This window comes from Pelophylax lessonae (genome assembly GCF_965119305.1).
Source record: "Pelophylax lessonae genome assembly, chromosome: 5".
In the NCBI taxonomy this organism is placed as follows: domain Eukaryota; kingdom Metazoa; phylum Chordata; class Amphibia; order Anura; family Ranidae; genus Pelophylax; species Pelophylax lessonae.
This window is the reverse complement of record NC_138772.1, coordinates 85,265,435-85,337,523: the sequence shown is the minus strand read 5'-3', so window position 1 is coordinate 85,337,523 and position 72,089 is coordinate 85,265,435. Positions and strand designations below refer to the sequence as shown.

General features: G+C 43.7%; 1 protein-coding gene across 1 annotated transcript; it reads left to right on the top strand.

Moving 5' to 3' along the window:
• The first annotated feature begins 38,478 nt into the window (after positions 1-38,478).
• On the top strand, positions 38,479-63,463 carry ZNF438 (zinc finger protein 438). Its single transcript, XM_082259917.1, has 3 exons — positions 38,479-38,681; positions 44,396-46,121; positions 62,505-63,463. Exons 2-3 carry the CDS (start codon positions 44,431-44,433, stop codon positions 63,073-63,075), a joined length of 2,262 nt encoding a protein of 753 aa, XP_082116043.1. The 5' UTR covers positions 38,479-38,681; positions 44,396-44,430; the 3' UTR covers positions 63,076-63,463.
• Positions 63,464-72,089: the final 8,626 nt, after the last annotated feature.

The window sequence follows — 72,089 nt, the reverse complement described above, 5'->3', positions numbered from 1 at the left end:
GGGCATTTCTGTAACTCTAACCCAGCCTTTCTCAACTAGGGTTTCTCCAGGGGTTGCTAAGGGTTCCTTAGTCTGTGACTGATTGGCCTCCTATTTAATGGTGCCTACATAGAACCTACACCACTTAGCAGAGCCTGCAGTAGGACATTGATGTTTTTTTTTTGCCTGTAACGCTGGCATTGTGACCACTATAAGGGGGGGGGGGGGCATTTCTCCTGTTGCCCACCAGTCTAAGGGAAGAGGCAATCTTCCCACTGGGCTCCAAAGCATTTGTTTTAGTAGGGGTTCCCTAGGACCTGAAAAGTATTTCTAGGGTTCATTTGGGGTACAAAGTTTGAGAAAAGCTGCTTGTTAAACTATCTGAGCTCCCAACCTAGGATATACAGTATATATAATAGCATCCCAGTCTTAGTCCATGGGGTTCAATATTGAGTTGGCCTACCCTTTGCAGCTATAACAGCTTCAACTCTTTTGGGAAGGCTGTCCACAAGGTTTAGGAGTGTGTCTATGGGAATATTTGACCATTCTTCCAGAAGCGCATTTGTGAGGTCAGACACTGATGTGGACGAGAAGGCTTGGCTCCCAATCTGCACTCTAATTCATCCCAAAAGTGTTCTATCGGGTTGAGGTCAGGACAGGCAAGTTCCTCCAACCCAAACATGCTTACTTGTGTCTTTATGGACCTTGCTTTGTGCACTGGTCCAAATCATTTGGTGGAGGGGTTGTTTTTCAGGGGTTGGGGTTGGCCCCTTAGTTCCAGTGTAGGGAACTCTTAAGGGGGCCACATGCCAAGACATTTTGGACAATTTAATGCTCCCAACTTTGTGGGAACAGTTTGGGGATGGCCCCTTCGTGTTCCAACATGACTGCACTCCAGTGCACAAAGCAATGTCCATAAAGACATGGATGAGCGCGATTGGGGTAGAGGAACTTGACTGGCCTGCACAGAGTCCTGACCTCAACCTGATAGAAGACCTTTGGGATGAATTAGAGCCAAGACTGAGAGCCAGACCTTCTCATCCACATCAGTGCCTAATCACAAAAATGCGCTTCTGGAAGAATAGTCAAACATTCCCATAGACACACTCCTAAACCTTGTGGACAGCCTTTCCAGAGGAGTTAAAGCTGTTAGAGCTGCAAAGGGTGGGCCAACTCAATATTGAACTACAGACTAAGACTGGGATGCCATTAAAGTTCATGTGGGTGTGAAGGCAGGTGTCCCAATACTTTTTCAACATTTTGTTATGGTACAGCCTTATTCCAAAATGGATTAAATTATTATTTTCCTCAAAATTCTACAAACAATACCCCATAATTACAGTGTGAAAGAAGTTTATTTGAAATCTTTGCAAATTTATTAAAAATAAAAAATGGAAAAAAAATCACATGTACATACAGTATCTCAGAAAAGTGAGCACACCCCTCACATTTTTGTAAATATTTTAGTATATCTTTTTGTGTGACTACACTGAAGAAATTACACTTTGCTACAATGTAAAGTAGTATGTGTACAGCTTGAATAAGGCCTCTTTCACACGGAGCGGACCGTATTGCGATCCGCTCCGGCACTTTTTTTTTTTTTTTTTTACGGACACCGTATGTCCGCATATCATCCCATCCGTTTGCGGATGATATATACGGACATAATGTATGTCTATGGGACTGCGGATGTCAGCGGATGACACTGCTGACATCCGATTTTGCATCCTTTCCATTTTTTAAACGGAATAAAAATAGGGTTCTGTTCCGTTCCAAAAAACGGAACAGAACTGAAAGGACGCAAATCGAATGTCAGCGGATGGTCATCCGCTGACATCCACAATCCCATTGACATGCATTATGTCCGTATATCCCCCGCAAACGGATGGGGCGATATACTGTACAGGCATACGGAACCCCCGTGTGAAAGAGGCCTTACAGTGTACATTTGCAGTTCCCTCAAAATAACTCAACACATAGCCATTAATGTCTAAACTGCTGGCAACCAAAGTGAGTACACCCCTAAGTGAAAAGGTCCAAATTGGGCCCAATTAGCCATTTTCCCTCCCCGGTGTCATGTGACTCGTTAGTGTTACAAGGTCTCAGGTGTGAATGGGTAGCAGGTGTGTTAAATTTGGTGTTATCGCTCTCACTCTCTCATAATGGTCACTGGAAGTTCAACGTGGCACCACATGGCAAAGAACTCTCTAAGGATCTGAAAAAAAAAAGAAGTGTTGCTCTACATAAAGATGGCCTAGGCTATAAGAGGAATGCCGAGAACCTGAAACTGAGCTGCAGCACGGTGGCCAAGACCATACAGCGGTTTACCAAGACAGGTTCCACTCAGAACAGGACTCGCAATGGTCGATCAAAGAAGTTGAGTGCACGTGCTAAGCGTCATATCCAGAGGTTGTCTTTGGGAAATGTATGAGTGCTGCCAGCATTGCTGCAGAAGTTGAAGGGATGGGGGGTCAGCCTGTCAGTGCTCAGACCATACGCCGCACACTGCATCAAATTGGTCTGTATGGCTGTTGTCCCAAAAGGAAGCCTCTTCTAAAGATATTGCACAAGAAAATAGATTTCTGAAGACAAGCAGACTAAGGACATGGATTACTGGAACCATGTCCTGTGGTCTGATGAGACCAAGATAAACCTATTTGGTTCAGATGGTGTCAAGCGTGTGTGGCGGCAACCTGGTGAGGGGTACAAAGACAAGTGTATCTTGCCTACAGTCAAGCATGGTGGTGGGATTGTCATGATCTGGGGCTGCATGAGTGCTGCCTACACTGGGGAGCTACAGTTTATTGAGGGAACCATGAATGCCAACATGTACTGTGACATACTGAAGCAGAGCATGATCCCCTCCCTTCAGAGACAGGGCTGCAGTGCAGTATTCCAACATGATAATGACCCCAAACACACCTCCAAAATGACCACTGCCTTGCTAAAGAAGCTGAGAGTAAAGGTGTCGGACTGGCTAAGCATGTCTCCAGACCTTAACCCTATTGAGCATCTTTGGGGCATCCTAAAAACGGAAGGTGGAGGAGCACAAGGTCTCTAACATCCACCAGCCCAGAGGACTCCAGTGGCAACCTGTGAAGCTCTGGTGAACTCAATGCCCAAGAGGGTTAAGGCAGTGCTGGAAAATAATGGTGGCCACACAAAATATTGACACTTTGGGCTCAATTTGGACATTTGCACTTAGGGGTGTACTCACTTTTGTTTCCAGCGGTTTAGACTTTAATGGTTGTGTGTTGAGTTATTTTGAGGGACAGCAAATTTACACTGTTATACAAGCTGTACACTCACTACTTTGTTATATTGGCTGTGTGCTTAGGGTTGTTATCCTGTTGGAAGATGAACCTTCACCCCAGTCTGAGGTCAAGAGCGCTTTGGAGCAGGTTTTCACCAAGGATGTCTCTGTACATTGCTGCATTCATCTTTCCCTCGGTCCTGACTAATCTCCCAGTACCTGCTGCTGAAAAACATCCCAACAGCATAATGTTGCCACCACCATGCTTAACAGTAGGGATGGCATTGGCTCAGTGATGAGCGGTGCCTAGTTTCCTCCAGACATGAAGCTCGTCATTCAGGTCAAAGAGTTTAATCTTTGTTTCATCACACCAGATAATTTTGTTTCTCATGGCCTGAGAGTCCTTCGGGTGCCTTTTGCCAAACTCCAGTAGGGCTGTTATGTGCCTTTTACTGAGAAGTGGCTTCTGTCTGGCCACTCTATCATACAAGTCTGATTGGTGCTGCAGAGAAGGTTGTTCTTCTGGAAGGTTCTCCTCTCTCCACAGAGAAAAGCTGAAGCTCTGTCAGAGTGACCATCTGGTTCTTGGTCACCTCTCTGACTAAGGCCCTTCTCCCCTGATCGCTCCGTTTGGCCTGTTGGCTCGCTCTAGGAAGAGTCCTGGTGGTTCCAAGCTTCTTCTTATATTTACGGATGATGGAAACCACTGTGCTTATTGGGACCTTCTATGTTAGAGATTTTCTGTACCCTTCCCCAGATCTGTGCTTCGATACAATCCTGTCTCAGAGGTCTACAGACAATTCCTTGGACCTCATGACTTTGTTTGTGTTCTGATATGTACTGTTAACTGTGGGACCTTATATAGACAGGTTTGTGCCTTTCTAAATCATGTACAGTCAACTTAATTTACCACAGGTGGACTCCAATCAAGTTGTAGAAACATCATATGGCTGATCAGTGGAAACAGGATGCACCTGAGCTCAATTTTGAGTGTCATTGCAAAGACTGTAAATACTTATGTACATGTGATTTTTTCATTTTTTATTTTTAGAAAATTTGCAAAGATTTCAAACAAACTTAATTCACGTTGTCATTATGGGGTATTGTTTATAGAATTTTGAAGAAAATAATGAATTTAATCAATTTTGGAATAAGGATGTAACATAACAAAATGTGGAAAGAAGTGAAGCGCTGTGAATACTTTCCAAATGTACCATATACAGATTTATCTATATACATATGTAGCACCCTCCTAGGTAGGTGCTAGAGAGAGAGTATAGTTTTGAATAATTTCTGCTTACCAGAAGGATTGCCGGGTAATCTATATTGTTCTCTGCCTACCAGAGAGCAGGATCTGCTAGTCAGATCTGCTCATTGTGCTCAGGTGCAGCTCAGTTTGTCTGAAGTGTTTCACACTGGTCCAATAGGGAGGCATATTAGACAGTGGGAGGAAACCTGACAAATGAGTGCACAGGCATTTAGTACAGCGCTGGTGATTGTCAGAGGAAAGTGCCTTGGTGCATGCTGGGATACTGTATAAATGCCAGGAGCACAAGTGCTCGGGGTCTTTCAGCTGGAAAGCAGAGTCCCGGAGGAAGGGGGCAGCTGCCTCCTCCTCTGTAGAAGTTGCTATGTGGCCTCAGGTGGTCAACCCGAGGGCTTAAAGAGCTAGAGAGGAACTGAACCTGGAGGTACTGTAGAACTGGCTGTAAGAGAGACACTGGAAGGATCTGATACTGCATACAGTGAACTAAGATGGATTTCATATAGCTATTGCTTGGTTTCTTATTCAGAATTTCCCATTGAAATGCATGGATGACAGGTTGCCAAGTTTGGTGCCAGATTTTATGATTTATTTCATTTCATTGATTTTTACGCCAAGTACTCGTTTTGCAAATACATAAAAATTCCTGTTGATCCTGCCAGAAATGCAGTGTTCTTGTAACTTCCCATGCACTTAGTAGAAATCTCAAAAATTGTATCTTCTGTAGACTACAGGAAAGCTCATCCTATGTTTTTGACATGAGGAGACTAAGCTGTTTATAGTCCAAATGAAGAGAGCAATCTAAGCTGGAAAAAAATAATTTCTCGTTGTCATTATGGGGTATTGTTTGTAGAATTTTGAGCAAAATAATGAATTTAATCAATTTTGGAATAAGGCTGTAGTATAAAAAAATGCGGATAAACTGAAGCGCTGTGAGTAATTTCCGGATGCACTGAATTTCAGTTGATAAATCTATATTTTGGATTTCCCTTGAGTTTCTGTCCTGTTGACTGTGATCAGGACAATGTTATACAAAACTGTGACTATCCAAAAGAATAGTTTTAATTAATTTATTTATTTTACATTATACGTAAATCCAATTTACCTTACATGGGTGAATAAATTGCATTATTCTATAGAGAGCGAATAGATCTGCAGAAATTAAAAATGTATGAATTGCCAATAAATTTGCTCGTCAATAGGAGCCTGAACACTGCAAGAACCAAAGACCAAACATGAAAATAAAGAAGATTTTTAAGGTAAGTAATATGAGGGTCTATATTATTATTATATTATTATCAAGTTCAACATAACTTGTACAAATAACAGAGTGTGCCAGCTTCGGTCATCAGTTACAGTGACTTATGTAGTCAGAGAGGAAATTAATTGATGGATGTATTGTTAATGATTAGAATTCTGATTCCTGCATACACTGTGACAAAAATAGGGTTGAGCCAGAATTCCAAATCATTCCAAATCATTATTTTAATGATTCTCGCTTAAAGTGGTATTAAACCCAAAAAGTAAACATTTATTATAGTGTAGCTTTCCAGTTCTTAGAAGTGGTGGCTGCATTAGTTTGGTATCTAATGATTTTTAAGCTACAATATGTTACATTTTTAATACCGCTTTAAGTTAAAGCATTCCTGTTGTAGTGGACTGCCATTTACTCAACATGTTAACATGTAGGCCCAGGCCCCTTGTCCTACTCCACCCAGCAGGTGCCGCCTTGCCGCCTTGGGGATAGAGTTGAGTCCTAGGAAGCTTCATAGGTGTTATTAGTGAGTGCATCAGTCTGATTCGATGCTGTCACCTTTTAGTATCCCTCTGTACTGTAGCCATCTTGGTTGGGGCACAGCCAATAAATTTCAGTAATAATACATATGTAATAAATAAGCACAGACCTTCAATACAGCTGCTGACACTCGCTTTTGGAAGTTTGGAGTTGCCGCCTGCGTCAACCACTTGCCAGTCTGCCACATTTTCTGCAGATGCCGCCCTGTTAAGACCACTCAGTATGTGTTGAGAGACACCTGGCCTGAGGATATACTGCTCTACAAACTGCACTATACTACAACATTTCATTATCAGCCAGCCTAGCTATATTGCTTTGCCATTCCTGTGTCGAAGGACTCTGTAGCATTAAACTGGGAACCACATTGGAGTGGAGTGGTTGCTCTACCGGTTACTGCAAGTTACTGCACCTGTTACTGAGTGTTAATGAACCTGTTACTGAGAGTTACTGCACCTGTTAATGAGTGTTAATGAACCTGTTACTGAGAGTTACTGCACCTGTTACTGAGTGTTACTGAACCTATTAGCCCTGGTTCAGACCATAGCCGGCTTTGAAGTTGCGCTAATTCAGTGCGACATCAAAGCCAACTATTAGTGCAATTTCATGTGCGGCTTGCTGACATCTGTGCGACTGCATTTAACAGATGTCAAAACAAATCACTTAAAATCGCACAAAAATAGTGCTGTAAACTTTTTAAAGTCGCTGCAACTTGAGTTGCAGCGATTCAAATGGTTCTATTGTCACAGATAGGGTACGACTTGCCATATGACTTTGAATTGTCAATTCGCATGACAAATCCCAGTGGTGTGAATCAGGGCTTACTGAATAAAACTGAACCTGTTTCTGAGAGTTATTGCACCTGTTACTGAGTATTACTGAACCTGCTATTGAGTGCTACTGGGCATGTTACCATTAGAAATACTGCACCTGTATAAGACAAAGTGATATTTTCAAAACTGCAATTAACCAAATACAATACTGTGAAACTGCCCTGGATTTTGAGTGTGCTGTTTTTTCGCATTGGGTACCATACAGCTAGCCCCACCCACAACTGTACACCTTTTCCAACAACTCCCTGGGTTTCTGGACACACCCAGGGAAGACAACTGTCTTTGCCATGGTTTACGTTATTTTTCAGGATAAAGTCCTACTGGCTGTTCATCGGAGCAACCATCCCAGGTAGAGTAATGACTCAGACTTAAGGGAGTGAAGAAAACTGGCAAATTGGGCGCATCTGCAGACCTGGACTAGCCGTCCCCGGAGGCAGAATTGCCATCAGCAAGGGGGCTCAGTGGGAAGATCAAGGCAAATAAAATATGCCTCACCAGGTAAGAATAAACAAACACCTAGCAGGATGTATTAGAAAGGGTAGGAGAAGGAGGTGGGGGGTGGGAAATAGTTTTTTTTTCTTCGAGTTGGGGTTTAGGGGCTGGTTCACACCAGTACGTGATATGGGAAAGGTGCGATCTGTGCGTGTTTCCCGCACTCTGCTCAAAACGCACTGCCTTTGCAATCTGCTGCGAATACCAATGTAATGTTAACGGCACCCAAAACACAGATTACAAACACAGTGCATTTGTGGGAACCAAATCGCTTGGTACTGTAGTACCAGGCGATTTGGTGCAACGTGAGTTTTAAAAGTAGTGCATACACTACTTTCTCCATATTCCTGTGTGATTTCAGCCAATTCAAATGAATAGGCTGCAAAATTGCACAGCACAGGAACACTCAGTAATGTGCCACGTCCCTGTGCAATCCCGGTGTGAACCTATCCTAAATGTTGAGTTTTCGCAGGAAAAATATGTTCTATACAGACAGTTTTTTGTTTGTAAAACAAGCTCCTATTTAAAACAGCTTTATCTTTTTGCTCTGCTTTTAAATCAATAAACCTCATTTGAGAATTGTGAACAAGCAAAGAATAGAGATGGGAATGAGCGGCGTAAAGCAAAGATGATGTGATATGAGGGCAAGTTCTCATGACATGACTGTGAGCTCCCTCGGTGGATGTGTTTACTCTTCATCTAACTAAAATTCCAGATTGTTACTATCGTGTCAGAAAGAGCTTCTCACCGAACTGCCTCGTTGAATCATGTCGGTAGTAGGAAACGTGGTTGAAGGAATCGACCTGCAGATGGGCTTTTGCTTTAATTTATGTTATGTTACATCATCTGGAATAAATAAAATAGGTTGATGCCTTTAACTCTGTCCGACTTTGATCATTTAGCTTAGCTAGATAGATTTTCTCTAGCTGACTGTGTTAAGCCGAATGGGCCGAATGTTGGACTAAATCAGCCAGTACTGTAGAAACCGGCCGACATTCGGCCCGTGTGTACAGGTCCTTGTTTGACAGAGCTGATCTCATGACCAGATTCTGTCGAACGAGCATACCGGAAAACCAGCAGCTAATCGGCATCCGATCAGCGCTCTCACCAGTGCACGCTGTCAGAACCAATAGCACAGCAGGGGAGATTGAATCATCAAATCAAATAGTTAGTACAGATATCTTCTCACAAGCTCAAGCACAAGATCAATATACGCTTAGGGGTCACCTTGCGCTGAAAGGCTGGTGTCCCAATGGATGGATCGATGCGTTTCCTGTCCGCATTCTCAGAGGGCGAAGAAATGAAGAGGACTCCTCATGCTGTAGTACGATTAAAATACTCCAATTTTATTAAAAATATATAAAATCCAGCAAACACCATAGTATATATTATCTGGTACCCTTGCAAATTGTCCTTGGTCTCCCTGGCACCTTGCGGTGAGCCGTATAGCAGTCCTGGGAGCCTCGCCACAGCCGGAAGTAGGGTAAAGCAGCGTTCGGTTCAAAACAGGGACCAGAGCGAGGCAGCGTGCGTTGCAGCTTGACGCGTTTCGTCACTGGAATGACGTCATCGGAACCAGGCATACATATGGTAGTTAAGCCCAGGTTCACACTGAGGCCGTTTTGAAATTGTGCGAGTTCAGCTGAGCTCGCATGATTTCAAGCCAGCATTTCAGTCCGACTTCAGGGGGCGATTTCACAAACATTTGTGCGAGTTCCTGATTAGATGCCTGTGGAAATCGCCATAAGCAGTACAGAAACTACTTTTGGGAGTCGGTGCAGTGCCGCAAAGTTGGCATTGTACTGATTCGGATGGTGCCATTGCCAGCAATTAGCTACAATTTGACATGCGATTTGACATGTCAAATCGCATGTCAAATCTAACCTATTTGAACATAGGCTAAGTTGCCACCTTTTTTGAATAAAAAGGAGATGGGTGTCCTATCTGAGGCTAGGGACACATGGGCGACTCTTAGTGGGATCACCACGATTAGTTGACCGCTCCACATTTGGAACAAATTGCTTCCTATGGAGTAAGCCACATCATCTTTCCTAAATTGTGGTATTGTAGGAAATTAACACATTATGGCCACAAGATGCAGTTGACAATCATAGAAAATAAATGTATTAGGTAAAGTACAGTGAAAATTTGACAGCTGAGCGAGTAGATGGCATTCATCCAGCAAATTTTTATGAATTTAAAAGTACATTTTTCACAAGATTTTAGTGAAAATGTCCTGTTTTCCACTTTGATAAATTACTATCTGGCTTTTTTAAATGACTTACCTGAATCCATAAACAACCATGTGACCCTAAGAATTTTCATTTTTCACAAATTTCAAAGAAAATCTGTAGATTTCAGCCAATTTTATTAGTTTGGCTAAACTCATCAGTCGATGTAGATAAAAATAAAATGGCTTGTTTTCTTTTTGCTTTTTGTTTTTTTTTAGAGCAATGGGCTTTAAATGTCTTCAGAGAGTTACATATACTCTTTTTAAAGCAGAGTTAGGCCCCTTTCACACAGGCGGACTGTTCAGATCCGCCTGTCAGTTTTTTTGGCGGATCTGAACGGACACCCCATGCATGTCTATGGGGCATCGGATGTCAGGGGAGACATGTCCGCTGACATCCGATCCGTCAAATCTGGACAGATGGAAACCCTATTTTCCATCCGTCCAGCAGATCGGATGAGAATGGACAGACGGTCCGTTCCCATCCAATTTCCCCATAGAGAACAGCGGGACCTGACAGCTGTGTCTCTGCACACAGCACGGAGACACAGCTGCCATCCACCTGCTCAGCGACGGGATCGGTGGATCAATCCCCCCGCTGAGAAAAACAGAGTCCGCCGACGGACTCCACAGTGTGAAAGGGGCATTACACTGCATCAGATCACCACAAACCAAGAAGTTATTTAATGTATTTTTCATTTGCAAAGCAAACTTGCCCATCCAGCCTTGTCTCCATGCTTTATTTTGCTAAGAAGTCACTTTGAAAAACACCCCCTTGGATTTCTGCCGATGGCCATCTTGAGTGAGAGCAGATGATACATGTAGCATTTATATAGCGCTACCCCCTCAGGAGGCGCTGAAGTAAAACGTGTCATAGTGCACTCTGCGTACCAACAGGGGCCCCCTTTATACTGAATTGTCTCTTGAAGTGTGAGGCCTCACTAGTCTTCACCGGCAAGTAGTTTCCCCAAGCAATCCAAGGAAGTAATTGTAATCCAATAAAGGTATTGATGATGAACTGTGCTCCCCAGAGTAATTAATAGCTGTAATCCACAGAATGAATGTAAAACAGATCTCTGGATGTGTCCCGACAGTCTAACAGCCTAGGACTGAACAGAGGGCTTAAGGCCTAGTTCACCCACTTCGCACTATATATATATATATATATATATATACACAGGGTTTTTTTTCTCCGAGAATAGGTGCAGGTACTCCCCTCTTCTGAGTCACCCCTTGTCTCCACCCCCTACCCACCTCCGAGTGCTGTCCTTTGGTTCCATCCTCTACCACCCACCAGTACCCCCTCTTTTAGAGAATACAGAACCAAGTATCATGTTGTGGTTCTAGGTAATTTATATGGAATTTGTTAATGATAACTAGAAAAGCAGTAAAATAGATCCCCTGGAATCAACAATAGATCCCCATCAGCAACAATAAATCTTCACCTGCAACAATCCCACCCCCCAATAAATCCTCCCCTGCAACTATAGACCCTCCCCAACAACAATAGCCCCCAAGCAACAATAAATCCTCCACTGCAACAATAGCCCCACCCACAACAAAATGCCCTCCAGCAACAATAGATTCACCCCAGCAACAATAGATCCCCCAGCAGCCAGCATCAATAGGCCCTTCAGCTCACCCCACTGACCCCAGCACCCCTTTGCCATTGCATACATTCAGACTGGAGGTGCCGGAACTGCGTTCCCCCGCGTTCCCACTGAAAAAAAGCCCTGTATATATATATCTGCAGTGTCCAGTGGTATATCTATGTCTCCATAGGGCCCTTTGAAGCAAGCAGTTTGGCAGTCCCGCCCTCACTCACCCTAGATCTGTGATTAATGCAGATGTAAATACTGGATGTCTCTCACCCAAACCAGGAACTCTCTCTGCCTGTCCGACAACCTTCCGCTCGGTCGGTTACTCCGCTGTGACATCCACCGCTCTGTGAACACCAGCATCCACGCTGCTGAAGCCTCATCCACAAGGCCTCAAACACAGTCTGTGTCTCAGCACACCTGCAGGCTGATCTGTACTCCTTGAAAGCCAGAAGCTGAGAGAGAACATCCCTTTTCCCCCAGTTGCATCATGGGATTGTAGTTCCTTCTGCAATCCAAAACAACAGTCTGCTGACAGTTCAGAACTACATTTCACACACTCCTGTTCTTCTATTTCCTGTGAGAGGCTGATCTCTGCTGGCAACAGTCTTAAAGGTGAAGCAGTCTTAAAGGTTCATACACAGAAACCAGGGGGTAAATCTGCCTTATTAGAATATGACAGTCCGCTACATTTACTTTCTGGAATCCATCTGCCTTTAGTTTAGGCATGCAGGCAGAAGGTTGTGCCCCCCTCCTCTCCTGAAGACTCACTGGATGTATGACATCATTTGCCCAGGCCTGGAAACCAGGAAGTAACTAAGGAAATTAAAAAAAAAAAAAAAAAAAAGTTTAAAATAAAGTAAATATAATATACTTTCCTATCTATTTACTAATGCTAGCAACATAAGGATTACAAATACTGTAGTCAATGTTGATTAAAGAAGAGGCAAGTTCTATTTTAACTATTTTGGACCTGCTTAGAACAGGAAGTAAAAACAGACATTGGAAAAAAAATGAAATAAAAATGTAAAGTAACCATACAGAAATGTCATTCAAATACACAAAAAGTACAAATACAAAGAACGCAAAGTGAAATAAATGCAAAATTAATTCTAGCCATGGTATATTTTTACATAATTACATTGGTCCAGCATGTAACTATGTATATACCATACCTGGCCAATGACTCTGGAGGATGGAAATCACTGAAGTAGACACAACTTCTCTAGTGATTGCCACTTGCTTCAACTACGTCCAGTGCTGAGTGGCCTAGCCCAATGCATTGTGAATACAGGAAATCAGCCGCTCGGCATTGGTTCCATTCAGAGAATGCTTTGCATTTAAAAAAAATAAAAAACAAATTATTAGATGAGATTAAGGCTCCGTTCACATGTAGGCGTTGGCGTTTTTCAGGCGTTTGTTTATCGTTTTTCAGGCGTTTTACAGGCGTTTTTATAGGCGTTTTTGCAAGCGTTTGCAAGCGTTTTACAGGCGTTTTTTTGGGTGTTTTTAACAGGTGTTTTTGGTGACCAATGGAAAAGCAGAGTGTTTTTTTTACAACATTTGCAAAGGAACCTCCCAGGGACCTCCTCCTCTGCATTGGACCTCCCAGGGACCTCCTCTTCTGCATGATCTTTTTTTTTATGGTTCTGGACATGCTACAGAGCTGAAACTTCACAGGTACACTTTTTAGACCCCCCAGACACTAAAATTAAAACGAAATCCAAAGAAATCTTTTTTTTTAATTTATTTATTTTTTTTCCAATAATTGGCTCTCTATCAAAAACGACAATTTCTAAGAACTTTTTTTTGCCTGATTCATAGTCCCTGGGGCATGATCCAGAACCCTAGGCACTTTTTAGGGGCATTTATTGGGTTTTAGGGCTTCAAAATGGTGTTTTTTGATTCCATATATATATCTACATTACGGTCACCTTGGCATAGCAGAGTCAATTTACCCTAAACTACATTACGGTCACCTTGGCATGGAAGAGTTTGGTCAGCCTGGCATAGCAGAGTCAGTTCACCTAAACTTCGTTACGGTCACCTTGGCATGGAAGAGTTTGGTCAGCCTGGCATAGTAGAGTCAGTTCACCTAAACTTCGTTACGGTCACCTTGGCATGGAAGAGTTTGGTCAGCCTGGCATAGCAGAGTCAGTTCACCTAAACTCCGTTACGGTCACCTTGGCATGGAAGAGTTTGGTCAGCCTGGCATAGTAGAGTCAGTTCACCTAAACTTCGTTACGGTCACCTTGGCATGGAAGAGTTTGGTCAGCCTGGCATAGCAGTCAGTTCACCTAAACTTCGTTACGGTCACCTTGGCATGGAAGAGTTTGGTCAGCCTGGCATAGCAGAGTCAGTTCACCTAAACTTCGTTACGGTCACCTTGGCATGGAAGAGTTTGGTCAGCCTGGCATAGTAGAGTCAGTTCACCTAAACTTCGTTACGGTCACCTTGGCATGGAAGAGTTTGGTCAGCCTGGCATAGTAGAGTCAGTTCACCTAAACTTCGTTACGGTCACCTTGGCATGGAAGAGTTTGGTCAGCCTGGCATAGCAGAGTCAGTTCACCTAAACTTCCTTACGGTCACCTTGGCATGGAAGAGTTTGGTCAGCCTGGCATAGCAGAGTCAGTTCACCTAAACTACATTACGGTCACCCTGGTATGGCAGCAGGCTACGGTCACCTTGGTATGGCAGGGTCTGGTCACCTAAACTGCCTAACTGCTGTTCTCCATGTTTCAGGAAAATGTGCTCACAGCAGAGGCATGCCAAGGGGGTGGAGACCTGGGTGGAGAGCTGGGTGGAGAGTTGTGCTGTTTGAGCTGATCAGGAGCAACTAAACGCTTGTAAAACGCCTGTGAAACGCCAAATATCACTTTACATTGAGGTCTATGGGACAAAACGCCTGTGATCTGCCCAAAAAGAAGCTCAAGTACTTTTTTGAGCGTTGGGCGTTTTCCTTAGGGCGTCAAAACGCTCAGATGTGAACAGGGGTCATTGCAACTAATGGGATTTGTCTTGTTGGGCGTTTTGAGAGCTGATTAGTGAGCAGAAAAACGCTCCAAAAACGCCCAAAAACGCCCACATGTGAACGGAGCCTGAGAGGTGGAGTGGTGACATCACGCTCTCCACTTTGTCCAATCAGAAAAAACAAAGCATTCTCTGAAAGGCACCTGTGCCAAGCAGCCAACCTGTATTCATAGTGCATCAAGATGGTCCCTCAGCACAGGACCTGACTGCATGTGGAGATCACTAAAGAAGTTGTGTCTATTTCAGTGATTTCCAGATTCTGGAGGCATTGACCAGGTAGAGCATATACTGCAGTTACATTGGTCCAAGCTGGATCAATGTAACTATGTATAAAATACCATACCTGGAATTCATCTTTAACTTATCTTTAAAGAAAGAACTGATTTTATTTACTCTATTTTGGGATGTGGGTTTGGTGTGCATTTACATACCAAACCCACATCCTCTACATAAAGTAAAAAAAAAAACAATTTTCCTAAGCAGCTCAATCAGCAATATTCTGGGCGCCCGCTTCAGTAAAATCACAGCTGAAATCACTCCCCTTATCCCTACTACTGATTAGCTGTGGGAAAGGGTTAGGCGGAACAGAGGAGGATTAGAGGGTATGCAACAAAACATAGGGGAACCCATTAACCTGGAGCTGTAGACGAAACGAATGCCTCATACACACGCATCGATAGTTGGCCATGAATTTTCGGCCAATGTCCGATCGGCCGATTTTCGGCTTGTTAGTATGATGCTTTCGACAACCGACTCCGACTTTTCGGCTGAACAAAATCTGGTGTGAAGGCTATAAAATTTTTGTTTAAAATAGTATAGATAGCTACCAGGTAATTGGTTACCATAATCCCGTCATAAATTGAAAAAGAAACCCCCTTAGGTTTGTGGGACTTTAAGGGTAACAGTAAAGGCTCTCATAAGAGAAGTTTTAACGTGTAATAATTATAAAATTTTTTATTTAGTAAGGTTGTGGTTGTAACAGACAATCATCATAAACTGTACATGTTTAAGTCATAGACTCGAAAATTCATGCTTTTTTTCGAGTCTATGACTTAAACATGTACAGTTTATGATGATTGTCTGTTACAACCACAACCTTACTAAATAAAAAATTTTATAATTATTACACGTTAAAACTTCTCTTATGAGAGCCTTTACTGTTACCCTTAAAGTCCCACAAACCTAAGGGGGTTTCTTTTTCAATAAAATTTTTGTTGGCCGTCAACAGAACGGCCGATTTTCCATCAGTCAGTACAGATTTCGGCAGACAAAAATCAGATGAGCAAGACTGGGCATGCTCAGAGAAGAAATAACACACGGAAAGTTAACCAGCACATGACATCACTTCTGAAGTTGGTTTTTGTTGGCCGGGAAAATTGGTGTGCAGTCTAGAGCACATTCCAACCAACACAACAACACTGGACAAAAGACAGCCGATCAGTCGGCCGATAATCGTTGCGTGTGTACGAGGCTTAAATTTATGATGGAACCACCAATTTTTTAATGATATCTGCATCCATTGAATCTGACCAAAAAAATGAGAAGTTTAACCACTTTACCACTAGAGGATTTTGCTGTCTTACGTCTGGGCCACTTTTTGCGATTCGGCACTGTGCGACTTTAACGGCAACTGCGCAGTCGTGCGACGCTGTACCCAAACAAAATTTACATCCTTTTTTTCCCACAAACAGAGCTTTCTTTTGGTGGTATTTGATCACCTGTGCGATTTTTACTTTTTGCGCTATAAACAAAAAAAGAGCGTTTATTTTGAAAAAATAACAATATTTTTAACATTTTTTTATATGAAATTCCCCCCCAAAAAATGTAAAAATCTAAATTTTTTTAAATTTTTGGCCAATTTGTTTTCTGCTACCTATGTTTGGTAAAAAAAATCCCAATAAGTGTATTTTGATTGGTTTGGGCAAAAAACCCTTGAATGACATTTTTGATACTTTTGGGGGTACCAGTGACATTACTGCAGTAATCAGTGCTATATATATGCACTGTTACTGTAAAAATGACACTGGCAGGGAAGGGGTTCATTTTATTGGAGAGGGAGGGGTTCATTTATGCCTGGTGCTTACTGACGTGTGGGGGGGGAGGTGACTGAGTGAGTCAGGGATAGATCGGATGTTCAGCTATGCTGAACACTGCGATCTGTCACTCCCTGTCACTTAGGAGATCCACCCGCTCTGTTTACACAGGCGGGCGGATCTCCAAACTAGATTCCCCGACGATCGGGGAAGAGCAGCGGCGATCGCCGCCGCTCCTCCCCTGGCCCGACTCCCGCTGTGACTGAAAACAGGGGGAGGAGTCTAGCGACGTAGTACTACGTCGCTAGACGATAACTAGCCACGTTGCTGCAGTAGCAACAACGTGAGCAGACGTTATGTGGTTAAAGCTTTCTGTGAGTTGGTAACCAGTTTAGAGGTACAGTGGGAACTTTTATCTAGTGACAGAAATTAGACCTTTCCTCTACCTGATGCCTTATGTAATTTGCTTCTATAGCAGTATTACTGTAGTTGGCATTTAGAGAGTTAATGTGTCGTGGAACAAAGCAATTTAGGGATGAGAGACTCCTTCCTGACTTTCAGAAGTTAGAAAGGAAAACCAGGATTTCTGCCCAGTTTGCTAGCTCGTGGAATAAAAACGTCCCTTAAATTCTGAACAGAAACAAGAAAGATTGAAGACCACCTAGGTAGACAATAATCCCAGATCTTTGATCTGCTTTACAAGCATGCTCTCACTTCCTAAGTACACCCAAACGTCCTAATACTACGGGGCTTTTTGTCCTGTAGTACACATGGAACGCACTATAGATAACAGGGATGGAGCCTTATTAGGACTCCAAGCTGCAAAGCCAAAAAACCCCAATGCAATCAGGTTACACCCTTGCAGCTTATAAATTATAGCTTATATAGTTAGGTATTAGATAGTCAGAACAGCTATAGACAAGCAAGAAAGGATAGATAGATAGATAGATAGATAGATAGATAGATAGATAGATAGATAGATAGATAGATAGATAGATAGATAGATAGATAGATAGATAGATAGATAGACAGATAGACAGATAGACAGATAGACAGATAGACAGACAGACAGACAGACAGACAGACAGACAGACAGACAATTATAGGTATAAATATACTTTTCCATGAATTTCTATTTTCTTTTGAAACGTGGCACAAGTAAAGCCCCGTACACACGTACCGATGGTCGGCATACAAATGTTCCTCTTTTCTCCCCGGGATGTCGGTGTCTGCTGAAAAGTGCAAAGACAGCACAAGGACAGCACAAGAATTTTGTCCGCCGACTGCAGAAGTGATGTCATGTAATGGTTAACTTTCCCTGTGTTTTCTATTTTCTGAGCATGCCCAGTCTTGCAAATCTGCGGTCTGTCGGCCGAATTGTGTACTGACAGGCGAACAATCGTCCGTTCTGGTGTCGGCATACAAATATTTTCATGTTTGCACGAAAGACTTTTGTCCGCGGATTGTGCGCAGACATCTGTCGGAGGCACCATACTAACACGCGTACAATCGGCAGATCCTTCGTCCACCGACGTTTGTATGCCGACGATCGGTACGTGTGTACGGGCCTTAAGGTATACGTTCATGTTCCTTGGCAGGGAAGGGTTACTGTTCACATTTCCTGTGTAATTCCCTCTGCTCTTGCTGGGCTGTAATTGCTTTCTTGATGTTAAACATTCCCAGGCTCCTATAACCTTGTAGCCTTCAAGCACTGGCCAAGCCTGTCCCAGGTGATCATGTGGGCAAACCTCCTGTTTGTGAGGATAAAATCGTTCCTTCTTCCTGTCTAGAATGGTCTCAGAACGCTCGGCGCTGTTTCACCCTCTTAGTAATAAAAGAGCTGGAGAAGTACAAGATTCTTGGGCATTACTGTGAGGCATCCAAAAAAAAGGATGAATAATAACCAATTAAGGCCTTGTACGCCTGTGTTTTCCTAGTGCAAGTTCATTTCCTTTTCCAATAAACATGGCTAAGTACTGTATTTCCTTAACCCATTCAGAAATCCCAAATGGACTACTTTACTTTTTCACATTGAAATTTGAATGCCTAATCTAGTGTATCCATTTAAATGGATTTGATCTTAAAATGTGGGCCTGCTTAAGACAAAAACAAAGGATTTAGGGAAGTAATGTGGCTGCGGGATTGGAAGAATAAAGGGGAAAATGTTACTGCCATTGGGGAACAGCAGGTCCCTTAAAGCTCCAGGTCTTGTGTCCTGAAAACACCATGCATTGACATTGATAACAATGGCATTGCAAAGACAAATCACTTTAAATTTAAAACATTTTAAAGACTGTGTTGACATCAGACATCGTGGCTCTGCTGTCATGCCCCTGGAGCATGTGACCTGGAACCCAAGCAATACAGAACATGCTGTTTCCAGCCGGTAAGTAAGTGTATAGATTTGGCCCACTCCACATCATCAAATCCAACCTACCCGCACCTCCATCAGTGTACTCTCCAACGGCTCAGTAATTTTCTGAACCAAATTTAAACCTTAGGTCGGCTTTACTGCAAAACACAGCAAGTCGGAAAACATCTACAGTATTTTAGGTGAGCCTATACTGAAATGTTCTATTTAGTTGAGCCTTCTGTTTATTTCTTAAATCTAGTGTATCCAGACACCCCCAGTCTTGTGAGGGCAACAAGGTGGCATTCATCTGGATTTGCCAGGACGAAGTGCCTAGAGTAATACTATTGCGGGTCCTACCTTCAAGTGCAGAAGAGTTGTGTGTTGTATATCTAAAAGACAAGACATCACAGCTTGGACATCAGCAGTTGTTGGACTTAGGGCCTAAAAAGAATAGCCAAAAAAGTACCCTTATTGAAGGGCACTGTCTCTGAGTCCTGGGCTGAAAGAAGGATCCCTATTTCCTTCACAGAGGATTGTCTGAGGATGCTGGGTGGCGGACAGCTCCTGGGACACTGTGAGTGAAGGCTTCACTGGGGCTGATAGTTGGGCAAGTGCCAGAGGGGGTCCAATTGTTAGAGGTTGCTTTATGGACTGCTGTTGTAGGGCAGTCAACATCCTAGCCATACCCTGCTACTCTCAGAAAAGCTGCTGTTGGGAAAATATGAGGGAAGTTCATCCTTCTACTGTGATTACTGATCATTTGGAGTATTCTTTGACCCTAAACCCCTCTCCTGTTAAAGTTCTTTAGCAATAAACCTTAAAAGAAAATCACCTAGACCGAGGGTCAGCAACCAATCGACCGGGAGCTACCCGTTGACAGGTGAGGTGTAGACCGCAAAGATGTCCCACTGTTGCCGACCCGGTCTTTGCTCCAGAGCGCCACATGCTCACCCAATCCTTAGCTGCAGAGGCAGCCCCCGTTTCTTGCTTATGTGCGACTGCGGGGTAGGGAAAGCATCCGGAATAGCTATGGCCGGTTTGGGCTCTTCTCCTATGTCATCGGCACTGGTCCTCCTCCCCGATCCAAGGATACCATGTGTGAGGTTTGCCGGCAGAGATAAGTGCCACTGAACCTTCCCTGTGCCACTCTGCATTAAAAAAGCCTGTGCCCTCCTAACACTTCAGCCCTCCTGACACCACAGTCCTCTTGAAAGCCCAGCACCATGCCCTCCTGAAACCACATTACTATTCCCTTCTGACCTCCAAATACCATACCCACCTGACACCCAAGCCCTACTGACCCTTCAGTATCATGCCCTCCTGACGCCCCCAGTATTATGCTTTCCTGACATCCAGTCCCCCCAATACACTACACTCCTGTTCCCCCCGAATGCCCTCTTGAGACCCTAGCCCTACTGATCCCCCTGTACTGTGTCCTCCATATCTCCTAGTACCATACTCCTGAACCCCCAGTACTGTGCTCTCCTGCACTGGGTCCTCCTGACTAGGGATGATCGAACGGTTCGGGTCGACCATTGGTTCGACCCGAACATTAGCTGTTCGAGGTTCGGCCGAATTCCAAACTTTTTGCTGAAAAAGTTCGGAATTCGGCAACCGGAACCGACCAAAATGCAATGGTTCAGGAAATGGGCTTTAAAAGCCTGTGATTGGACCAGAACCATCAGTAAAAGCCAATTGAGGGGGCAGGAGAATTCTAGGAATGTGATTGGAGTGACTAGGGGGTCCATAGGCCAATCATTCGTGAATACGCCCCCCAGTATATAAGATAGCCCCTGCCAAATTCCTAGCATTGTTATACAGGGACATGGAAGAGAGTGGAAGCAGTTCTGTGACTTCTGCTACAAAGTGTCATTTAGCAATTTTTAGTGTGAGGAAAGGGATATCTAGTGTAGTTAGGGTGCTATTTTCCACTATAGTTAGCTTTAATAATTTAGTTTCTGTAGGGAAAGTGTTAAGTGTAAGGGGACCATAGTGTAGTGTAGGGTTAACTGACTCTGACTGCTATGGTAGGATGACAAAACCCTTCCATGTCAGGGTGACCGCTATAGAGAAAAGATCGTTTCTCTTAGGTCACATTCAGTGCACTGATATGGCTTCTCGCCTGTGAGCATGCTTTTTGCTGCAGGCGTTTATAGGGCTTTTTTGAGGAGATGTTTGGAGTCAGGCATGACATCTGAACATCTGTGTAGGGGTATATATACATACCCCCATGCCTGTATATATACACATACACATATATAGGTGTGAAAGTAGCAGAAAAATATGCTTGCGCTAATTAAATAATTAACAGGCATATGTCTCCGCTCCTATAACACCTATATGTGTGTATATGTATAAATACATACAAGTGTGTGTGTATATATTCCCCTATACAGAAGTTCAGATGTTTTGCCTGCCTCCAAAGACCCCACAAAAATGCCCAAAAAAAATGCCAGCTGCAAAAACACACCTGGGCGTTTTTGTAGCTGGCATTTTTTTGGGCATTTTTTGGGTGTCTTTGGAGGCAGGCAAAACATCTGAACTTCTGTATAGGGGTATATATATACACACACACACACACTTGTATGTATTTATACACATACACACATATAGGTGTTATAGGAGCGGAGACATATGCCTGTTAATTATTTAATTAGCGCAAGCATATGTTTCTGCTACTTTCACACCTATATATGTGTATGTGTATATATACAGACATGGGTGTGTGTATATATACCCCTATACAGAAGTTCAGATGTTTTGCCTGCCTCCAAAGACCCCAAAAAAATGCCCAAAAAAACGCCAGCTGCAAAAACACACCTGGGCGTTTTTGTAGCTGGCATTTTTTTTGGCATTTTTTGGGCGTCTTTGGAGGCAGGCATAACATCTGAACTTCTGTGTAGGGGTATATATACATACACCCATGTATGTATATATACACATACACATATATAGGTGTGAAAATAGCAGAAATCTATGCTTGCGCTAATTAACACTAATATGGCTTCTCTCCTATAACACCTATATATGTGTATGTGTATAAATACATATCAGTGTGTGTATATATACCCCTATACAGAAGTTCAGATGTTTTGCCTGCCTCCAAAGACCCACAAAAAATGCCCCAAAAAAACGCCTGCAACAACACACCTGGGCATTTTTTTGTTGGCGCAGGCATTTTTTTGGGCATTTTTTTTTGGGTCTTCGGAGGCAGGCAAAACATCTGAACTTCTGTATAGGGGAATATATACACACACACTTGTATGTATTTATACACATACACACATAGTTGTTATAGGAGCGGAGACATATGCCTGTTAATTATTTAATTAGCGCAAGCATATGTTTCTGCTACTTTCACACCTATATATGTGTATGTGTATATATACAGACATGGGTGTATGTATATATACCCCTATACAGAATTTCGGATGTTTTGCCTGCCTCCAAAGACCCACAAAAAATGCCCAAAAAATGCCTGCGCCAAAAAAAAAAAAAAAAAAATAGCCAGGTATGTTGTTGCAGGCGTTTTTTTTGGGGCATTTTTTGTGGGTCTTTGGAGGCAGGCAAAACATCTGAATTTCTGTGTAGGGGTATATATATACATACACCCATGTCTGTATATATAGACATACACATATATAGGTGTGAAAGTAGCAGAACACTATGCTTGCGCTAATGAAATAATTAACACCCATATGTCTCCGCTCCTATCACACCTATATATGTGTATGTGTAAAAATACATATAAGTGTGTGTGTATATATAACCCTATACAGAAGTTCAGATGTTTTGCCTGCCTCCAAAGACCCCCAAAAAAATGCCCAAAAAAATGCCTGCGCCAAAAAAAAAATGCCAAGGTGTGTTCTTGCAGGCGTTTTTTTTTGGGCTTTTTTGAGGTCTTTGGAGGCAGGCAAAACATCTTGAGTAAAGAACAAAGGTGACCAGCGCTATGGAGTATGAGGTAGAACAGTGAAGAGTGGATAAAATAGGTGTAAGCAGCCAACAACCAAACCCCGACGGGTTAAGAATAGAGTGAATGTGCAAAGGGGTTGAGACGGCGCTACCTAAAAATTAGTAAGGTGCTGATTAAAGTGCAATAATGTGTAGAAAAGCCCTTTTAAAAGGGGGTGACACCAATTAATCTTAAATATAAATACTAATTAAATTTTCAAAGGGTTAAAAACCACACAAATCCGTGTCGGTAAACAACCAATGTAATCTGTCAATGTATGGTGAATTTTATCTGATAGTAATATCAACTCACCCGCCCTACGCGTTTCGTCAGAGGACGTCTGCTGGAGCGGCCACTCCAGCAGACGTCCTCTGACGAAACGCGTAGGGCGGGTCCATTGCATCATTGCGTCACTTCCGGTCTCGGACTGTGCAGCCGTGGAACGCGGAAGCCTCCCGGCGTTGCTCTACACTGATCCGAGGCAGCTTCACCGTGAGTTGATATTACTATCTGTATTAGATTTGGATGTAGTTCAAAGCTGATTGTTTGTTATGGGGGAACACAAAATACAAACATCTATGGATACGGGTACTGAAATGGTAGTAACTGAAAAAATGCCTGCAATTCTTGAAAGGTAAAAGATAAAATCAGTTTTATCGTTGTTGCTTACTCTAAAAGAGTCCCCGGTCCAGACTGCTGATGTTGAATGTTGGCAGGTAAGTGGAGCTTGGCAAATCATGGAAGATGGTCATTCAGAGGCATGCCTACCCCTACTCATATTTATCATACATTCCTGGAATAAAAGCATTTCACAAACTGAGTTTAACTGATTTTCAAAAGCCTGCTCACAGATCTTTGCATAATTTGTAAGAGTTAAAACTCTAACTACAACCCCTCTCATACCCCCTTAGAGAAGAAGTCCTTGAGAAAGGGGTTCCTTCACCTCCTTTGGGGTACTGACCTCTTGTATGTATTCACAACATTGGCTTTAAGGCTTAGCGGTGCTTACTTTACCCATGCACATACATGTATTCCTTTGGATATAGTTTGGAATACTTGCTGTATTATGCTTGATGTGATATGACATACTTGGATGTTTGTACTAACTATACTGTAGTGCTCTATATATACAGTAAATGTTAAATACAACTTTATTGCAAAAGCATTCTTTAGATGTGGTGTGTTAAGATTGATTGATACAGCTGTGTACTGGTTTGAGCATCGTAAATTCTCTCATTATTAGTTAGAAATCAGTGCTGGTAATATGCAATTTTTCAGTTTGTTCATTTGTTTTGATATGTTTTTACAGATGTGTTACATTGTTTCAGTTTATCGCCGACTGTATGTGAGGAGCCTTCATTGACTTTAACAACCTGTGGGGATTTTTGTTCTGCTTTCCCGTGGGTCATCCCCCCATAGACTGCTTTATGGTGCTTTATGCGCTATTATTGTTAGTTTGTGGTGGTGTTAGGCTAGCTGGTGGGATGATCAGTGGGATATGTTTTTAGCTGAGGGATTTTAACGATTGTAGCATGTGTAACATGACACATATGAGCTGAGGATATGAGCAGGGTTGGATTCCCACTGGGATTGGTGGAAGGCAATCTCTAATCAATTAATTGATTATTTTTACTTGTGTCATGTGTGTATACAGTATAACATAGTAAGAGTGTGATACAGGAGGTTTGAGTAAGTGCTGTATTTAACGTGAAGCACGTTACCTTTTATTGTTCCTGCTATACCTGTGATGTTATTTTGATACTACAATAAAGATATAGAAAAGTGCAGCAAATTCTGGACTTTTTATTCTTTCGTGGGCTTGTAGACAAGCTATGCAGCACCCTCAAGCTAAACTCACAGCAAAGAGGCTTTAATAATTCTCCTGGAGCGGCACTAAGCTTGTTCAGTGCTAGTAATAGTCATGTACGAACCTTTCCTGCTAATTCCATTTGAATTTGTTACATACCCCCAGGGGGATGAGTCCTTGAAGTGTGCAGGAAGTGGGTTGATAGGTGCTGGGTGTCATTCAACCTATAAAAGGACAGGTGCTGGATTGTAAAGCGGCAAGTCTGCAGGGGACAGTGCTGGGGAGCAGGTGAGTATTGCAGTGTGAGCTAGCAATAGCTAGCTAATTAGCAAAAGGCAATGGGCTTTTACTTGAAGCAGTCTTGTGGTTTGGAAGATGCTAACTGTTAGGCACGTGAAATGTGTTGTCTCTGCAGGATGGAAGGCATTCTCCAGTGAAGAGTGAGGTCAGCTGAAGAGACCAGAATGTTTCTACCCTTAATTCTGGCATAGGGCCTAGGAAATTCTGGCATAGGGGAGGAAAATGAAGCCCATGAATGACTTTGCTGAAAAAGTGGTGAGATTCACAAGTCCACCCCACCCTCCCTTGGTAGATAGGTGTTGCATTACCCTAGTACATTAAGCAACATAATTCTAACTTTAAATTCAACATATTTCATAACATTGGCATTAGGAAAGGTAAAAATGGGGTATGATAGTCTCCATATACTTACTTGCTAGTTGCAATTTAACTGATTCAATAGCGCCTTAGTTTTAGGTCACAAGACATAAGCTCTTCAATAGGCCTCTGTATTGACTAATCTAATTTTAATCTGGTAAATCGTTTTCAGTGATAGATCCCCCATTGCATGGGCATCCATGAAGAGTTCTTGAAAACCAAAACAGAGAGCAGAACAATACTGAGGATTTTTTGGGTAATATACAGTATATATAATTATAAAGTATCAAGACAATTTCCTATCAGCTATTTCAAAACAGCATGTTTTCATATAAAATACAGTCTCCTTCTTTATATACATTTATATTCTTATAGGACATATATTCTCTCCTTTGGTACATGATGTTTCTAGACTGTGTACATCTGTTCAAACAATACTCTGGAAGCCAGTGACATGGATAACTATGTAGAAACATCTGCTTCTGAGACCTACTGCTGTACAACAGCTGCTTATATATCCATGTCCAGATAAATGGCAAGAGATTTTAAAAAACGATATACAGTATATACGTGTGTGTGTGTGTGTGTGTGTGTGTGTGTGTGTGTGTGTGTGTGTGTGTGTACATACAGTATATATATTTTTATTGAGGCCATCAACCATTTTTTCTTTTTAAAGAAAACATAAACACCCACAGGTAAAGATTTTTAGAGGAAGACCAGGTTCTGTTTATTGGGTAACCCTTCATGTAGGACTATATTTCATACTGCCACCATACTACACCTAAATGATATCACCCCTTTCTGCAAGCCCGCCCTTGTGTGTCTTCTGTTTATTTCGGTAACAATTGATGCTAGAATGCACAATTGGAACCAGACCAAAAACAACAGGGTCAGATGGTTTAACCACTTGCCGACTGCCGCAAGTACATATACTGCGGCAGTCAGCCCCGGCCAGGCAAAGTGACGTATATATACGTCACTAGCCTGTCACCAGCTTGTGAGCCAATAGCGGGCAAGCGCACGCCCGCTGAGGCGCGCGCCCGCCCCGGCTCTTTCCCTATGAAGTCAGTGCGTGTGACCGGCGGACCCGATGTCCGCCGGTCACTCGCGATCGTTCGCCGGGAAGGGAGAAAGGCAGGCGGCTAATGTAAACAAGCCGCCTGTCATTCTCCCCTGTGTAAAAATGGAGATCAGACGGTTCTACTATGTAGGACCGTTGATCTCGGTTTTTACACTAGTAGCCATGTCCCATCACAGTTTGAAACACACCCCTAGGACACACTTAACCCCTCCCTCTCCAATGCAGTTAACCCCTTCCCTGCCAGTGTCATTTTTACAGTAACAGTGCATATGTATAGCACTGATTACTGTAGTAATGTCACTGGTAATCCCAAAAGTGTCAAAAATGTCAGTCAAGGGTCCGATCTGTCCGCCGCAATGTCGCAGTCCCACAAAAAAAATCTCAGATCGCTGCCATTAATCTTTCCCTTTGTTAGTAAACGCGATAACTTTTGCGCAAACCAATCAAAATACGCTTTTTGCGATTTTTTTTACCAAACATATGTAGCATAAAAGAAATTGGCCGAAAATGTTAAAAAATTTTGATTTTTACATTTTTTTTGGGGAATTTCATATAAAAAAATGTGAAAAATATTGTTATTTTTGCAAAATTGACGCTCTTTTTTTGTTTATAGCGCATGATCAAAAAATTGCACAGGTGATCAAATACCACCAAAAGAAAGCTCTGTTTGTGGGAAAAAAAGGACGTCAAATTCGTTTAGGTACAGCATCGCACGACCGCGCAATTGTCCGTTAAAGTCACGCAGTAAAAAATCGCAAAAAACCCCCTGGTCAGGAAGGGGGTAAAATCTTCCGGGGCTTAAGTGGTTAAAGCATTTTTTAAATAAAGGCGTACTCCTTTAAAGTATGAAGGTGTAAGGAGTAATACTTATGTTTCCTTATTGGTACACTTAGCCTGGTTAAATTATCTAAAAAAAATGTTAAAGCCAGTGGGTCAACATTAGAGGCAGGCAACTGCTATCTTTAAAGCTAGGTCAGCAGGGGTTGCCTCCAAGCCCCCCTCAGATTTATCCTTATCGTGAGCTCCAGACAACCTCTGGGTACTGCTGCTTGGACAGGGCCACTGCAGTAGGTGGGATCTCAGTACAGGCAAAGCCACTGATGTGCATTATGTGTTGGTGTGTATGAGCCCTGAAATGCTAATGTAGTAAGAAAACAGTGGCCCACATCCCTTCAACTTTTCTGTATTTTGTATTGTTGCAACCTGCACTTGAAATAGTTTTTAATGTTGTTTATTTTATGTGGGAATACATGTTTCCCTCATTATTTACAAATTTTAAACATGAAAAAGTCTTAATTGCATAGGTATTCACCCCTCTGTTGTGAAAAACCCCAAATAGGCTCCGGGGAAATCAACTGCCTTTTGATGTTTCTTACTGCAAATAATCCCCAAATACTTTGCTCTAAGTTTCTCGCCCCCCACTACAACAACAGGAGGGTGCCAGCTCCAAACAGTCAGTGACCAGCTAAAAATAATAGAGTGGATTTACTAAAGGCAAATAGACTGTGTACTTTGCAAGTGCAGCTGCACCTCTGTAAGTGTGGTTGCTCCAGAGCTTAGAAAATGAAGAAAAGCTCTGCTGACTTCCCTCATCCAATTAGGTGCATGCAAAAATGCTGAGTTTTTTTTTTTATTTTACTTGCATGTGCTTTAGTATTCTCTGCAGAGTGAAGCCTTACCTCATTTACGTAGCTATGGAGCAACTTGCAAAGTGCACAGTCTATTTGCCTTAGTAAATTCACTCCTATGATGCAAAGAATAGAAGTGGAGCCACTGATCGTCTGAATCCGAAATAGGTCTATTAAAGTTACCCAAAACATGATAAATCTACCTGCTTCCAACTTACACGTTTCACTCCATTGGGAGCTTAGTCATAGAGTCTTATGCCTCGTACACACGCATCGATTATTGGCTGTGAATTTTCGGCCAACGTCCGGTCGGCCGATTTTCGGCTTGTTAGTTTGATGCTTTCGACAACCGACTCCGACTTTTCGGCCGAATAAAATCTGGTGTGCAGGCTATAAAATTTTTGTTGGCCGTCAACACAACGGCCGATTTTCGGTCAGTCAGTACAGATTTCTGCAGACAAAAATCTGATGAGCAAGACTGGGCATGCTCAGAGAAGAAAAAACACACGGAAAGTAAACCAGCACATGACATCACTTCTGAAGTAGGATTTTGTTGGCCGAGAAAATTTGTGTGCAGTCTAGGCACATTCCAACCAACAAAACACAACTCGGACAAAAGACGGCCGATCGGTCGGCCGATAATCGTTGCGTGTGTACGAGGCTTTAGAGTATGACTAAGCTCTGGATGGAGTGAAACAAAGTGAAAGAGAGGGCAGGTGGATTTATCTTGTATCTGGTTACTTTAATAAATTTATTTCAGACTCTGAAGCTGAGCAGCTTCACTTCTATTCTTTGTCTTATGAAGTCGCTTAATTAGTTGAATGGGGTTCACCTGAATGCAATTAAAGTGTGACATGATCCTAAAATAATCATGAAGCCCTGGTTCACATTGATGCTACTTTGAAATCATGTTACTTCACTTGAAGTAAGGGCTCTTTCACACGGACGTTCCGTATGTCCGTATATCACCCCATCCGTTTGCGGGTGATATAAGGACATAATGCTTGTCAATGGGATTGCGGATGTCAGCGGATGACCAGCCGCTGACATCCGATTTGCGTCCTTTCAGTTCCGTTTTTTTGGAAAGGAACAGAACCCTATTTTTCCTTCGTTAAAAAAACGGAACTGATGCAAAATCAGATGTCAGCGGTGTCATCCGCTGACATCCGCAATCCCCATAGACTAACATTATGTCCGTATATCATCCGCAAACGGATGGGATGATATGCAGACATATGGACCAGATGACACAAGTGTCATCCGTGTCCGTAAAAAAAAAAAGTGCCGCAGCGGACAAAAAAACCGGAGCGGCCGTGTAAAAAAGGCCTAACACAATTTTAAAGTAGCAGGTCAGTGTGATTGTGCTACTTGAAAGACATCTGTCCGGTTTCATGCACAGATGTTTTTTGAAGTTGCACCTGAAATCGGCAAAAGTAGTGCAGGAACTACTTTTGCAAATTGGTGCTGCCCCACAAAGTCGGCGTCGCACCGCTTGGAATGGTGCCATTGCTGGTAATAGGCTGCAAGTTGTCCTGTCAAATTGCATGACAAATTGCTCCAATGTGAATGAGGGCGAAGACATGTGTGTGAAAGATCTCTTTTATCCAGGCCATGGGGAAGCTAGTGGTAGTTAGTCACATTCAGCTGGACTTGCGCTTTAAAGTGGTTGTAAAGGCACAAGGTTTATTACGTTCATGCTTTCTATGTTTTGCAAATCTATGAACACTACAAACTGTATGATTAAATCGGTTCTGACATCGCTGTTTTACTAACCTGACAGCTTATAATTCTAAATAGGAAACCCTCATTTTGTTTGCAAATATTGAAGATTCTAACTACCAGCAAGAATAAGTCCTTACATTTAACCACTTAAGCCCGGGAAGATTTGGCTGCTCAAAGACCAGGCCCTATTTTGCGATTCGGCACTGCGTGAATTTAACTGACAATTGCGCAGTCATGCGACGCTGTACCCAAATAAAATTGACGTCATTTTTTTCCCACAAACAGAGCTTTTTTTTGGTGGTATTTGATCACCTGTGCGATTTTTATTTTTTTTTTAAACAAAAAAAGAGCGAAAATTTTGAAAAAATAACAATATTTTTCAAATTTTTTTATATGAAATTCTCCAAAAAAAAAAGTAAAAATCTAAATTTTTTAACATTTTAGGCTAATTTGTTTTCTGCTACATATTTTTGGTAAAAAAAATCGCAATAAGCGTATTTTGATTGGTTTGCGCAAAAGTTATTGCGTTTACTAACTACGGGAAAGATTTATGTCATTTTTATAGTTTTTTTTTTAACCACTTGCCGACCAGTCACGTTGACTGTACTGCGGCAAAGTGGTTAGTTGACCTACATCGCTGGACTCCTCCCCTTGTGGCTCGCTCCCGCTGTATTCAGTCACAGCTGGAGTCGGGCCAGGGGAGGAGCGGCGGTGTTTACCGCCGCTCTTCCCCAATCGTCGGGGAATCGAGTGTGGAGATCCGCCCGCTTGTGTAAACAAAGCGGGCGGATCTCCTAAGTGACAGGCAGGGTCAGATTGCAGGGTTCAGCATAGCCCTACACACGTTAGTAAGCACCAGGCATACATTAACCCCTTGATCACCAATACAAATTAACCCCTTCCCTGCCAGTGTCATTTTTACAGTAACAGTGCATATGTATAGCACTGATTACTGTAGTAATGTCACTGGTACCCCCAAATGTGTCAGTCAAGGGTCCGATCTGTCCGCCGCAATGTCGCAGTCCCCCAAAAAAAATCGCAGATCGCCGCCATTACTCGTTAAAAAAAAAACACCAAAAATGACAGAAATCTTTCCCTTAGTTAGTAAACGCAATAACTTTTGCGCAAACCAATCAAAATACGCTTATTGCGATTTATTTTACCAAAAATATGAAGCAGAAAACAAATTGGCCTAAAATGATAAAAAATTTAGATTTTTACATTTTTTTGGAGGGGAATTTTATATAAAAAAATGTGAAAAATATTGTTTTTTTGTTTATAGCGCAAAAAGTAAAAATCGCACAGGTGATCAAATACCACCAAAAGAAAGCTCTGTTTGTGGGAAAAAAAGGACGTAAATTTAGTTTGGGTACGGCGTTGCATGACCTCGCAATTGTCAGTTGCACAGTGCCGAATCGCAAAAAGTGGCCTGGACGTAAGACAGCAAAATCCTCCGGTGGTAAAGTGGTTAACTAGTAATGGCGGAGACCTGTGATTTTTTTTTTTCTCAGGAATGCGACATTGCGGCGGACAGATCGGACCCCTGACTGACATTTTTGACACTTTTGGGAGTACCAGTGACATTACTACAGTAATCAGTGCTTTAAATATACACTGTTACTATAAAAATGTCACTGGCAGGGAAGGGGGTTAACTTTACTGGTGATCAAGGGGTTAAATGTGTCCTTAGGGGCATGATTCTAACTGTCAGGGAGCATGGCTTGTGATGTAATCACAGAGACATGCGATCCTACATAGCAGGATCGCATAGCCTCTGTGATTAGTTTAGTGCGAATGACAGACAGCTGTGTTTACATCAGCTGTCTGTCCTTCTCTCACTGCAGCGGGAGATCGCGAGTGGCCAGCGGCCATCAGAGCCGCCGGTCACACACACTGACTCCCCAGCCAACAATCGCCCCCTAGCTCCTTCCAGGCTAGCGCCGTACATGTACTGCTCTTTGCCTGGGAGCGCCAGACTGCTGCCGTACAACTGCGGCGGGCGGTCGGCAAGCGGTTAAAGAGAACCTGTCATTTTAGATCCATCATGGCAGCGCCTGTTAGTAGGCATTCACTCACCTGCTGCCGCACATCCCTCACCTTGTTGTGTCCTTGCTGCATCACCAGCTGTCCCATTAAAGTGAATGGGACTGTTGGTGAGTCAACAGCGGGTCAGAGGAGGAGCTGCTGCGGGACAGAGACAGTTGCTCTTTAAAGATTATGATTTAAATCAAGCTTCTTTACTAGTGATGTAAATTGTGATATAAATCGACTTGACGTAACTCAAATCCACCCTGCCCAAAAGCAGATTGCAAAGGCAGTGCATTTTTGGTCACCAAATTGCATGGTACCACAACACCATGCAGTTCAGTGTATTGCATTTTTAAAAGTAGTACAGTACTTTTTCCACAGTCCAGTGCATTTTGTAGCTTATTCAAATAAATGGTCTGGCGAAATGCACCACAGAGGAATTGCACAATCTTGATTTGAACCAGGCCTAAAAGATGAATTGTATATTTTTTTACGTTGTAACAATGGTCCAGCTTGGACCAATGTAACTTTGCATATACCATACCTCTGGCATGTGAACACCTCTGTTGGCTGCCTTTGCAGCTTATAGTGGAACTAAACCCATCGATTTAACTGTTTCCCAAAGCTGTTTTATTCAAGGCATGCTGTGAATAGTAACTTTCAGAGCAGCTTCTAGTCTCAACCAATTTGTCAAGCCATCAAATGGCTGGTGTCATAACCGCAACTGCAGATCAAACAGAGGCTAAGAAGGCAACTTCCTTTATTGTAAAGGACAGGAGGGTTTAGTTCCGCTTTAAAGGGTGGCAGTTGGAGGGATGCTAAAAACATGCCTCAATCATTTTTAACATCTCCAACCACAAGTTTAAATGAGCCCTAAAGGCTTGTTCACACCATACATGCATGGAAACTGATGGGAAAACCACGCAGATTTCACTTGCAGAGAGATGAGTTTACATCAGTTTCACATCAGTATACATCAGTTTTCATGTGCGTTTCAGTGAGTTTTTATGCACGTTGACATCAGTTTTCATGCACGTCTGTTATCTGCCCTGTTCACAACACAGTGTTGATATCATATACTTTTTTCCAAGCAGAAAATGGCATACAGAATGCAGATTCCTGCGCAGAAAAAATTCCACGTGATACCAGTGTTGTGGTGTGAACAGGGTACAAAAGAGAACAATTGTTTTTTTGTTGTGCCCTTGCAGAATGCATGCAGAAAAACTGATGTCTCTGCACCATGGTATGAATGAGCCCTAAAGGTTTAATGCACGCAGCCATAAGAGGGCCACACAGCTTCCAGGGCCTCCGTAAAAACCTTCCCAAGACCCGCAGCTACTGCATACAGCCATCTATAGACAGCAATCAGAAAATTGCAGCTGTACACAGTTATGCATGAGGGTTTTGTGTAATGCACGTGCATGGACTGTGCACTTTGCAACATGCAGTTGCACTCTGCAAGTGCAGTTGCTCCAGAGCTTAGTAAATGAGGTAAAGCTTCACTTTGCAAAGAATACCCAATCACGTGCAAGGAAAATTAAAAAAACAGCATTTTTCTTGCACATAATTGGATGATGGAGGTCAGCAGAGCTTCTGCTCATTTTCCAAGCTCTGGGTCAACTGCACTTGCAGAGTGTAACTGCACTTTGGAAAGTGCACAGTCTATATGCCTTTAGTAAATCAACCCTAAGGGTCCTTTCACACGGTCCACCTCCGTTGGCGGACTCTGTGCTGCTTAGCGGGGGATCGATCCGCCGATCCCCGCTGAGCAGGCAGGTGACAGCTCCCTCTCTGCTCTGTGTGCAGAGAGGGAGGTGTCAGAGCCCCGCTGCTCTCTATGGGGGAATCAGATGAGAGCGGACCGCTTCAACTCTTTACCACTTGACCGGTTACAGAATGTCAACAAACCTGGTAACTAGCTGTTACCGGGCTCTCCTCCTCACACACCGATCCTGTGTGAGGAGGAGATTGCGGTAACAGCTAGTTACCGATTACAGTGCACACCAAACACACTGATTGCCCCCCCCCAATAAAGAGGACCTGTCACTAGCCCATCAAAGTACCTGTCACTAGCCCATCAAAGTACCTGTCACCAGCCCATCAAAGTACCTGTCACTAGCCCATCAGAGTACCTGAGTACTCTGATGACAGGCACTCAAGTACTCTGATGGGCTGGTAACAGGTGCTCAGGTACTCTAATGACAGGTATTTGCGTACTCTGATGACAGGTACTCGGGTACTCTGATGACAGGTACTCAGGTACGCCAATGAAAGGTACTCTGGTACTCCGATGACAAGTACTCAGGTACTCTGATTACAGGTACTCGGGTACTCTGAGTACCTGTCACCAGCCCATCAGAGTACCCGAGTACCTGTCACCAGCCCATCAGAGTACCTCTCTGTAGCCCATCAGAGTAGCGGAGTAGCTGTCTCCAGCCCAGAGTACCCGAGTAGCTGTCTCCAGCCCACAGTACCCGAGTACCTGTCTCCAGCCCAGGGTACCAGAGTACCTGTCTCCAGCCCAGAGTGCCTGAGTACCTATCTGCAGCCCATTAGATTACCCAAATACCTGTCTCTAGCCCATCAGAGAACCCAAGTACCTGTCACTAGCCCATCAGAGTACCCCGAGTACCTATCGTCAGAGTACCGAGTACCTGTCTCCAGCCCTTCAGAGTACCTGAGTACCTATCTGCAGCCCAATAGAGTACCCGAGTATCTGTCTCCAGCCTATCAAAGTACCCGAGCACCTGTCTCCAGCCCATCAGAGTACCCAAATACCTCTCTGCAGCCCATCATAGTACCCGAGTACCTCTCTGTAGCCCATCAGAGTACCCGAGTTCCTATCTGCTGACCATTAGAGTACCCGAGTACCTGTTTTCAGCCCAGAGTGCCCAAGTACCTTTCTGCAGCCCATCAGATTACCTGAGTACCTTGTTAAGAATCAACAACAAGTGGGACACAATCATGAAGTGGAACAAAATTTATTGGAGATTTCAAACTTTTTTAACAAATAAAAAACTGAAAAATTGTATGTGTAAAATTATTCAGCCCCCTTAAGTTAATACTTTGTAGCGCCACCTTTTGCTGCGATTACAGCTGTAAGTCGCATGGGGTATGTCTCTATCAGTTTTCCACATCGAGAGACTGAAATTTTTGCCCATTCCTCCTTGCAAAACAGCTCGAGCTCAGTGAGGTTGGATGGAGAGCATTTGTGAACAGCAGTTTTCAGTTCTTTCCACAGATTCTCGATTGGATTCAGGTCTGGACTTTGACTTGGCCATTCTAACACCTGGATATGTTTATTTGTGAACCATTCCATTGTAGATTTTGCTTTATGTTTTGGATCATTGTCTTGTTGGAAGACAAATATCCGTCCCAGTCTCAGGTCTTTTGCAGACTCCATCAGGTTTTCTTCCAGAATGGTCCTGTATTTGGCTCCATCCATCTTCCCATCAATTTTAACCATCTTCCCTGTCCCTGCTGAAGAAAAGCAGGCCCAAACCATGATGCTGCCACCACCATGTTTGACAGTGGGGATGGTGTGTTCAGGGTGATGAGCTGTGTTACTTTTCTGCCAAACATAACGTTTTGCATTGTTGCCAAAAAGTTCGATTTTGGTATAATCTGACCAGAGCACCTTCTTCCACATGTTTGGTGTGTCTCCCAGGTGGCTTGTGGCAAACTTTAAACTACACTTTTTATGGATATCTTTAAGAAATGGCTTTCTTCTTGCCACTGTTCCATAAAGGCCAGATGTGTGCAGTATACGACTGATTGTTGTCCTATGGACAGAGTCTCCCACCTCAGCTGTAGATCTCTGCAGTTCATCCAGAGTGATCATGGGCCTCTTGGCTGCATCTCTGATCAGTCTTCTCCTTGTATGAGCTGAAAGTTTAGAGGGACGGCCTTTGTAGATTTGCAGTGGTCTGATACTCTTTCCATTTCAATATTATCGCTTGCACAGTGCTCCTTGGGATGTTAAAAGCTTGGGAAATCTTTTTGTATCCAAATCCGGCTTTAAACTTCTCCACAACAGTATCTCGGACCTGCCTGGGGTGTTCCTTGTTCTTCATGATGCTCTCTGCGCTTTAAACTGACCTCTGAGACTATCACAGTGCAGGTGCATTTATACAGAGACTTGATTACACACAGGTGGATTCTATTTATCATCATTAGTCATTTAGGTCAACATTGGATCATTCAGAGATCCTCACTGAACTTCTGGAGAGAGTTTGCTGCACTGAAAGTAAAGGGGCTGAATAATTTTGCACACCCAATTTTTCAGTTTTTTATTTGTTAACAAAGTTTGAAATATCCAATAAATTTCGTTCCACTTCATGATTGTGTCCCACTTGTTGATTCTTCACAAAAAATTACAGTTTTATATCTTTATGTTTGAAGCCTGAAATGTGGCAAAAGGTCGCAAAGTCAAGGGGGGCCGAATACTTTCGCAAGGCACTGTATATTATATCTACTTGTTGTAAACTTTTTGTATCAATTTCTTCAGTTACTTCCTGGTTTCTATGCCTAGGCAAATGATGTCATACATCCTAGGAGTTTCCAGGAGGGGAGGTGGGGTTTTCTCAGCTAAATACCCCCTCCTGCCTGCATTCCTGAGCTAACGGCAGATGGATTCCAGGAAGTAAATGCTACATGATTCATCGGCCCTTACTCAAGATGGCCACAACAAGAAATGCTAGATGGGTGTTTTTCAAAGTGATTTATCAGCAAAATAAAGCATGAGACATAAACGGGTGGGGGAGCTTGCTTTGAATACTATAAATTAATTCATAGTGTTTTTGTTTTGTGGTGTTTAGATACAGTGAAGATCCACTTCAGCCCGCGTTCACACCGAATCCACCTTTGAACTCAACTTCATTTAAAGCCACACTATTTCAAAGCCGCAGGTCAGTGCGACTTCAGGTGTGACTTGACTGACATCTGTGCGACTTCTAAACACACGTCTATGCAAGTCACACCTGAAATCGCAACAAATAGTGCAGAAACATTTTTTTTTTCCTTCAAATCGGTGCTGCGCCGCAAAGCAGGAGTCACACTGATTTGAGCAGTTCCATTGCTGACAATAGGGTGCTACTTGTCATGAAATTTGGACCTGTCAAATCGAATGACAAGCTGCACCTAAGTGCACGAGGACTTAAAGTGGAGTTCCAGCCTGGGGGGGGGGAATTAAAAGTCAGCAGCTACAAATATTGTAGCTGCTGACATTTAATATAAGGCCACTTACCTGTCCAGGGAGCCCGCAATGTCGGTGTTCTGTGAGAATTACCTACCCCGTGAGAAATGCCTACCCTCGTCACTTCCTGTCAGGAACAGCTGGGCAGCGCAGCAGTGCACATGCTCACAGCCCCGGAGACGTAATTGAACAGATGAGGAGCTGACTAGTGCGCATGCTCTGAGGGTATGAAATGATCATGGCAGTGTGTGTAACGCGAGCGGTTACATTAAAACAGCTCGGCTGCAATATGAGTAATCTCCGCTCCTGTCCCTGTCACTACCCTGATCTTGGCTAGTAAATATAAAAGCGGCTCTCGGCTCCGTGATTTATCTTTTCATACACCCGCCGCCGCTTTTATATTTACTAGCCAAGATCAGGGAAGTGACAGGGACAGGAGCGGAGATTACTCATATTGCAGCTGAGCTGTTTTAATATAACCGCTCGCGTTACACACACTGCCGTGCACCGGAAGTGACGAGGGTAGGCATTTCTCACGGGTAGGTTTTTTTCACGGAACATCGGCACCCGAAGCTGACTCGTCCATCGTCACCAGGTGCAGGCGCTGGTATCCTTACTAAGGGAAACAGGAAGTAAAGCCTTGCGGTTTCACAGCCTGTTTCCTACTGCGCATGCACAAGTCGTGCTGCGCTTTCTAAATGGTCCCGCTGTCTTCTGGGTTCTGTATGTGTCTGTGGGGGGGGGGGGGGCACAAATGAGGTAGGTTGCCGTGGCGCCCTTACACGAAGTGAGAGCGGGTACCTGTTTTTGACAGGTATCCGCTCCCTCCTCTACCCTGAAAGATGCCAAATGTGGCACCAAGAGGGGGGGGGGGGGGTTAGCAGATAAGCGTAGCTTCAAATTTTGGGTGGAACTCCGCTTTAAGACTAAAGCGAAGATCTTTTTTAAATTGTATTGTACCTATGCTGCCTCCCTTTATTTTGTGAAGCGTTACACATTTGTAACCCTGTGGGTCCTCCAGCCTTCCAGCTGTATTCATGGGTTAAATAAAACCTCCAGCTCACTGAGTTCTGCCCAGGGGCGTTACTACTGAGAATAATAATAAATATGATGGAGGGGGGAGAGTCAGCACAGGGAAGTGTGTTCAGGAGGAGAGCACAGCATTGTGGGAAATGTAGTTTTCCCCTCATTCACTCCTCTGTAGTTCTAAACTGAGCACTGCACACAGACTGCCTGCAACATCACAGAGGCAGCCATTGCACAGGGAGCAATGAGGAGATGGGGAGGAAAGCTAATAAAAAGTAAGTTTGTGTGTCAGCAGCTGCATGTGTCTTCTCCATGAACATCATTGTACACATTGCTGCCATGCCTTTCTTTTTGAAAACACAAAACCCAGCAAAGGTGGAGATGTGCTTTGAGTACAATAATAATAATAATAATAAACACAGACAGAACTTTCCACTGACTGACGCAGAGTGGAAGATCGCCTAGTGCTGGTGACGTCATCTTCTGGCGCCCCCTCCCTCTCAGGCACAGACGGCCGGGAGTGGGCGGGGCCGGCGTGTAAGGTTGCCCTGGGAAGTGGCGCGAGGCGGAAGGAGGAGAGAGGAAGGTGACAGAGCTGAGCCCGAGCTCCTCCTCACCTGTGTGGGGCACAGACAGGCTGGCAGAGCCATGACCTGTGTGCCAGGCACGGTGCCTCTGCAGAGAGAAGGCAGACTGTCCTATGTGTGAGGGAAGCCTTATCTCCAGGTACTGGCTGTGTCTGTGTATAGTCTGTGTATATGGAAGCCTAGGCTCTCACCTGTTCCCAACCTGCAGACAATATGCACTGTTCCTCAGCAGGGTCCCATAATGAATGAGTCCCTCACATTGGTAAATGTGTTGTGTTTTCTTGTTTGCCAAATCGCAGGGTGCTGTCTAGTTTAACCACTTGCCTACCGGGCACTCCCCCCCCCCCCCTTCCTGCGCTGATAGGCAGCACTTATAGGTGGGATTAATTGGCAGCACTGTTGGGACTGCACTGATAATCAGGACACTGATGTCCCTTTATCACAAGCCGGTTATCGGCTTTCTTCTCTCCTCATGCTGTCAGTGTGAGAAGAAAAAAGCCAAAAACTGGCTTGTGTTTACATCTGTGATCAGCTGAGTCCTTCTGCAGGTAGGGACTCCCATTGAAATGAATAAACTACCGGTGTGCGGATCATACAAGTGACAACCTAGGCTACTGGGGGGGACTTAAATCGAAGTTCCGGCCTCAGAAATGGTTTGGAGATAAAAAATACCCCCGGGGGAGTCAGGGCTAGTGCATTCCAGAATGGATAGCCTCTGAACTGTCCCGGGTCGCACTTACCTTTTAGAAGAAAAACTTACCTTGAAAATGTCTTGTCCAGCGCTGCCATCTCAGGTGTGGGCAGCTGAAGCCAGGGCGTCCTCTTTCGTGTCCTCTTCGTCCCAGAATGCCCTGCACCGGCCCCGCTCGTCACTTCTGGTGCAGGTGCGTCATCCCTGCACAGCTTCTGGGCATGCCCAGAAGCTGTTAAGCAGGGAATGAGGTGCCCGCACCGGAACTGACGAGTGGGGCCGGTGCAGGCGCATTGATTCCTGGGAGCGATGACTTTCAGCACCCAGGAGTCATCGCAAGCAGTAAGAGATGACGCGGGCCACAGAGGGAGGAAGTAGAAGGAAGGTAAGTATACTTTCGTAAAGAAAAAAAATCGGCACTATCCATTTGTTTTTTAGGGGATTTAAAGCAAGCGGATGGCTCAAAGGTGTTTTTGAGGCCGGAACTCAACTTTAAAGCGGTGTTCCAGCCTCACCCCCTCCCCCTCCAAAAATTAAAAGTCAGCAGCTACACATACTGTAGCTGCTGACTTTTAATATTAGGACACTTACCTGTCCTGGAGTCCAGCGATGTTGGCACCGCTGCCGATGATTCCATTGGCTGTCTATTGCTTTTGCCGCCATTGCTGGTGGGGGAACCCGGCAGTGAAGCCTTGCGGCTTCACGGGTGGGTCCTGCATGCGCCGCACTGTGCATTTGGATTGGCTCAGTGTTTGGGGGAAGGAGGAGGGGGCCAAACTTCCGAGGGACGGCGCCGTCTCCCGGAAGTGGGGAAGGGTACCTGTCAAAAACAGGTACCCGTTCACCCCCTCCCCCTGAAAGGTGCACCGGAGGGGGGAGGAAGCAAATAAGCGGAATTCCACTTTTGGGTGGAACTCCGCTTTAACCACTTCAACTCCGAAACATTTACCCCCCTTCACGACCCAGCCATTTTTTGCGATATTTCACTGCATTACTTTAAGGCCCCGTTCACATAGGGGCGACGCTACTTCGCACCGCGACCTCCGAGGAGCGGCCGCCACGGACTTCATAACATTGAAGTCTATGGCGGTCGCCTCCTGGTCGCCCCAAAGAAGCTCCGGACCCTTTTTCTAAGTCGGAGCGACATGTGTCGCTCCTATTAGAACGGGTCCGCAGCTTCCCTATGGGAGGCGACCTACGGCGACCTGTGAGGCGACCAGGTCGCCTCAGTGTGAACCGGGACTAACTGGCAATTGCGTGGTCGTGCGACACAAATAAATAAATAAAACATATATCCTTTTTTTTTCCCACAAATAGAGCTTTATTTTGGTGGTATTTGATCAGCTCTGCATTTTTTTGCGCTAAAAATAGAAAAAGACCAACAATTTTGAGAAAAAATAAATACATTTTTTTTACTTTTTGCTATAAAACATATCTAATTAAAAAATATAAAAGAAATTGAATTTCTTCATCAATTTAGGTCAATATGTATTCTTCATGTTTTTGGTAAGAAGAAAATAAATCCCAATAAGAGTATATTGATTGGCTTGCTCAAAGGTTTTAGCGTCTACAAACTATGGGATAAATTCATGGAATTTTTATTTAATTTTACAAATGATGGTGGTAATCAGCGACGTATAGTGGGACTGTGATATTGTGACAGACAAATCGGACAATGACACTTTTTGGGAACCAGTGACACTAATACAGTGATCAGTGCTAAAAATAGGCACTGTCACTATACTAATGACACTGGTTGGGAAGGGGTTAACAGGGGCGAACTGTGAAAGGGTTAACTGTGTGCCTAGCCAGTGTTTGTGCACTGTGTGGGAGGTGCTTTTATTAGAGTAAGGCATGGATCCATGTTCCTGCTTTGCAGGACCAAAGGATCCATGCCTTCTGTACTGACAGACTGGCACTCTGCCTGTGTAACGAATGATCGGCGGGTGCCGGCGAACATCAAGTCAGCATTAACCCCCGCTACTCGGAAGCCCTGTAGCAGTAAAACTGTTATAGGGCGGTCAGGAAGTGGTTAAAGAACTCTGGACACAATTTTTGTTTTCCCCTTTCATGGGACTGTGCCCACACTGCTTGGGTTAACTGCTTGTTTTTGATTGCAGAGCGGAGATATAGTTGCCAAATCCACTGATCCTCAGAGCACAAGACCGGTCTCCATCGCTCCTGCAGATGCCAAAGGAGAGATTTGGGGTCTAATAGACCCCGGATCTCTCCATAAAGAGGACCTATCACAGCCCATGCTTTTAAAAGGTATAAGAAATAAAGTTTATCAAAAAAATAAAATTTAATAAAAAAAAAAAAAATGTAAAGTTCCCCTGTGCTCACAGGCAAATGCGCACATAGGCCACGCACGCATATGTAAACAGCGATCGCAGCACACGTAAGGTATCGCCACGAATGTCAGAGCGAGAGCAATCATTTTAAAGCAATTATTTTAGCGCCAGACCTCCTGTGTAACTCTAAACTGGTAACTTGTAAAAGCATTGCCTACGGAGATTTTTAGGTACTGTAATTTGGCGCCGTTCCACCTAGCAGACACAATTATAAACAATTGTGTGTTATATATTGCGCAAATATTGTGTGACCTACTTTCATGGAAAAAAAGTAACAAATAAGTAAAAAAAATGAATAATGTAGCATATGCAATTGTAACACAAGACATATTCTAATTTAAAACTTTCTCCCCTTCCTGCCCAGGCCGATTTTCAGCTTTCAGCGCTGTCACACTTTGAATGACCATTGCGCGGCCATGCAACGCTGTACCCAAATTAAATTTATAATTTTCTTCCCACAAATAGAGCTTTCTTTTGGTGGTATTTAATCATCAATGGGTTTATTTTTGTTAAAAAAAAAACTAGAAAAGACCGAAGTTTCTGTCAGAAAATGTACTGATGGGTACAGATTGGTGTCACTGATGGGCACTGTTGGGGCTGCATTGTAATCAGGGCACTGATGATCAATGCCTTGATTACCTATACAGGTCTCCCCTATGTGGAGATGCCACTGATCGGCTCGGCTCTCCTCACGTTCTGTCACTATGAGGCAAGGAAATCCGATAAACGGCATCTCCTTGTTTACATGTGATCAGCTGTGATTGGACACAGCTGATCACATAGGTAAAGAGCTGTGGTCCCTCCGTGTCCCAGGGGCGATCGCAGTGAGACTGGACGATATCCTATGACGTTGATCCAGTACGTGGTCCTGCCTGCTGCCATTTGTTTATACAGCAGGTGGGAGGCGGGGGTAAAGGGATACTAAACATACAATGTTTATTTACCACTATCTCCTCTTTTTATGTTTAAGGCTCCATGTACACGGGACGCTGGAAATGGCCGTTTAGGAGCAGTTGGGCGTTTTTTTCAGAAGCCCCTGAACCCACCTACATTTTATCTTATCTGTCCATGTACACATGGTCGTTTACAGTCATTTGCAGGCAGTTGCTTTCAGGGACTGTTTTTAGAACGCAATTATTTGCGTTCGAACGTGTGTTTCCGGCGTTTCAAACGCACAAACGCGTCCGAACGCGTCTGAACGCGATGACCCGCGTTTAGCGTTCGCGTTTTTCCACTTTTAAAGGGGAATAATTTTTTTGACCTCTAGGAACGCTTCTAAACGCAAACGCCCGCAAACGCTGCTAAACGCCCACTAAACGCGGGTACAAACGCGACTGAACGGACGTTTCAAACGTTCTAAAAATTCCAGCATTCAAAGGGACTTTTAACAACGTCCCGTGTACATGGAGCCTTAAGATCATGCCACTGTATTTCATTTTATATAAATGCCGGTTCACACCAGGAATTACACAGGCAGGTGCTTGCGTTTTTGGTAAAGGTGAACTAAACCTTTTTCTTTTCAATCTGTAGCCACAGTAATTTTCCTTATAATTCATTGCAATGTGGTAGGGGTTCTGTACAGAGTTGGTGTACAGACTGCCCCCAAAGATGTTATTTCCTAGTTGTTGGAGGAACTCTGTAGTAAGACACAAGTCAGGCTTCAGGCTCGGTTTACACCGGTCACGCTACATTCAGTGCAATGGAAATGTTCTAATCGGAGTGACTGAAGATGCTCCAACTTGGAAAAAGGTTCCTGCAATATTTGGGGCAATTTCAGAGCGGCTTGCATTGACTTCTATTAAAGAAGTAGTTTGCAAACTGCGCTGAAGTTGCACTGTGCAAGGCCTTAGGCTAAGTTCACACTTGAAAAATATTCAAGCCAGAGGAAGGTATCTCATTGAGGGTGCAATAAAGTTCAGGCTCCAATAAAAATAAATAAAAAAACAATGCACATTTTTTTTCACCTGTAAGCGCCGGTTCACATAGGAGCGACGCTACTTTCAGGGGCGACCTCCGAGATCGCGGTGCGAGCAGCGTGCCGCGACCTCGGAGCGGCCGCCACGGACTTCATAACATTGAAGTCTATGGCGGTCGCCTCCTGGTCGCCCCAAAGAAGCTCCGGACCCTTTTTCTAGGTCGGAGCGACTTGTGTTGCTCCTATTAGAACGGGTCCGCAGCTTTCCTATGGGAGGCGACCTGCAGCGACCTGTGAGGCGACCAGGTCGCCTCACAGGTCGCCCTAGTGTGAACCGGGGCTTAAAATCATGTGCACTTATCATTGTTTTTGTTATTGTTTTAAAGTCTTTAAAACGTCTGCCTCTTTTTTGGCTGTCTGTCCCAATTTTAGGAGATTATGCATCACTTACAAGTGAAAGTTGGTAAAAAATCTCTGCATTGCTTGTCTGACAAGTTTCAGAAAGAATTAATAGTGACGGAAGTCACTAGATATGCTCCCTACACAGCTATGACCCCTCCATTCAAGATCCAATAAAAATGTACTTCTAGGTGCTTGCTTGCTGTTTATCTTCAAAGCTTCTGCTGGTCTCTAAACCTCTAGCACTTTTATTAAATTATAAACAACCTAAATAACTGTCCTCCTCCTTTCCTTTTCCCTCCATACCTGATTGACCAGAAAGCGGAGCATTTATTAGTCTTAGAGTTTTGGGGGTTTTTGAGATCTCCAGGTTCTCTGAAGATAAACTGAGCTGACAGGCAGGAACCTGGGGCCACCTTACAATAGAAGGTGAGCTCACAGCTTTCCTTTAAAAATGATCTTTGCTATTACCTGTACTTCTTTTTGTTTTCCTATAGATGAATCTACGTTTTCCACGGGCTCTAGTGGGACAATGCAATCCAAGAAAACTCTACAAAGCAAAACCCATTTCAGGACCATTGCCCCAAAAGTTGCACCAAAGATTGTTTCCTCCTGTCCTCCCTCTTTCTCGCCCTCTGTGGCAGACATCACTGCCTCTAATGTAAAACCCTTGATTATGCCAACTCAAAACTATGCTTTAATGAAAGTCACTGGCCAAGATGGCACTTTTTCTTTGGTAGCTTTGCCACAAGTCTCTCCATCAATGGGAGGACAAGTCATTCAAACTACTGGCATACCTTTACAGGAAAATTTTAAATTACCCATTCCAAGGTACCAGCCTAACCAAAAGTCATTGTACAAGAAGTCAAGTGTACCAAATAAAACAAAGTTAGAAAAATCTGCTGTTGGTAAAATTGAAGAGCATAAGGATAGCATTATGAAAGCAGATCCTAAAGAAGAGGCTTCAGCACCAAAACCTGCTTCTGTGACCACTTCTGAAGGGGCTCCCTCTGAAAGCGGCATGTTTCCAGGTGGTGGAACACAAGTTGCTAACATAACTAATTCAGACTTGCCATGCATTAATAAAGCTGCCCCTTCAATGATACCTGCAACTAGTCCTGCAAAGCTCAGTGCTGCCCTTGAAAATAAAGTGGTCCTGAAAGACAGTGGGACTCCAGTGAAATGCAAAAATGCCAAAGTGACAGATTCAGCAAATCCTGCAGCAGTTCTCTCTCCTGTGGTTTTTGGCAGTCCAGTTCATCTCGTTTCATCTGTGCCGAGGGGAAAACTGCCCATCTTGCCTTACTCAAAAATCAAGAAATCAATTCTTTCTAATTGTAAACAGCCAGCAGGCCCGTCCAAGCCACCACCGTCAAATGTAACCCAGGCTGGAATGCAGGCATCTGCAAGTGATGTCAGGGCTTACTCATCAGTCAGTATATCACAAGTCCCCACAATGGGTAGTCCATACAAACCAGTCCCTAAACCCGATGAGGATTTAAACCAACAGAATGGTGTGCCAAGTAAGAAAAGAGGGAAAAAACGAAAAGCTTCAGCAGAGATTTTGTGGTATCAGACTAAAATGAGACTGGTTGGAAACAGGCTAATTATGTGCAAGGAAAGGGTCAAATCTCAGGCTGCGGAGGCCAATGATAAAAATAATGCAATAGTAAAGAAATACAGGAGCATTATGCCAAAGCCTTTTGTTGACATTCAGGGCTTGGCATCACTTAGCAGCTCTTCCTCTGTACTACAAACTCAGACAGGCGAATCTGCCCTTAGAAATCGGATGATAGGTGTTAGAACACATAGGTGGAGGCAGAGTGACACTTTGGCAGTGGCTGAAAATAACTGTAAAATCCCTTCCTTGTTTTCAAAACAGCTTTATAAATGTCACATCTGTGATCATAGCTTTCAGTTTAAGCACCATCTTCAAGACCACCTAAACAGTCACAGCAACAAGAGACCCTACCACTGTCGATTATGTCGCAAGGCCTATGTGCATTCGGGCAGCCTGAGCACACATATGAAGCTTCACCACAGTGACAGCCGCCTCAAAAAGCTGATGTGTTGTGAGTTTTGTGCCAAGGTGTTCGGACACATCCGTGTATATTTTGGTCATCTCAAAGAAGTACATCGCGTTATCATCAGCACAGAGTCATCAGCTAAACAAGTGGAGAGGAAAAGTCAAATCCACAAAAAAGAACCCAATATATTAGATGGGTAAGTGTTATTCATATATGCATTCGTTTTAGGATCTTTAAACACCTAACTTGGAAACGCAATAAAAGGCATTTTAATGCGTTGGAAGATTCCAGTGTGTAAATTCGCATTCAGTAATGGTTTTAGAAGCAGTCATAGCATTCCAAAATAACTTTACAAATAGTCAAGTTGTTACTAGTGGTTAACCACTTAAGCACCGGAGGATTTGGCTGCTAAAAGACCAGGGGGTTTTTTGCGTTTTTTTACTGCGTGACTTTAACGGACAATTGCGCGGTTGTGTGACGCTGTTCCTAAACGAATTTGACGTCCTTTTTTCCCCACAAACAGAGCTTTCTTTTGGTGGTATTTGATCACCTGTGCGATTTTTTTTTTTTTTTTTTTTTTGATCATGCGCTATAAACAAAAAAAGAGCGTAAATTTTGCAAAAATAACAATATTTTTCACATTTTTTTATATGAAATTCCCCAAAAAGAAATGTAAAAATCAAAATTTTTTTTAACATTTTCGGCCCATTTGTTTTATGCTACATATGTTTGGTAAAAAAAATCGCAAAAAGCGTATTTTGATTGGTTTGCGCAAAAGTTATCGCGTTTACTGACAAAGGGAAAGATTTTTGTCATTTTTGGTGTTTTTTTTTTTTAACGCGTAATGGCTGCGATCTGTGATTTTTTTTTTTTTTTTTTGGTACTGCGACATTGCGGCGGACAGATCGGACCTTTGACATTTTTGACACTTTTGGGGCTACCAGTGACATTACTGCAGTAATCAGTGCTATACATATGCACTGTTACTGCAAAAATGACACTGGCAGGGAAGGGGTTAACTGTTTTGGAGAGGGAGGGGTTAAGTGTGTCCTAGGGGCGTGTTTCTAACTGTAGTGGGACATGGCTATTGGTGTAAAAACAAAGATCAACGGTCCTACATAGAACCGTCTGATCTTCATTTTTACACCAGGGAGAATGATGGGCGGCTTGTTTACATAAGCCGCTCCGCCTTTCTCCCTTCACCGGAGCGATCGTGAGTGACCGGCGGACGATCGGGTCCGCCGGTCACACGCACTGACTTGTCAGTGAACGAGCCGGGGCGGGCGCGCGCCCGCCTGCAATTGGCTCACAGGTCAGTGACAGGCGAGTGACGTACCCCTACGTCACTCTGCCTGGCCGGGGCTGACCCCTGCAGTATATAGTCCTGCGGCGGTCGGCAACCGGTTAAAATGTGTGTGTGTGTACCCAAAGTGTCACTAAACCCACTTCATAAAAAACTATCAATAAATGGTGTATTACATGCTGTTCATATACTCAGGCGTTATGAGATTAGTTTTCTGTACTCTGCAGAAGTCATGGTTGATCCTGCTGTTCTCTGTCTCTCCCTTCTGCCCAAGTCCCCTATGGAGTTGCACTGTAGAGCACCGTTGGCAGCTCTGCACATGCTCAGTTTTCAGTGAGTTTCTTTGCTGAGCATTTCTTCCCTATCACATCTGAGCAGCCCATGTGACTATAGAGTCGCACGTGTGGGCGTATACACAGTGGTAAATGATAGCCCACTCCCTCCTTCTCCATGCCCACTAACCAGCTAAACACAATGGGGGTGGGATTTTACATCTTGATGGAAGCGTCTCCTATCTGTTATTCTAAAACCCAGACTGGAGGGGTGTGACAGCCTGTGACTAGCAGAAATCTGCCCATGCCATGTTGTTAAATATAAAAATTTTGATCAAATATATATTTGTATGTCAATTTTAAAACCGTTTATTGATATTAATTATTTATTTTTACTCTGTATCCCAAAGGCTGTTTTCTTCTTATTTATTTTTTTATTTTATTTTGAACATGTGACCAGCAGCAGAGGACTAGAAGCTTCTCCTGCTTATTTTTCCCTGCAGACAGACTGGGAACGATATAGACCAGCCGTCATTAAATGGCGGCCCGCGGACCAAGAACGGACCGCACAGTGCTTTCGCCCGGACCGTCAGGCCGCCACCTACGAGCAGGCATTGGTTTGCTGGGATCGCGGGTGTCCCAGCAACCAGTGACATCCACACCCCTCCCCTTCTTACTGCAGCTCCCGGGTCTTTCCCGGGCTGCGAGTTAGGGGCGTGACGTCTCGTGCACGCCCCGCCCCCTGCTCCTCACTGCGACTCCCAGGTCTCTCACTCCCCGCCAGGCGGCAAGTTAGGGGCATGACATCTCGTGCACACCCCGCCCCCTGTTCCTCACTGTGGCTCCCGGCTCTCACTCCCAGCCGGGCCGCAAATTGTTCGCGGCTCCTGTCACACATTGCAGTATGTCTCGGATTTTCTGCCCCTCGCAGCCTCCTGACTCCTGCCTCAAAGGTATGTGGGGCACATTTCAAAAGGGATTGCTGATCAGAATATTTTTTAAAGTGCACACTGTTGGGCATATTTTGTTAAGGGGCACACTGATGGGCACATTTTGTTGTGCCCATCAGAGTGCCTTCTAAAATAAAATGTGCCCATCACTGTTTCCCTTAACATAAAAAGTGCTCATTAGCATGCTACACTATTTATTTTACGTTAAGGGTCACGCTGATGGGCACATTTTATGTTAAGAGCAACGGTGATGGGCACGTTTTTGTTGTACCCATCAGAGTGCTCCTTAACATAAAATATGTCCATCAGCGTGCCCCTTATATTATGTTAAGGGTCACACTAATGGGTGAACTTTATGCTAAGGGTCACGCTGATGGGCATATTTTGCTCTGTCCATCAGAGTGCCCCTTAGCATAAAATTTGCCCAGCAGCGTGACCCTTAGCATAAAATAAGGGTCATGCTGATGGGCAAATTTTATGCTAAGGGGTACGCTGATGGGCACATGTTACGTTAAGGGGCACGCCGATGGACATATTTATGCTGTGGGACACACTGATGGGCATATTTTAGGTTAAGGGGGCACACTGATGGGCACAATTTATGTTAAGGGGGCACACTGATGGGGACAACTGACGAAAGGGGGCACTGTGATGTGGACAACTGATGTAAAGGAGAACTGTGATGGAGACACCTGATGTAAGGGGGCACTCTGATGGGAATGCCTGACGTAAGGTGGCACTGTGATGGGGACACCTGATGTAAAGAAGCACTGTGATGGGGACACCTGATGTAAGGGGGCACTCTGACGGTAATGCCTAAAGTAAAGGTTGCACTGTCATGGGGACACCTGATGTGATGGGCACAGACTTGAGATTCGGACCTCGGCCCAAAGAAAATATTAGCGACCGGACCTCCTTGAATTTTAATTCATTACCCCTGATATAGACCATGTGACACGTATATTAGGAAAAAGGTACTTAGATATATATATATATATATATATTTTTTTTTTAATTAGTTATTAGTGCCATCATCCACATATAGAAAGAGAAGGGGTAATGTAAATAAAACCGTGTGTGTTAGTATCACCTTAAAAGGGAACTAAAATGAGAATAACAGTTCTGTGCCCGTGAGGTCCCTTGCTGGCATGCGCATCTTCTACTTGGCTTTTTCCGGGTGCTGGTCTTTGACCATCTTGATTGGCCAATGCAAGATAAAGTCACTTCTGCGCATGTGCAGGAGATCAGTCATCATGGCACACAAGCACTGTGCCAGAATGTAAACTGCTACATAGTTACATAGTTAGTGAGGCTGAAAAAAGACACAAGTCCATCCAGTTCAACCTATGATGTGTGTGTGTGTTTGCTTTTAACCGTACATTGTATACCCCTGTATGTTGCGGTCTTTAAGGTGTCCATCCAATAGTTTTTTGAAACTATCAAGGCTCCCCGCTGATACGACTGCTTGCGGAAGAGAATTCCACATCCTTACCGCTCTTACAGTGAAGAACCCCTTACGCACTTTAAGGTTAAACCGCCTTTCCTCAAGTTTTAGTGAGTGGCCACGTGTCTTATTGTATTCCCTTACTCTGAATAGTTTGTTCCTTATGCTAGGGTCGCCAGTACAGTATTTGTACATTGATATCATATTCACCCTCAATCGTCTCTTCTCCAGAGAGAATAAGTTCAGTGCTTGTAGTCTTTCCTCATAGCTGATGTCCTCCATTCCCCTAATTATTTTTGTTGCCCTTCTCTGGACTTTCTCCAGTTCCAGCACATCCTTCCTGAGGACCGGTGCCCAGAACTGGACAGCATACTCCAGATGTGGCCGGACCAGAGTCTTGTAGAGTGGAAGAATAATCTCTTTATTTCTGGAGTGAATCCCCTTTTTTATACAACCCAGTATTCTGTTGGCTTTGCTTGCAGCGGCTTGGCATTGCATGCCACTTCCAAGCCTGTTGTCTACCAGTACCCCCAGGTCCCTTTCCATCCTAGACTCACCCAGAGGTTCCCCCCCTAGTGAGTAGCTTGCTTTCTGGTTACTGGCCCCCAAGTGCATTACTTTACATTTTTCTACATTAAATCTCATCTGCCATGTAGTTGCCCACCCCGTTATTTTGTTCAGGTCTGCTTGCAAGATTTCCACATCCTGCATAGAAGATATTGGCATGCCTAATTTAGTATCATCTGCAAATACTGAGATTGTACTAGATATCCCCTCCTATAGATCATTTATGAATAAATTAAACAGGATTGGTCCCAGGACAGAACCCTGGGGGACCCCACTTTCCACACCCGCCCAATCTGAGTACTCCCCATTTATCACCACCCTCTGGACTCTCCCCTGGAGCCAGTTCTCTATCCAGGTACTCACCCTATGATCCATACCTACCTTCCTTAGTTTGTACAGTAAGCGTTTGTGGGGAACGGTGTCAAAGGCCTTTGCAAAGTCCAGATACACCACATCCACAGGCTTACCTTTATCTAAGTGGCAGCTCACTTCATCGTAGAAGGTTAATAGATTGGTTTGGCATGAACGATTTTTCATGAATCCATGCTGATTACTACTTATAATACCGTTTTCATTACTAAAGTCTTGTATGTGGTCCCTTATCATTCCCTCCAAAATTTTGCAGACTACTAGGCTACACATGCACAGCTTAGTGTACATTCTAAAGACTGCAACCAGGCAGTTGGGTTTGTTTATTTTTTTTTTTTATAGCAGAAAGCAGAAGAGACATTGGATGTCTCTTCTGCAATCAAGAGCCTGCCTTATTGCAGCTGTTAATTTTAGACCTAAATTCTGATTACCTTGGGTAGAGTAGGGAAGGGCTTAAACCTTTCAGTTTGTTGATGTCTGTGTCTTGTTGCTGAGATTATAATTCCTGTTGTGAAGACTGAACAGGAAGTGAGGAAATCTCTACAAAGTGAGAACCCCCCCCCCCCTTAAACAGTTGTCCCCATTACAAAGTCTCCTCACACCTCATGTACTTTGACAACTGTAAAATTCCAATCACTTTGTTTCAGTGGCATTGAAACAAATGTGGCAAATCTTCCCACATGAACATAAACACCTGAGAGTGGTTATAATTTCTCCACATTCAAACCAAAACTAACAAATAAAAAACTAAAAATTACTAAACCCAGGAGGCTGCATTCACTATATCTGGTCTCTTAGAGCCGGTTCACACTGAGGCGACACGACTCCTTACTACTTCGGGGGGCGACTTGTGCATTACATTGCACCACAACTTTGGAGCGACTTGCAGGGACTTCACATAATGGAAGTCTATGCAAGTCGCTCTGAGGTTGCCCCGAAATAGTACAGGACCCTTTTTCTAAATCGGAGCGACTTGTGTCGCTCCTATTAGAACGGGTCCTGTAGCGGTCAATGGACCGCGAGGGAGCGCGACTTGTCAGGCTGACAAGTCGCCTGACAAGTCACGCTAATGTGAACCGGCTCTTATAGTACACGGAACATGGAAATGCAATTATTTTAGTAAATATAAACTACTAAACACCTTTTCTCATCAGCAGTATATAGCAGCCTTGTGACTTCTATCAGTGTCTGGCTGAGCACTGGTTAAAGGTTGTAAGAGGAGTTTTCATTCTCTTCTGACTGTCCTATGAGGCTACATTGGCCCTGTGCCGATCACATGCATCCTCCCAAGAAAAGAAAACTCTCTAGCAATACACACCAAGCTCAGCATGTGCAGAGTTGCCTCCAAGGCTCTGTGCTATCAGCAGATGGATTCATTTTATTGTTGTGGGTTCAGTAACACTTTAACCACTTGCCTACTGGGCACTTTTTTCCTCTTCCTTCCCAGGCTAGCTTTCAGCACTGCCGCACTTTGACAATTGCGTGGTCATGCAATGGTGTACCCAAACAAAAAAAATTATAATTTGTTTCACACAAACAGTGCTTTCTTTTAGTGGTATTTAATCCCCACTGGGGTTTTTATTTTTTGCTAAATAAATGAAAACCAGGTAATTTTTCTCTTTCTCTGATGAGACGGCACTGATGAGGAGGCTCTGATTAGCAGCACTGGTGGGCAAAGATTGGCAGCACTTTTGGGCACTATTGGAACTACACTGCTAATCAGTGCCCTCCGGGATCATGTCGTAAAGAGCCACTGATTGGCTCTTTACCTCAATTTGTGATCAGCAGTGTCCGGAGGACAATACAATCAGAAAGCACGCTGCCTGCGCCCAGTGTGCACGATCACGGGATGCCGTCATGATGGCAACCCAGAACTAGACGACTGCGCTTTAGCCATCATTCAGCTATAGCGTGGTCGACAAGTGGTTAAAGAAAAAAAGTTTTGATTTTACATACACTTTATATGTTTATATAGAGATGTGCTATTAATGATGATTGTAATTATTATAAGACCCCGTTCACACTGGGGCGACCTGTCAGGTCACCGTAGGTTGCCTGCCATAGGGAAGCTGCGGACCCGTTCTAATAGGAGCGACACAAGTCGCTCCGACTTAGAAAAAGGGTCCGGAGCTTCTTTGGGGCGACCTGCATTGACTTCAATGTTCTGAAGTCCGTGCCGGCCGCTCCGAGGTCGCGGTGCGAGCTGCGCGCCGTGACCTGTGAGGTCGCCCCGGCAAGTCGGATTGCCCCAGTGTGAACGGGTCTTATACAGGATTTATATAGCTCCAACAATTTGTGCAGTGCTTTACAAACAAGAAGGCAAGACAGTACAGTTATAGTACAATTCAATACAGGGGGAGTCAGAGGGCCCTGCTCGTTTAGAGCTTACAATCTAAAAGGGAAGGTTAATTGATACAAAAAGTAATTACTGTGGGGGATGAGTTGATAGAGAAAACAAAGGTATGGTTGTTAGGCAGAGGAAGAATAAGCTTCTCTAAAGAGATGGGTTTTCAGAGGTCGCCTAAAAGTGGACACAGTAGAAGAAAGTCCGATTGAATGGGGGAGGGGGTTCCAGAGGAATAAGGGAGGCTCAGGAAAAGTCCTAGAGTTAAGCATGGGTGGAGGTGACAAGGGAGCTAGAAAGGGAGAGGTCTTGGGAGGAACGAAGAGAACGATTGGGTTGGTATTTTGAGACTAGGTTAGTGATGTAGCTGGGGGCAAAGTTGTGGATGGCTTTGTCAATTGTTGATAGTATTTTGAATTTCATTTGTTGGGTGAGCAGAAGCCAGTGGAGGGATTGGCAGAAAGGGGTATTAGACACTGAGCGATTGGTGAGGTGGATGAGTCTGGTAGCATGATAAGAATGGATGACCACACACCTTCAATCATGGCTAGAAATCTGTTGTCTTTATTTCCACCATTTAAAAACAGGACATCAGCACACACAGACAGCAAGGACCCTGCTGATGTCCTATTTTAAAATGATGGAAACAAAGAAGACAGATTTTTAGCCATGGTTTGAGGTGTGTGTCATCCATTTTATTGCATTATCACCGGCACAAACCTGAGTTTCCTGTGTTGTGGCTGGGCAGTAAGTGGTGGACCGACCTAGAGCTGTACATCCTTTCTTTTTAAGTTGTGTTAGTAATTTTAGCAGGTTGACTGTGGCGTGGCTTCTATAGCTGCAAAGAGCATTGTGCTTGAGTGTTGGTGAATAAATGTGCACAAAGCCCAGGCTTCAAGTGTAGCAGTCTTCCTGGCAGTCCAGTCCTTAAGAGGCCCAAATGGACAAATCTTCCACCTGGAACAACCCACTGAAGGTGTGCACTGGAGGCTTGCAGCAATCCTCTTCAATTCGGGTAAAAACCAGGGCTATAAACAAACATAAATAGAAGGTGCACCAGACTAGTGCATTACTGTATACATTTTTAATGAATAGAAAATATAAACCATTATACAAATATATAAAAACCATCAGGGCAAAGTTTCATGGGACAAGCCCTCTTCCCTAGAGCTAACCATGTTATTTTGTTAGGCCTGTGTTTTGTCGTCTTTTGTGAGTATAATGTTTATTTTTCATCCATTAGAAAGTTATACAGTAATGCACTAGGCTGGTGCGCTGCCTTCTTATGTTTAAGTGTAGGTGGCCTTTAACACCCATGTATCTGCAGTTTGCCTATAACCATTCTCAGGCATGGGTCCTTGATGCAGTGAAAAAATAAAGTTCAAACTGATAACTAGGAATGTGCACCTGGGTGAATTCCTAGTTCTCTGAACACGCTGCCTGTTTACAGTTTGGATTTTATTCTAGTGATTGGAAGGCAATCTCCTAATTCACAATTATGTGAACATCATTCATGATCATTCATGAGCAACAATAACTGCCCCTGTGTATACATAATTGCAAACTACATAAAGACAGGCTTTTAAAATGGTGAAGATTAAGGCCCCTTTCACACTTGTGCGACTTGTCATGCGATTTGGGACTGCAAAATCGCATGACAAGTCGTTCTCCGCGATTTCCACTGAGCCCCATTCATATCTGTGCAACTTGAAGTCCCACCGACTTCAAAGTAGTCCCTGCACTACTTTTGGCATGATTTTGATGCAATCAGAGTAAAAGACATTATAAGCCCAGTCAAACTCGCATCAAAATCGTGGCAAAAAGTTGCGTCAAAATCGCGGTAAAATCGTGCGACTTTGAAGTCGCACAAGTGTGAAAGGGGCCTAATTCAACTCTGGAAGCTGTGCCCAAAGAAGTCCGAGGACAAATGATTAGTATTGTCTGTCAGCTCCCTGCAGTTGATCTTTTCCACATTACTTACTTACCAGTCTTGTTCCACACTGAGTCTCTGGATGGGGTGGGCATCTTGGTAAAGGAGCAAGACTTTGCTTCTTTATCTCAGAGCCTACTGTAAGGAGATCAGTAAAGTGGGGTACACACTAGTATAAAATCTGCCGAAAATTCCCGTCCAAGGTAAAATCGTCTGATTTTCGGCTAGTGTGTACACAACTGTCAGCAGCCCATGCTTTACATTTTAGACGAAAAAAAACGAGGGACAAACACCAAAATGATATATCGTCCGTCCCCAGCACGACCAATTTTCGTTTAATGTGTATGCAGTACGTCTGCGAAAAATCGGATACGAAAGACTGCGCATGATCTGAAGTTGCTGATGATCGGGAGGTCTAGGAACAAATGTCCCAAAAAAATAAATAAAATCGGACGAGAAATTTCGTGAACATTATGCACTGTCAACTAAAAACGGTTATGACGGCTGAGCATGAGAGAGAAAAATCGGAAGATATTTCGTCCGATTTTAGTCAAGTGTGTACGAGCCTTAAGCAGCACAGTAGTGACATTACCAAATTTCCTGGGACTAGCAGTGTCCCAATATTACACTCCAAATATACAGTTTTGAATTCAAGACAAACTACAGTATTCCTTTTTAGAGCACTGCTTTGACACAATTTTTTTTTTTTAAATCTTTTTATTGAAATATAAACATAGAAAAACAGTTAAACAAACAATGGTGCAAAGGCTCAGACGGGAGCCGAGAATACCAGGCATGTAGGCATGTAAGGCATAGTACCCGCGCAGGGGTCCAATATAAAGCACAGTAGATATATCATCACACAGGCCTTGAGAAGAAGGCATATATAAACAAACTACATATCATAAAGCTAGTGCAAAGGGCCCCACGAGACCCACCCAAGTGGCCATGTAGGAGACCTGAAAAGGCCCCCCCACTCCGGGAGCATCGAGACCCACGGACTAGGAACCACAAACAGTGCGGAGCCGTATGGCACAGGTCCCCTCAATCACTACCAGCTGTGGCGGAGTCCGCCAACCACCTGGACCATACTCTGTCAAACTTTTTGGGACACCCCCTGTGGGCATATGTGTCTTTGTAGAGGGGAAGAACTGAGTTCACCAGAACCCGCCAGTGGTGCACCGTGGGTGGGGAGCGTTGACGTCAATGAAGTGCAATAGATTTTCTGGCATAAAAGAGTAAGAGACCGAGCAACGTCCGGTCCGCCACCCGGGTCACCAAGTCATCGAGCAGCCCCAAAAGACAAATCCTCGGGGAAGGATCTAGCGATACAGAGGAGATGCGATTGATCATATGGAGCACCCCGGACCAGAAGGCAGAAAGTTGAGGGCAGGTCCAGAAAATATGGAGGAAATCCCCCGGGACCTGGCCACACCGCCAGCACTCCGGAGAGTGGGAAGCGTGAATTTTATGCATCCGGTGCGGGGTGAGATAGGCCCTGTGGGCAATTTTGAATTGGATAAGCCTATCACGTAGAGAAACTAGCACTTGAAACGGTTGTTCCCACATGTTAACCCAGTCCTCCTGGTCCAACGAGCAAGGAGACCAGTGAGCTCCGGAGAATGGACCCGAAGGAGATGTGCATAAAGGGTCGACACCGCCTTCTCCGAGCAATCGTACCTCAAAACCCTCTCCAGGTCCGATTGGACCATCTGAGAACTGCCGGACGGAAACTGGGACCTGAAGGCATGGGAGAGTTGTAGGTATCTGAAAACCAGCGACGAAGGGACCTGGAACCTATCTGTAAAAAAACTAAATGGGGGAAAGGAGAGATCCGAGGAGATATCCGAAATCCTTTTAACATTGTGCAGCGTCCAGATCACCGGGTCTGGGAGGGAGTAAAGATGAGACAGGGTGGGGTTATGCCACAACGGCGCATTTGGGGAGACGGCAGCGTCCGGATAGCCCTCAAGCTGCAAGCCAGTGTTCCAGGCCCGCATAACCGCGGTCATGGAAGATGTGGGCCCGTGGGGGGCTTTAGGTCCCCTAAAAAGCAAATGTGAGAGAGCTTCCACTGATCCGAGCACCGCCGCCTCCACCGCCGTCGCCGAGTTATGGAGGTCCGGATTGAGCCACCAAACAGCCGAGACCAGCTGGGACGCCAGGAAATACTTGTGGCAGTCTGGGAATGCAAGTCCCCCCTGGGAAAGGGGCCGCATCAGGGTGGACAGTTTATATCTCGGGGGGGCGAGGCCCCCATAGAAAAGAGAACAATTTGTTCAGGGAATGGAAGAAGGACTTCGGTATCCACCTGGGAGAGTGGCGGAAGAGATAAGTGAGCTTAGGTAGCACCTTCATTTTAATCAGATTGACCCTCCCCAGAAGGGAAAGGGGCAGATTCTCCCATGCCTTCAGTTTAGCCCTGATCGCCACCACCACCGGGTCCAGATTAAGAGCAATAAAATTCGCCACATCACTAGAGATGCACACCCCCAAATAGACCAGCTCCTCCACCCACTCCAATGGAATGTCAGCCGGTGCCGAGGAGCGGGCCCCCTGGTCGATCGCCAACAGTTGCGATTTGGTCCAGTTGACCCTCAACCCCGTCACCCGTGCGAACTCCTCCAAGACATGCAGCACCCCCTTGAGCGAAGAGTCGGCGTCGTTAAGGCACAATTAACATGTATCAAAAGGCTTAACACAACAGATCTCTACTTTTTGAGTTCAGTCCCACTTTACCATACAGTAATATTATTTAAGTCAAATGGATTTATAAATTAGTGAGAATATTGGAAATGCTATACAATTCCTTAAAAAACAGAAATAAGCGGGGTAGAATAGCCATATATTGGTAGAGTGAATATAGATAGATTAGGTATATTTGATACAACCTAAGAAGAGGGAGAAAAATGATTCTTTTGGTTTTGCGTTTCTGTCATCCTACTCCACACAACATTTTTCTGTTAAAAAGATTATACGACGACATTGGCATGTTCTAAAAAGTGATTGAGTATTGGGCCCCCTCCTTCCTGATCAGCCCCAGGTGGTCTTCAGAGGGGTTCCACCATTGAAACTCCAGGTGGCTCCTAATGTTAGGGATCCCCCTAGGGTCATGTCCTTCTTTCAAACTATGGGTGGTTTTTTCCCTTGCAGAAAATGTGCCATCTGTCAGTTGAACCACAATAGAAGTAGACGAATTTGTTCATTCACCTCCAGTTCTACAGGCCAAGACTTTAAGATCAAGCCTTTTATATCCTGTACTACGAGATATGTAGTTTACTTGTTGAGGTGCCCTTGCGGGCTAGACTATGTTGGCCGCACCATAAGGGAGCTCCACGTTAGACTCAAGGAGCATGTGGCCAACATAGTCAAGGGGTTCCCGAAACATAGTGTCTCGAGACACTATGATCAGTGTCATCAAAGGGATCCAAAGGGAACCATCTTCCTTGGGATAGACAGATTCACCAAAAACTGGAGAGGTAGTAATATGACCCGGGGGGTATCCAAGCTAGAAACCAGCTGGATATATAGGCTTAAGTCCTATACCCCATTGGGTCTGAACATAGAATGGGATCTGAATGCGTTTATCAACAATTCCTAACATGGTCCCATTACTATGTTCCCCAGTTTGTGGATATTGTGCTGTGACCTATTTTGGGTAGATTTAAGAAATGTCCTCATTTTTTAGTTCTTCCAGTCTTTTCAACTGTTTTAATTTGATGTATTTTAATGTTGTTTTTATATTTTGGTTTTTTTCCGCAATGTGAAGAGATTGCTGTTTTTTCCCCCTCCTGTGGTCTGAATTGCGACCACCAGATGGCGCTGTGTTCTCCGACTAATTGGCGTGTTGACTTTTAATGGTGAGAACTAACGCCATTGAAGTCTAACAAGTAAAAGCCTTTTTTCCTCTTTTTTGCGCGATTGAATCCCATGTCATGTGGTGATTGGAAGGTTGGGGGTATTTTGCCTCTATGTTCCGTTCTGAAAATTCCCACATCCGGGTGGTGGAGCGCAAGCAGGCCATTTCCGGTTGTTGGTGGATTGAACTACTTCCGCCCGTCTCGATCCTATATATATGGCGCTGACGCCGCAGGACCACACCCCTAGACGACGTCAACTCTGACGAAATGCGTCGGGTGGAGCCTGTGGCGACGCACGCCACACCAGGAAGAGACACGGCGGCCATATTTTTGGTGGGATGCGCGAGCACCCGACCGTTCGGAGGTGGATAAAGCAACGCTCTCTAAGTGCGGCTATCTTGTAAGTGTACTTATTATCCTTGGGGAGCAATAAACTTCATAAGCAGTGTACACTATGTGTTGGTATTTTGTTTCCTCACATGGGGACCCTGTAAGGACCTAAGGATTGTCCGTTTGGTGGAAGATTTCAAAGGAGGAGGAGTGATTGATCCCGGCTTCCCAGTGCTTGTACCACGGGCGTTTTTTGACCTTTGTGATGAGGGTCAATGCGATCTGGTAAGGATCAGTGTGTGCGGGTGCCTGGTGGTGGTTTCCCATGCTGAGGATCTTCACATTTCTTCCCTTCTTTGTGAAGTCTTTTTTGTTGATGCACGAGAAAGATTTTGAACTGTTGCTTTTTCATCCACGCCGATCAAGGACATTTCTTTGATTTTAGCTACCAGATTAGCGCCACATTTGTATTTTTTATTATTATTGATCTTTCTGTTCCAAAGATTTGTGTTGGCTGCTTTTCGCATATTTAATATTATTTTTATTATATCTTAGCGCAGCAATTACATGTTTTATATACAATCAAATTCATGGAATTATTTGAAAGTTCCTGCTCTAGTTAAACTAACCAGCTTTTGCAAAACAAATTTAAAATAGAGTAGCATTCTCAGCAACAGGTCAACCACAATGTCCTTTAAAGCTGTACTCCGGTCAGACCGCAAAATACACATATGAATTGTGGTAGATGCTTTGACTGCTGAAGGATTTGTAGTTCTGTTCAACCAGTCTTGAGATTTTTAAGTTCTGTCTGTCAGGGCAGTAAATCTGATTTACACTGCTCAAAATAATTGAACACTTTGTAAACACGTGAGATCTCAATGGGGAAAAATATCATGCTGGATATCTATACTGATATGGACTGGGTAATGTGTTAGGAATGAAAGGATGCCACAAAATTTGATGGAAATGAAAATTATCCCCCTACAGAGGGCTGAATTCAAAGACATCCAGAAAATCAAAATGAAAACAAAAGATGCAGCAGGCTAGTCTTTTTTTCTGAAATTTCATTGCAGCAACTCAAAATGGTACTCGGTAGTTTGTATGGCCCGGGCATGCTCCTAATGGGAGGATGAATGATGTCCTGGGGTATTTCCTCACAGAATTGGACCAGGGCATCACTGAGCTCTGAAACAGACTGAGGGGCGACCTGGCAGCGTCCGATGGACCGAAAACATAATGTCCCAGAGGTGTTCTATTTGATTTAGGTCAGGAGAGCATGGGTGTCATTTAATGGTATCAATTTTTTCATCCTCCAGGAACTGGCTGCATACTCTCACCACATGAGGTCTGTGCGTCCCTCCATGGATATGCCTCCCCAGACCGTCACTGACCCACCATCACCTTTCACGTCTGTCACATGCTCAGGGAGAACCTGCTCTCATCTGCGAAAAGCACAGGGCGCCAGTGGCAGACCTGCTAATTCTGACATTTAATGGAGAGTGCTAATCAAGCTCCATGGTGCGGGGCAGTGAGCACAGGGCCCACTAGAGAATGTTGGACCCTCAGGCCACCTTCAGTCTGTTTCTGATTGTTTGGTCAGAGACATTCACACCAGTGGCCTGCTGGAGATCATTTTGTAGTGCTCTGGCAATGCTCATCCTGTTCCTCCTTGCACAAAGTAGCAGATACCGGTCCTGCTGATGGGTTAAGGACCTTCTACCGCCCTGTCCAGCTGTCCTAGAGTAACCGCCTGTGCCTGAAATCTCCTCCATGTCCTTGAGACTGTGCTGGGAGACACAGCAAACCTTCTGACAATGGCACATATTGATGTGCCATCCTGGAGGAGTTGGACTGCTTGTGCAATCTCTTTAGGGTTCAGGTATTGCCTCATGCTACCAGTAGTGACACTGACCCTAGCCAAATGCAAAACTAGTGAAAAACAGTCTGACGAAACTTCAGCAAAATGGACTAGCCTGCTGCATCATTTTTTCACTTTGATTTTCAGGGTGTCTTTGAATTCAGCCCTCTTTAGGTTAATAATTTTTAATTTCCATCAAACGATGTTGCATCCTTTCGTTCCTAACAAACTACCCAGCCCATATCAGTAGATACCCAGCTTGATATTTTTGCCCATTAAGCTCTGATGTGTTTTCAAAGTGTTCCTTTAATTTTTATGAACAGTGTATAAAAAATACTAACAAAATACCATAACATAAACTTAGAAGAAATGGACACACACACACATACAGGTTGCGCTTTCCGATACCCAGAGGTTGGTGAGGAGGTAATCAGCCGAGTTTTATCTTGTTTAATGAGCTGTCTAGGATGTTTTAAATGTGAATGTCTACATTATTTTCTTAAAATAAAAAGCGGATGGTTTTAGCACTATGAACTCTTCCTTATAAATCCTGAGTAAAACATGATGCGTGTGGAGGGGATCTAGATAGTCCCAACAGGGGCCCGCTGGTGAGAGGGCTCATATCAGGCGGAAGCATACAGAACCTGAAGACCATTTATATATGCAAAAAGGCGCGGTTTGACCGGTCTGGCAATTCCCTAAGATGAGCGGCCAATTCACTTAATGGAGGCTAGTGGAGGTTACTTATTCACGTATATAGAACTACTTGAGCACGATTAACAGCAGGGGCGAGTCTCCGGTAGATGGAGTACCTGCACACACAATTAGATTATCACTAATATTTCCCTATTTGGACATTTTTGATGTTTGCTGTGTTGTTTTCAGATACATTTTTTTTTTTGCTGACAATGTACACTTTATAGGGACATTTTTTACTTGTATAAGAAGGATGCATTACTGATCCATCTAGCATTTCTTCTAAGTTTGTTAGTATTTTGTTGATATTGTTTATATATTACACAAGTGTTTTGAATAAGTTTACCATTTATTTATATTTGATACCTGAATATTATTTTTTGTGTTCAGTAATTAATGGTTGCAGCTTTTCACTAAAAGGTATAGGGGAGCTTCATTCATTTACATAGCAGTGCATAAGTACTTTAACACAGACGGCTCCTTGTAAGCACATGGGCACTGCAGCCCATCTGATTTTTCTCCCTCTAAACCAGCTCTGCTATTCAGTAATTGTGAATAGCTAATGACAAACCAAGATTCTTGCACTGCTTGTAGAAAGAAAATGAATGTTTTAATGAATAAAGAGCTGCAATAATTGGTGTCTTTTATATCTGCAGGGACAGGAACCAGAATGAAGATGATGTTCTTCATGGACAAACAGATGAAATTCAACTACAGATAAAATGTGGACGTTGTCATTTCATCACGCCTACATTTTCAGACATGAAACTCCATATGTTTTGTGCACATGGAGATGAATTTAAAGAAATATTACAAGATGGCGTCCTAGAGAACAGACAAGGTGCTCAGGAGGAGGTGGTCAAACACGCAACTCACCACTGGAAGTTGCTGAGTGAGAGGCGGAATGTGGTCAAGTGCTATAAATGTGATGAGGAGATTTTTGGTTCCATCAGACTGAGGAAACATGTATGTGTTTCAGATTCTACTCTTGGTGAACATAAGGAAACTGAGATCGCTCCATCTGTAGGACAGAATGAAGACCTTCCATCTGCATCTTGCACTGAAATTAAATTTCACTGTGGAAATGTTTTTAACTGCCTGCTATGTAAACAAGTATTTGAAATGCAGAATAAGCTCCTCGAACATTGGAAGACAAAGCACAACTGTGATGATCCCTTTTTACTTTGGACAATTTTTAGTTCTTATGCTAAAAACGATTCCAAATAGTCTCTAAGTAATATTACTTTTGTTTATGGAAAGCAGCACATGCACTATGGATCGTGAATTCCAACTTGGTTTTGAACTGTGAGATTTTTTTTTTAAAAAACCTAACGTTTCAGCTTTAATTTGTTCATTTGAACAGTTTGAGTTAGTAAAGGCAAAATGTACTTTTTATGGCTTTTTAATATACATTCTGGAAAATGGTTTATTAGAAAGTCTGACACCAAAATAGATCAGCTGTAAAACAGATTTGTAACGTTTTAGTTCCTGACACATGCAAGGCTGACCTGTTATCTGTAGTGCCTCAGGCTGGTGGTCTGTTTCTATCTGGTGGCTGTACAAGCCTGATAACTATGGGTGTTGCAGCCTCTCACTTGCTGATCTAATCTGCTACACAATCTCCTCCTAGCCTGACTATGTGCTTATTTAAGTCATGCTCAGTCTGACAGAGGTGTGCAATAGGTCTTATTCTTAGTACTTTGTATAGAGAAAGTTTCCTGTGCCAGAGTTTCTAGCATCTCAGAGCTCCTAGTGATTTCAGTGGTCCCAGCTCCTTCAAAACTCTTGTATCCCTTGCCTTCTGGTACCTCCATCATCCTATTTCTGTATTACCAGTACCCCCATTTCTGGAAGTCTGTTCACGTCTCTGTTTCTGTGTACCCAGTGCTTCAAGAGACTCAGTCCTGTGTTCCTAATGCTGCATCTGTATGCTCCCAGCTCACTCCTCTGTTTGTGTGCTCTTAAAGACTGCTATTCTTTTGTTCATACCTCAAAAGAATTCTTTATTTTCTATGATTCCAAAATATTCCTGTAACTGGTTGGTTGACTGTAGCCTCCACAGTTGTGTTTGAGGGCTGTAATCTGGGAGCTGTCCTGCACAAACGTCCATCATACCTTGCAGAGGTGCTGTGGTTAATGCCAGGTGCACCTTTAGACTCTGCACCTCGGGAGCACCACCATCAAGCCCACAAGCTTCACAATATATCCACAAAATGATTGTCATGCTTAAGGATTGTAGGACTGGCAGAAGGCCACGTCATGTTTAGAGTTTAACGGATAGGAAGATACAGACACTTTTTTTTTTCTGTCGGAAAGTCATCAAATTACTTACATATTTACAGGTAAAGTATGGCAGTGAGAGGATGTGGATAAGCAGTAAAAAACAAAAAATGGTCATATATTTTGTCATTTAGGCCCCCAAAAATGTGAAATTCATCTCTAAATGAAACGCATATATGTGCTTTTGTGTGATGATTTTCACAGTTCCTTCAGATCCCAGTAGAGAAGCTTTTATGATGAGGAACTCCTAAGCTACGTGCCTACGAACAAGAACAAGTTTTAAAAGTTTTTACAGGTTACCATTTTAAAGTTACAGAGGATTTCTATAGCTAGAATTATTGCTCCCACTCTAACGATCGCGGCGATACCTCACATATGGGGTTTGAATACCGTTCATATGTGGGCGCGACTTGCGTATGCGTTCGCTTCTGCGTGCGAGCTCGGAGGGTTGAGGCGATTTAAATTTTTTCTTTTTTTTTTACACTGTCCCTTTAACTTTTTTTTTTTTTATTACTTTTTTTCCTATTACAAGGATTGTAAACATCCCTTGTAATAGAAAAAAGCAGGACAATTCCTCTTTAATGTGAGATCTGGGGTCAAAAAGACCTCAGATCTCACATCTACCCTTAAAAGAAAAAAAAAAAAGTATTTTTTAAGCAAGAAAAAAATGGTCCCTTTAAGGCTGTTGCCTTGGGACATGGACCGATCGCATCGTTTTCCCTGCTACCGACGGCTCCGGTAAGCAGGGAGAATGACCAGGAAGCGGGGGGGGGGGATGGGCACCTCTCCCGGGGGGATGGGCACCTCTCCCGCCATCAATAAAAGTGATCCTGCAGCGAATCCTCCTTTATGACCACTTTTATGTGAAAGAGGACTGCCATAATACCGGTATTTAATGTAAAAAAACGGCATAAAACTGTGACAGGCAGTCCGGAAGTGGTTAAATTTGACTCCTTCAGGACTTCAGTAAACCAGAAGTGATGTCACAACATCCTGGTTGCTAGAGCCGAGATCCGAGAAAAGCAGATGTGCCAGCTGGTCACTCGGGCATCCTGCTAGGACAGGAGAGCCCAGACGAGCTGTGGTTATTATTACAACAAAGCCAACCATCGGCTATAAAAAAAAAATGTGCAACCACTTGAAGCAAGAAGACTGCAAATACATGTTATACCGGTGTGAATGCGTTAATTTCACCATCTGTGGACGTTAGCGGCATACTTTTGTAGCAAGTTATAGGGAGCTTGTAAGGACATAAAGTGGGACCTTTGTCCCGTACTGTATTCCTTAGTTGTACACTACCAGAGACAGAAAAAGTCAGAATCGTGGGACATCCAAAAGCAGTCCAACTGTGAGGGCTCATTCAGAAAACAAACACCAACCAACCTGTTAACAAATGGACCAAAAAAGGCTCAATAGACTCAGAGTGCAGCTTGTAGCACCTTACGCCTGAAACTGGCATTAGAAGAGGGCTAAACATCCACCTGGTAGAAACTTGTGAACATAAGCCCAGTAGGCTGCCTTGCAAATCTGAGAACATATGCCTGACCCTGAAAAGCCCATGAAGCGCTAACAGATCTGGTAGAGTGTGCCTTAAAAGGAATAGCAGAAACCCTATCTTTTAAACAAGCCTTTTTTAACCGTGGCATCCTGGGGTGCCTTTTGGGTTCTTCAGGGGTGCATTGGCAAAATGCCAAAAAATTGCCACAGATTGCCCAAAAATTGTCAACAAGCCAGTGAGTGGATCAAACTTACTTTTTTATTTTACAAAGCTGCAGGTTTTTATTGTATAGATGTTAAAACCTACGCGGGTCCTGAACAACCAATGACGTAATTGGTTGATATGGAGTATTTTGGGCACCTGCATGGTGCACAGCATCTTCATTTACCCCTCCCTTGCCCCTCTCTGTCAGCACTGGGGTCACAATGGCAGGGAGGGAGAAAAGAAACGCTAGAATACTGGTCAGTACCAGTGGCGGCTGGTGCTTTGCGGCAAAAAATTGTGTGACTTTTAGGTCGCACAAGTGTGAAAGGGGCCTTCAATAATCAAGATACAGTGCCTTGAAAAAGTTTTCATAGTCACCCCCTTGAAATTTTCCACATTTTGTCATGTTACAACCAAAAACGTAAATTTATTTTATTGGGATTTTATGTGATAGGCCGACACAAAGTGGCACATAATTGTGAAGTGGAAGGAAAATGATAAGTGGCTTTCAACATTTTATTTACAAAATTCACAAAAATGAAAAAAGAAAAAAAAAACACAAAAAGTGAAGTTGCCTAGTACTCACTGTGTCCGGTAGTACTATTTGAAAATACATTTTCTTCTTCCTTTCTGGCTTGCAAATTTTTCAATGAGCTTCTGGTTGAAATTAGTCATCTCAGTCACCAGTCTCTTTTCCATTGACAGCATGGCCAATGCATTCAACCTCTCCTGGGTCATGCTATTCCTCAGAAAAGTTTTAACTCTTTTCAGGTTTGAGAAGCACCTCTCAGCTTCTGCTTTGGTCATGAGTGTGGTGATGAGGCTCTTTAGGAGAGAGACAGTCTCTCTAAAGACTTCTTCGGGATTGTTCTCAATAAACAGCTGGAGTAGATCCACAGCACCATGGCAGGTTCTGAATTCTTCCTTGGAGTAGATGAGACTAAGGCCTCGTACACACTCATCGATAGTTGGCCGTGAATTTTCGGCCAACGTCCGATCGGACGATTTTTGGCTTGTTAGTATGATGCTTCCGACAACCGACTCCGACTTTTCAGCCGAACAAAATCTGGTGTGCAGGCTATAAAATTTTTGTTGGCCGTCAACAGAACGGCCAATTTTCCATCAGTCAGATTTCGGCAGACAAAAATCTGATGAGCAAGACTGGGCATGCTCAGAGAAGAAAAAACACACGGAAAGTAAACCAGCACATGACATCACTTCTGAAGTTGGTTTTTGTTGGCCGAGAAAATTTGTGTGCAGGCTAGAGCACATTTCAACCAACACAACAACACTGGACAAAAGATGGCCGATCGGTCGGCCAACTATCGATGCGTGTGTACGAGGCATAAGTTCTGTTTTCAACTTACTCCCTTTGAGTACTGGATAGGCCTTCAAAGTCCTGCTCAGTGCATCCTGAGAAAATGCCATTGTGTACTGTTCAAACTTGTCTGCTTGAAGCAAGGTGGCACTAACAAGGTGGTTTGTGAAGGAGAAACGTTCCATTGTGTGTAAGAGTATGGTATCACAGACCTATAGAGAATGATAAAAACAAAAATTATGTAGTGATGACAAAATGTCAATGTTATCTCTGTTAGCATCCTGAGCATCAGAAATGCATGAAACTTGACATATGTACTCAGAATGTCTTGGCCATTTGTATGTCATTCTGAAAACATGGTTTCAAAAACACTTTTTAAAATGTTCAGTTTTAAGTTATAAAGGGAGATCATTTTCAGTGTTTTTGAATCCAGAATTTCTCAGGACTCCATACACATGAACAGCACATTCTAAGTAAATCTTTTAAAGTCGTATGCATTTCTGATGATCAGGGAGCTATGAAGGCCGTAATACTAATGTCCACTAGAGGAAACCAAACAATAATGCATTCTTCTAGATCACATAATTTTAGATTGATATTGTAAGAAAAATATTTTTCTTTCCAATCTTCATATCCAAAAGCGGGAGCTATCAAAAAGACAAATATTTGCTACAAATAAAAGCTAACCTCGGCTGCAATGCGTTTATGGACTTCTGGATCAAGCGAGCACCGCCTCTTCGGTTGAGAACCACCTTCACTGCTTTGGTCAACCAGGGAATGGAGAGAATTTCTGCAAAATGTACAAGAAGTAATATAATAATAATAACAACATAATGGAAAAGGAGGAATACAGCTGCTACCTGATCTTCTGTATGCACTGCTGGATGCTCCCCTTAATGTGGACTGAATCTATGTCCTTCTGGCGTTTGGCATAGAGGAGGTCCACATGCGGCATGATGTTGTGGAAAGTGTCAGAAAAAAATTAAAATACTGATCTACCAGCAGCATGGCGAAGGCTCCTGCCTCTCTGGTGGTAATTTGGTCAAAGTCACCTGAGTCTTGTATAGTTTGAAAACAAGGTATGAGGTCCTCTCTGTGCTCAAACGCTGTATTGACGGCACAGCTGTGGAAGTTCCATCTGACACTGCTTGATGTTGGTAGTCTATGGGCAACTACTTTATCAAGAACATCTGTGCGCTTGGGTGATCTTGCAAAAAAGCTGGCAAACCCTCTTAGGTTAGAAAAAAAAATTCTTACTTTGGGTATGCGAGAAGTGGCCTGCTGCATTATTGGATTTAGCTGATGTGTATAGCAGTGGATGTAATGGGCATTTGGGTACACATCTTGCATCTTCCTTTGAACACTTGCAGTGGTACCCCTCATTTATTGTTTATTGCCAAAAAAAAAATCGCAGATCGCCGCCATTACGCGTTAAAAAAAAAACAACAAAAATGACAAAAATCTTTCCCTTTGTTAGTAAATGCGATAACTTTTGCGCAAACCAATCAAAATATGCTTTTTTTTTTTACTAAACATATGTAGCATAAAACAAATTGGCCGAAAATGTTAAAAAAAATTTGATTTTTAAATTTTTTTTGGGGGGGAATTTCATATAAAAAATGTGAAAAATATTGTTATTTTTGCAAAATTGACGCTCTTTTTTTGTTTATAGCGCATGATCAAAAAATCGCACAGGTGATCAAATACCAACAAAAGAAAGCTCTGTTTGTGGGGAAAAAAGGACGTCAAATTCGTTTAGGTACAGCGTCACACGACCGCGCAATTGTCAGTTAAAGTCACGCAGTGCCGAATCGCAAAATAGGCCCTGGTCAGGAAGGGGGTAAAATCTTCCGGGGCTTAAGTGGCTAAACACTTCATTTTTTTTATTTTTATGGGTGACTTCCTGTCTGCTTCCAGAACAAAATAGTTGGCTTGAATGCTTCTTCACCATTAGGAGAAGCTTTTTATTGTCATCAATGAATACAGGGCTTCCCCTGATTAGCCAAGGTGGAAAAATTGATGCCATCCGCCCGCCTCTCCACCTTAGCCAAATAAAAGGAAGCCCTGTATTCACTGATAAAAATACAAGGCTTTTCAGGCCAAGTCTGTTTTGTTCAGGCAGCAGACAGTTGCCAGAACACCTGTATACTGCATGTAGGTAATTCTACCGGTTATATGATACAACTAACATAGCAGCTGCCATAGTAATGTATTAGAAACTGTCTGGGCCAGCTTGGCCCCAACTATTTAACCAACTATTTAACCACCTGCCGTATAGTAAAATGACGGTGGATGGGATCTCCTCTTGTTCTGGGATGACGTCATATGAGGTCGTCCCAGTGTCACTGCTCTTGCGCGCCCCCGGGTGCACCATGTTTCTGGGACATGACACAACCCCGATCTTGGTAAAGAGCCAATGACGCAGCTCTTTACCCATGTGATCGGCCGGGTCCAATCACAGCCGATCACATGTAAACATGGAAATGCCATTTATTGGTTCTCCTCGCCTCACACTGATAGAGTGTGAAGAGAGGAGAACTGATCAGCGGCATCTCCTCACAGGGGAGACCTGTACAGGAAATCAGGGCACTGATCATCAGTGCAGTCCCAACAGTGCCCAGCAGTAATGCTAGTCAGGGACCCATTTTTTGTGCCGATCAGTGCTGCCTATCTATGCCACCTATCATTGCCCATAAGTGTCACCTATCAGTGTGGCATATTAGTGCAGCCCTTTTAGTGCCGCCTCATCAACGCACATCAGTGAAGAGGAAAAATGACTTATGTACAAAATTTTCTGGCAGAAACAAAGAAAAGCTCTTTTCACGCTTTTCTGTCTTTTTTCTATTTTTATTAGCAAAAAAAAAAAAAAACCACAGTGGTGATTAAATACCACCAAAAGAAAGCTCTATTTGTTTGGAAAAAAAAATGATAAAAATGTAATTTAGGTACAGCCTTGCATGACCGCACAATTGTCATTCAAAATGCGACATGGCTGAAAGCTTAAAATTGGCCTGTGCAGGAAGGGGGTGAAAGTGCCCGGTATTGAAGTGGTTACAGTGAACTGAAAGTTGAGAGTCAGAGGTCCTGAGGAGGATCTCTCTTGGCATGTCATCCTGATCCGATTCCTCAGAAGAAGTCATTCTATTTAGTTAATGTGTCTGGCATAAAGGCAAAGTCAAAAACCAATTTAGAAGGGGAGGTTTAAAGGGGCACAGTTTTGACCCCTGCTATAGTTGGCCTCAACATACATTTTTCCCATTAAATCTGACCTTGTGGCAGAAAATTAATCTCTAGATGGGAAAGGGAAAGCTTGGGTGGCAGATAGGCCAGCAGAACAGCCAAAGGAAGGCAGGGTCCGATTGGGGGCAACCATCAAGGTGGTACTAGGGCCTTTAGTAGATAAGCTATCACCCTTTTTGGAGCTAAGTACTGAGCCTGAGCAAGCAAGAGCATCTGACCCTTTTCCCTTGTGATTGTGCTCTTCCATGCTTTGTGAAATGTTGTATCCCAGAGGGGTACTTGTGACCTCCACTGCAGAAAGGGAGGAGAAGACCTCAATGCCCAGCACTTGTAGACTGCTGTGAACTCAGGTTGTGTGGTGAAGGCACTATGCTGTGCCAATGGAGGAGTGCCAGAAGCTATTTGCAGTTGGAAGGCATGCCCAGAAAGTGGTAGGACATGCAAGCTAACCTAATTGAGAGTGCCAGGGTATTGTAGGCACACTAGGGTTCCACAAAGGCCAACATTGTTTTTGAAAAACAAACCAGTACTCTAAGCTCCAAGCTAAAACCATTGGAAGGGTGGTTGTCGGCACAAACCACACACCCCGAATATGGGGGGGGGGGGGTAGAAGTTTAGAAGATAATATGGCATCCTGGGCATGACTTTTTAAAGGGCCTTCACACTGTACTAATAGCTGATGCTCTGCTTGTAGGATTAACAGGGGATATACTCCATCTTAGGTTTGCCCTCCATTCCAGCCTTCAGGGACAGGGCCTGTAAAGCACCCTGCAGCTAACTCTACATGTTGCACTATGTGCCAATGGCAGGGCTGCTGTTAGAAATAACGGGGCCCCGTAAAGCCTGCATTACAGTCTACATTCTTTTAACAACCTTGGGGGGGGGCTTTGGTGAAATATCAGGGGTCTAACTAGACCCCTGATGGCTCACATTTGAGACAGAGAATGGGACTGAGGACAGAGATTCCCTTTCTCTGCACCCTCAGCTGCACTGGACAGTGAATAAATGGGAGGCACTCTGAGGCTCTCATTCACAAACTGAAGCATAGTAAACACAATTTATTATGCTTCAGTTATGAATAGCCACAAAGTGATTGGTGCCAATCGCTCACTGTGTCAGTTCAGGAAAGGAAGAGGCTGGTAAATAGGACATATTTACTGCACACTTCCCCTTTCTATCCTGAAACATCCCCCTGTGTTCCCTCAGCAGCTGCTGGTGGCAGAGGAGAGGAGGGAAGCTTGCAATGCTTCAGGGAAGGACGGCAGGGGAGTGAGGATGCAGATATCAATCCCCCTGCAGTGCAGCCGAAGGAAGAAAAAGGAGGAGAAGCCGCCAGAACTGCAGGGGGCCACAAGAGTTGGCAATACGGCAGTACAGTAGTCACTCCTGCTGAGCAGGTGCCTGGGCCCCACTTTTGAACTGATGAGGCCTGGGCCCAGTACAGGAGGACTGGCTGTACTTCCTTACCAAGGGTGCCATCTGCAGCAAGATCCAGTGCATTTTAGCAAATGGCATGCCAGCTAGTCCCCCAAGACACAGCTGAAAAGTCAACCTATCCAAAACCACAAAAGGAGATGCCTCGGCTATGGTGTAGCTAGAAATCTTGATAAGAGAAATATATTGGTTTAACAATTAAGAGAGAAAACCTTCATAGGAAGACGTTAAAGTTATTGTAAAGTCTCGTTTTTTTTTTTTATATAT

Excerpts from the sequence above, each read along its gene's own strand:
- ZNF438 (XM_082259917.1), top strand. The coding sequence starts at position 44,431 with ATGCAATCCAAGAAAACTCTACAAAGCAAAACCCATTTCAGGACCATT. Across the intron at positions 46,122-62,504 it reads GAACCCAATATATTAGATGG|GGACAGGAACCAGAATGAAG; the intron begins GTAAGTGTTATT and ends TTATATCTGCAG.